This window comes from Sabethes cyaneus, chromosome 3, assembly GCF_943734655.1.
Source record: "Sabethes cyaneus chromosome 3, idSabCyanKW18_F2, whole genome shotgun sequence".
NCBI classification, from domain to species: domain Eukaryota; kingdom Metazoa; phylum Arthropoda; class Insecta; order Diptera; family Culicidae; genus Sabethes; species Sabethes cyaneus.
This window is the reverse complement of record NC_071355.1, coordinates 206,197,497-206,269,585: the sequence shown is the minus strand read 5'-3', so window position 1 is coordinate 206,269,585 and position 72,089 is coordinate 206,197,497. Positions and strand designations below refer to the sequence as shown.

The window sequence follows — 72,089 nt, the reverse complement described above, 5'->3', positions numbered from 1 at the left end:
TTGTCCGTTCATTGGCATTGGTACATGTGCCCAAATCGAACCCGTATCCGAAAATCATTTTTATTTTTGAAACAAGGCAATCATTCCAAAATATTTTCTTTGAATACTGGCTATTCCAAAGCTGATCTAAAGGTCTTGCGGACAATTCCCAACTTGACTTATAGAGTTCTACGCGAATTTTCGTAATAAAATTTACAGGAAAGTATTGCCCCTTTTATGACTGTTTAGACTACTGTGATAATCATTTAATGCAACGTACCGCATTTTGCACTGTTAATCTGACACTAGAGTGGCTTTTAGTTTGATCTACTAATGAGTTTAACTTCTTTTTCCTTCTTCCCCTTCTTTTTCACTTCATTTTCTTTGAGCGAAATCGTGTGCGAGATTCGACTGTGATAATCGTGTAAATCGGGGTAGTCTAAATAGGGGCAAATGTCGCAATATGTTGATGATGAAACTTGCACTTGTTCTGCTCGTTGTGTACCTGATAACTCAACAAAAGTGTATTTGATCATCTTTATAATACATCGTTTCACCTTAATTTTGTATTAAACAATCGCTATTTGAATAGGAAGATTGAAACTGATGAATAACAAACGGCTCAAATTTTGTAGCTTTCAAAAAAACAATCCATATAATTTAGACTGTTGGAAACTGGTGTACAATATGTATCTGCATCGGGACAACAAAATTCCATATTTCAACCTGCATATAAATTGTATAGGGTAAAAGCACCAGTTTTGGCCATAGTTTGTCAAACTTTCAAGGATATCGATCATGTTTAAAAAAAACGAATAAACTAAATATGTTTAATATCATTAGCAGGTAATTTTAGTATTTAATCTTCATAATGTATAAGTTTATTTGAGGGAAATTTGCTCTTTTGTTTTAATTTTTGTCGAATAAAAAACCTCTGCTGGGTTCCTATTTTGGCCATAGTGTTCTTGTATTCGCCACTCTGTGTTCCTATTTTGGCCACCCTGCTGAAAAAGTATTGCAAAACATGTTAAACAACCGTGTAATCTATTTTACTGAATTAGTTATCTTTTAATATGCAATTGCAACGGATCAGTAATGCTCCAGGAATTTTAACCTTTACTCGCCCTCATTATTTGTGCAAGTTTGCAAAAATTGGTTTTCGAGAAAAAAGTCAAAACAACAATTATTTTTTCTTTATGCTCAAGTTTATTTGAAATTATTTCTAATCGTTTAAGCAGTTTTCAGTTATAAATGCGTTTTTGGAGCAATATAAGCGAGTATAGGAAATCTTTTGGATAATTTTCATGGTCGGTGATTCAACAACTTCTGCTTTACTTTATTGCTTGCTATGAATGCATTCAGTCAAACAAAGTTATCCGATTTGCGACACCGTAAATTAAGAGCGTTTACCATAAACCACTACTGCAAAAAAATGGCATTCAACTTTCAGCTGTCCATAGGACAGATTCTTAAGATATCGTAATAAATATATTGATACATTACCTACAAACATGTGAAAAGTGTGTAACAGCCTTATGACAATTTTCTTAAAATCTTGTGATCGTGAAGAGTAATTATCACTAGGTATCGTAAAGAAAAAAGCAATTAGCCTTTCTAACGATGCTGTTGTTTGAGCTTCTCAACCCTTGTGTAGAAAAATCGTCGCTTATACCGAAAATAATCAAAACATGCTTAAGCTATTCTAGAAATAGATTATATTCCAAACAATATTTTGAAGCCCAGTATAGTACTTCCCTATGTAATCGAGGAACATTAGAACCTATCGAGATATGAAAGTAAAACTTGACCTTCCATTTGAGGAAACTATATGTATTATTTAATATATTCCAGTATTTACATGGCTTTCAAAAGGTTTTTCAAATTATAAGTGGTCACTCAACCCCGTTCTCTTTAACCAAGTCCCCATGTAGAGAGCAAAGCTTGAGCGACTTTTTTCCTGAGACGCTGTCCTGAAGGATAATCAAATCATTTATCAAAATAATCATGATTCCTTCGTGGTTTAACCACGTGAAAGCTTCCACGTCCGCCTTGCTAGCTCGGGCGCTGGCTGAAGTCACAGTTTCGGGAGTCCGAATTGATAGAATTAATGACGGGCCATAAACGTAAATAAAAGTTACCAAAAAATGTGAATATTTTGAACAATATGGAAATTACATGGAAAATTGTTTATGAATGGAGTATCACGAGGGTTTTTGGTAAGAAAATCCTTCACATTGAATAACTACGAACGGCGCTACACTGGAAAATCGCGACGTAGCATTTTTATAAGCAAGGAAATAATCTTTTACTCCTCCTTAGACAGTATCGTTCCGGTATCCCGTGTTGTGGTTTTCTGCCACTTGCCACGGTATCAAATTGTAGACCTTAGACACCGTATATTTTACGGGCCACGTGTTCCAAAGACGTTGATGTATCCTGAACACAGGATTGAAGCGTACTTTGGGTGTACGCCTGACAGGCAATGTTTTTCGATAAAGCCATTGTTTTGTGTACAATGTTGAACAAAGAATATCAAATAATTAATAACTTTATTGATAAATTATTCAATTTAGGAACTCACTGTCTTCCAGCGGTAAAAAAAACAAATTTTGGAAATCCGCGACCACAATTTCAGAACTAAATAACTATAGACTTTTCGTATGGCGAAAACGGGCATATGAAATATGAAACCGCTTTGACGTATGGCCAAAAGCGGTACAGCAAAAGCTTTTGGCCTCCTATGACTAAACATCTTTTATTTTTATAAAAACGTCTACTTTACGTTTAACATATGATCGATATGGTTTGAAAAATAATCCATTATACTTTATGTGAAACCCAACGAAAAATAAATAATTTTGGATAATAAATGTAATGTACTTAAAACTGCTCTCGTGTTATGCTGGTAACAGGTTATGTGGGAAATTAAGGGCGGCTCTTTTTATTTCTGCGATATTCATAGAATAATAATTTTCTTGTATTAGTTTTCATATAAGTTATACGGAAAAATATCAGAAATTTGATTTAGTTTCATCTAAAGTTGTGTTATAAGCCATATATTTCATCCATTAACACTTAAACACAAGTGTGGCCAAAACAGGTGCTATGGCTAAATTCGGTGCTTCTGCCCTATACTAACGAAACAAGATGATCAAAACAACAACTAATTCCACCAATATTGTTACTACTGCACTACTGTAGGAAGAGCTTTTAACTTAAATATTGCTTATCTGTTAAATATTAGTGTGCTATTCTGCTTACCTTGATTTCCATTATATCAGTACTTTCTGGTGGTGTTAAGTCCAGTCGAACTAAACCCTTTCTAACAGTTCCTTGCATGAGAAAGCTGTTCTCAAAGACGTCCCCTTCATAATATATAAGAATTTTTGCTTCAGTCCACTCGGGTGCTGGTTCTCCATTATGATCCATTATCGATAAATCCACTTGAAACGGCAAACCAGGTCTAAACCATGGTTTAGTTTTGATCAATGAAAATCTATATTTATTTTTATATACAGGCATTACTTCCGTGATATTCACCGAACGATCTACGATACAACATATTCTCTAATTAGAATCATATTACAGATTTCATAAGATTAATTACTTGTAAATGCTTCCATTACTTGCACCCTGACGAAAACATCCTTGTGGAATTTATCAGGCTCCTCGATTTGCAGAGCATTACCAAGATCAAAATGTATGGTTGTTTTCCCAGAAATGTACTGGTCTTTTACTGTCATATTGGGTTTTTCTTGGTTTTCGTGGTCTAAAAGCAAATCCACTCGAATAGTTCCGTCAACATTCTCATCGAATGTATATGCTGCTGTTACAGTCACGCTAACCTTTTTCTTGTCAATCAGTAAAATTTCAGAGGGATATGCTTTGACAAAGAACTTTGGCAGTACGTACTCTCGCACTTCAATTTGTTTCTCCACTTTCTGAAAAATAAACAAAATTTTTATTCGACATTAGTCTACTTTACCAATTTAAAACATACATAATCTCCAGCTGTAACCGTTAAGCTCCAGTTTCCCAAAGAGGATAGAGCTGGTAGATTTACAATTGACTGAAAGATTCCGTTGTTCAATCTAGCGTACTTCCAATGTCTAATGGAGGTTTCTTCCGGATTTTCAAAATTGATATCTACAGTTTTGTATGACGTTACTGGGCGCGTATCGGCATCTATTGCAATAACCCGGAACCTAAGAACATCTCCAGGTTTGTAGATCGGTTTATCGGTTTGGATGAATATGGATGAAGTTTTCCCATCGTACAATAACTGAATGGTTTCACTGAAAGCGAAGTTAACGTCTAGACTATTAATCGATAAACTGTACTCGCCAACTGGAATGTCCCGAATCTACAAAAATATAATTGCTACTGTATGCGAAATTCGAATTAAAAACAAACAGGTAAAAGTTACCGCGATGTTTACATGTCGTCCTGCTCTCCTGGAAACTTTGATTTCAGTCTGTGTATAGAAAAGCGTAATTTCTTCGCTGGAGGCTTTCAATTCCAGCTCCAGCCGGAGATTTTTCGACAATGAGTTACTGAGAGCTATTCCATATGTACTGTTAGGTCGTATTCGTGTTGGACCCATAACAGACAGTCTGGAAGATTAATCAAATTAACACATTACTGTACAACATAAGTATGTTGGAACTTAGAATTAATCTGGATTTGGCATATACCTGTCTAAACAAAAGATAGATGACCATAGATGTACATGCAGTTTTCGTCGGGGTAATGTTCACCAAAAGCCACTTGTACATTTAAACTTGTGTCTTCTTTAGGAAGGGTGCTAACCGCAGAATAGGTTTAAAGATTTTATAGAATACTAGCTGATTCGACAAACTTCGTATTGCCACAAATTAAGCTGTGTAGTGCATAAATCGTGAATCTCGGATGACCTTTGTCACAATCTCGAATTTTGCAAGTTTCTGAGGAGTTCATGGATGTTTTAATATACAAATTTTCCTCACAGTAAAATGGAAAACTGGCTGGTAAATGGCTTGGTAATGCGTACCATCGGTGCCTTGTGCACTGGGCATAAAATAGACCCCACAGTGGTTCACAGCCTCTTACCTAGCAACTCCTACCCCAACCTCCTCGTGGTACCAGCCGGGATACGAGCAACCTCGGGTGGAGATCGGGTAACCAACCCCGGTGGAAACCAAGGTCGTATGCTGACAGGGGAGGAGGGCTCCTTCGAGCTACGTTGGCCCTCCGGCGATACTGTGGGGTTGGTTGCGGGCTTTGCAAGCCTGAACCACTGAAAAAACCAAAGCAATGGACTCCGTAAGTAATAATAATAACTCTAATCGGAACAATCGGCAAAGACCCAGGCGACGAAAACGGACTAACGATTGGAAATTAGGAACATGGAACTGTCGGTCTCTAAATTTCCTCGGAAGTACCCACGTGCTTTCTAAAGAAGTGAAGAGCCGCAAGTTCGACATCGTAGCGCTGCAGGAGGTATGCTGGAAAGGAACGATGGTACGTACGTATAGAGATGGTCATACCATCTACCAGAGCTGCGGCAATACACACGAGCTGGGCACAGCTTTTAAGCCAAGTGTCCACTATAGAGTTTTTCAGGTAGAGCTAGAGAAAAATCTCACGTAGAGTTAGGTAGAGTAGTGTATACACCCTGTAGAGCTCACTGGTAGAGCTCTACAGCAACTCTATGGGAGAGTTCTCTACTACAAAAAACTCTAAAGTGTATACACGTTCGTTTTGTATTTGGTAGAGCTCTACATATACTCTACGCTTTATCTAACCTACTAGATAGAGCTGTTGAGAACTCGGTAGAGAACGATTTCATTTTTGAAACTATTTCGCAATATGACGCCATATTTTGCTGATGCAACCGACGCAAACAAATCGCGCATGCATATACGCGTATATGAAGTGTGTATATAAGATGAATATCAAAATTTTTTTTATTTTTCATAGAAATGGAAATTTAATAAACCTTTGCACGGTGCTTAACCTCAACTCTGGTTTGACGTTTTTGTGTGTTTTATTTTGATTCCCTTTGTAACCTAATTTTATTGCTAGTGGGTTTATTACTTGTAATTCGTACCACTTGTTTGCGGAAACCGGAAATGCCCGACTTTTCCGAAGCAGAAAAATGATATCAGTTCTGCACAACATATATTTTTGTTATTTTTGCAGTTTGTTGCTTCCGGGTCTTGCGAATAAGTAATCAAAATAAACCCCACAACACTGTCAAACCTGGGACGAAAAAAACGCACTGACATCTGCGTGCAATGCTTTATTGAAAATTATATTCTATGAAATAAGAAGAAAACGGCCTTTCAGTATCCGGAAAAGAAATTTTTCATTCAGAAAGGCTTTTCTTTTGATGTAATTGATTGGGGTGGTTCTAATTTTTGCAATAATTGTAAAACTAATTTTTAATAATTAACTAATTTATTTTAAATTCGTTTTCCATTAGTTTTGTTATGCCTTGTAGGGTGGTTCTCATTTTTACAAAAACCGTGATACACTGAAGTCTATTTTACGCGGGTTTTTAGCGCGACTACCCAACCGGCCCAACTACAAAATGTAAACAAACCGAGTGAGAGTTATTTTCTGCTGGACTAGCAAAGCGGAAAGAACCCTCACTCGGTTTGTTTACATTTTGCAGTTAAGCCTTTTTAAAAAGCTGGTACCGAGATTTTCTGTTTCAAATGTGCCGATTTGATATCGCGTTGAGCAATCCAGTCGAGCAGGCGAGTCCAGCAGTCGAATCAAGCAGTCGAGTCAAGCAAATGAGTTGGGCAAATGAGCCGCGCAGTCGAGTCGACCAGTTGAATCAAGCTGTTCAATCAAGTAGTCCGGTCGAGCAGTTAAATCAAGTAGTCTAGTCGAGCATTTTAATTGAGCAGTCGGGTCGAGCAGTTGAGTCGAGTAGCCGATTCGAATAGTAGAATCGAGCAGTTGAATCGAGGTTTAGTCGAACAGTCGAGTCGAGTAGTCCAGTAGAGCAGTTGAGTCGAGTAGTTGAATCGAGCAGTTGAATCAAGCTGTCCAATCGAGCAGTCGAACCGAACAGTCCAACCAAGCAGTTTAATCGACCAGTTCAGTCCAGCAGTTGAATCAATCTGTCCAGTCGTGCAGTTAAGTCGAACATCGAGCAGTTGATTCGAGTAGTCCTGTCGAGAAGTTTAATCGAGTAGCCTAGTTGAGAAGTTAAATCGAGCAGTATTATTGGACAGTCCAGTCAAGCAGTTCAATCGACCAGTTCAGCCGAGCAATCCAGTCGAGCAGTCGAATTCAACAGTCCAGTTGAACAGTTCAGTTGAGCAGTCTTGTCGAGCAATCAAATCGAGCAGTCTAGTCGACCAATCCAGCAATCGAGCAGTCCAGCAGTCGACCAGTAAGCAGGTGACTGAGAATAGAGCCCATGCTACGAAAGCATGACGTCCCGTCATGTTTTGCGATCATTATTACCAAAAGATGACCTATCATAATGCCAAATTACTTGAATTACCTGGATAATAAAAAGCTACCTCATAATTTCATTTAAAAATAAAATATTCACCTGAATTTACATTTGGCCTGTGATAGCACATTCATTTCATTCATTTCTGACATTTATCTTACGCACACTTTGCTGTATATGCGTAGGTACACAATTTGTTCGCAGCAGTTGCATCAGAAAAATATGGCGTCATGTTGCGAAATCGTTTCAAAAGCGAAATTGTTCTCTACAGCTCTATCTAGCAGGTTAGATAGAGCGTAGAGCTCTACCAAACGCTGTGTTGACATAGTGTTTGGTTGAGCTCTACGCTCTACAGTTTCCCCAGTGGACACAAGCCGTAGAGTGCGTAGTAGAGCTCTACGTAAAATTTCTCTACGGCTTCTCTAGGTAGAGCGGTAAAGTGGTAGAGATGCCTTATAGTGTACACACAGCTGGTAGAGTCTCTACGCTCTACGCTTTTTACTCTACCAAAATAACTCTATAGTGGACACTTGGCTTTATAGTGATGGGCGAGATGCAGAAGCGGGTGATCGGGTGGTGGCCGATCAACCCCCGAATGTGCAGATTAAGAATCAAGGGCCGATTCTTCAATATAAGCATAATTAACGTGCACAGCCCTCACCTCGGAAGTACCGATGATGACAAAGACGAATTCTACGCGCAGTTGGAGCGTGAATACGACCGCTGCCCAAGACATGATGTCAAAATTATCATCGGGGACTGTAATGCTCAGGTTGGTCAGGAGGAGGAATTCAAACCGGTGATTGGACGGTTCAGCGCTCACCCGCAAACGAACGAAAACGGCCTAAGACTTGTCGACTTCGCCGCCTCCAAGAACATGGCCATACGTAGTACCTTCTTCCAGCATAACCTCTACCATCGGTACACCTGGAGATCACCCAACCAGACAGAATCACAAATCGACCACGTTCTGATAGATGGTCGGCACTTTTCAGACATTATCGACGTCAGAACCTATCCGGGCGCTAACATTGATTCGGATCACTACCTAGTGATGGTAAGGATACGTCAAAAACTATCTGTTGTGAACAACATACGATACCACCGCCCGCCACGGTATAATCTTGCGCGACTGAAGCAACCAGAGGTCGCCGAAAACTACGCGTTATCTCTCGAAACCGCGCTACCGGAAGAAGGAGAGCTGGATGAAGCCCCTCTTGAAGACTGTTGGAATGCCGTGAAAACAGCCATTAACAGCGTAGCGGAGAACATCCTAGGTAGTGTGGCACCGAATCGACGTAACGAATGGTTTGACGAGGAATGCCAGCAGATATTGGATGAGAAGAACGCAGCACGGGTACAAATGCTGCGTAGAGCCACCCGTCAGAATGTGGAGCGATACAAACAGAAGCGGAGGCAGCAAACCCGACTCTTCAAGGAAAAGAAGCGCCACCAAGAGGAGAAGGAGTGCGAAGAACTCGAACAGCTGTACCGCTTTCACGACACACGGAAGTTCTATCAGAAACTCAACGGATCTCGCAAAGGCTTCGTGCCGCGGGCCGAAATGTGCAGAGATAAAGATGGAGGTATCTTGACTGATGACCGTGCGGTGATCGAAAGGTGGAAGCAGCACTACGATGAACACCTGAATGGCGTGCAGGCGGAAGACCATGATAGCGGAGGAAGTGACCACATTGGTGCAGCAAGCGACGAAGATGTGCCACCCCCATCGATAAGGGAAGTTAAAGAAGCCATCCAGCAGCTGAAGAACAACAAAGCAGCGGGAAAGGATGGCATTGGAGCGGAACTTATTAAAATGGGCCCGGACAAGTTGGCCGGCTGTCTGCATCAATTGATTGTCAAGATTTGGGATACGGAACGACTACCGGAGGAGTGAAAAGACGGGATTATCTGCCCTATCTACAAGAAAGGTGATAAGCTGGATTGTGAGAACTACCGAGCCATCACTATCCTGAAATCCGCCTACAAAGTGCTGTCCTAAGTCCTCTTTCATCGACTATCGCCAATAGCCAATAGATTTGTGGGAAGTTACCAGGCCGGCTTCATGGAGGGTCGGTCTACAACAGACCAAATCTTCACCCTGCGGCAGATCCTCCAGAAGTGCCGCGAATTCCGAGTCCCCACGCACCACCTGTTCATCGATTTCAAAGCCGCATATGATAGCGTAAACCGACAAGAGCTATGGAAAATTTTGGACGAAAACGGCTTTCCGGGTAAGCTTACTAGACTTATCATGGCTACGATGGATGGGATCAAGTGCTGTGTGAGAATCTCGGGTGGATTGTCGGACCCATTCGAATCTCGCAGGGGACTTCGACAAGGAGATGGTCTTTCCTGCCTGCTATTCAACATTGCGCTTGAAGGTGTTATAAGGCGAGCGGCGATCGAAATGCGTGGCATGATTTTCAATAAATCCAGTCAATTTATCTGCTTTGCTGACGACGTGGATGCTGTCGGCAGAACATTTGAGGCGGTGGAAGATCAGTACACCAGACTGAAACGCGAAGCAGAGAAGATTGGATTGCAGATAAATACGTCTAAAACGAAGTATATGCTGGCGGGCGGGACCGAGTGCGACATGGCTCGCTTGGGCAGCACCGTGGTAATCGACGGGGATGAGTTCGAGGTAGTCGACGAGTTCGTATACCTTGGCTCGCTGGCAACAGAGGACAACAATACCAGCCGTGAGGTTAAAAGACGTACTATCAGCGGAAGTCGGGCCTACTACGGACTCCACAAACACTTGCGGTCGAACAATCTGAGCCCCCGTACAAAGTGCACACTGTACAAAACGCTAATTAGACCGGTTGTCCTCTACAGGCACGAAACGTGGACATTGCTAGAAGAGGACCTACGAGCACTCGGAGTTTTCGAACGGCGGGTGCTAAGAACCATCTTTGGCGGAGTGCAAGAGAACGGTGTATGGAGGCGAAGAATGAACCACGAGCTCGCGCGTCTCTACGGCGAACCAAGTATTCAGAAAGTGGTTAAAGCTGGACGGATACGTTGGGCAGGACATGTTGCTAGAATGCCGGACAACTATCCTGCAAAAAAGTTTTCGCATCAAATCCGGTAGGGACAAGATGAAGAGGAGCACAGCGAGCGAGGTGGCAAGACCAGGTGGAGCGAGATCTGGCGAGCACTGGGTGCCTGCGGAACTGGAGATCAGTTGCCATGGACCGAAACAGATGGAGAAATTATACTGCGCAGGCCTTGTCATAAGACGTTAGGCCAATTAAGTAAGTAGGTAAGTAAGTAAGTAAAATGGAAAACTACTCCCCCATTGCTTACTTACTTTACTTATGTGTCCATGTCCGCCGGTCCGGCAGAACAAAGGGATGAAATCAGAGATCTCCACTGCTGACGGTTACCCGCCATGGCTTTTACCTGTCGCCAGGACAGGTTCTCGTCTACAGTCCGGATGTCGTTGGCTAAGCTCCGTCACCATGAGCCTCTGGGTCTGCCTCTTCCACGCTGTCCTTGTGGATTCCAGTCGAGTGCTTCTCTGCAAACCTCGTTCGCTCCATTCCTCAAGGTGTGTCCGATCCACCGTTCCGTTCCGTTCACGAATTTCTGTGGCTATCGGGCATTGATGACACCGACGATGGAGTTCCTCATTGGATATCCAGTTATCAGGCCACCAGGCACGAATGATGTATCGCAGGCACCGGTTAATGAATACCTTCAGTTTTTGCGTTGTCTCCGCTGAGACGCACCACGTTTCGCAGGCATACAGCAGTACGGATTTAACGTTTGAATTAAATATTCGAGTTTTTGTACGTAGAGTGATCTGGTTAGAGCGCCAAATGTTTCGCAGACCTGCAAAGGCACCCCTAGCCTTCCTGATCCGTGTGGCTATATCAGTCTTGGTACCACCATCGGGCGTTGTTTGGCTACCAAGATATTGAAAGGCGTCTACCTGCTCAGCTTGTTGTCCCGCTACTATGAAGTTGGTGGAATTGTCAGTGTTCACTACCATAGACTTAGTTTTCGCTACATTGACTGTGAGACCTGCTGTCTGTGAGCTCTCGGAGAGGTCGTCTAACTTGCTCTGCATATAGTTTCGGCGTAGTGCGAGCAAGACAATGTCGTCGGCTAGGTCGAGGTCATTTAGCTACTCCATCGTTAGAGGATTCCAAGGCAATCCTCGATTTGGTCTACTGTCAATTGCTCCAACTAATATCTCATCCATAACGATGAGAAACAGAAGCGGTGATAAAATGCAGCCCTGTCTCACGCCAGCAGTAACCCTTATGGAGTCGGACAAGACGCCGTCGTGCAAAACCTTGCACGAGAACGCCTCGTACTGAGCCTCGATGAGATGGACTAACTTATCTGGAACTCCTCTACGCCTAAGTGCACCCCAGATGTTTTCGTGATTGAGTCGGTCGAACGCCTTTTCGAAGTCAACGAACACCAGCAGAAGAGAGTCCTGGAATTCGTTGATCTGCTCCAATATAATGCGGAGCGTTGTTATATGGTCTACACATGATCGGCTAGCACGGAATCCAGCTTTCTGCCGCCGGAGAGTAGCGTCGATCTTCTCCTGGATCCCGTTGAGGATTACCTTACAGAGTACTATTCTCGTTTTAATTGGCTGTCAGTCTATTGATAGTAGAACCCAAGATTCCAAGATTCCAAGATTCCAAGATTCTCAAAAGAGAATTTGACAACGTAAAACTAGCATACACCACTACCAACAATGTAAGAGCCTTTCTTCACCCAGTAAAAGATATCATCCCACCGCAACAACAACACAACGTAATATACAGCACTAAGTGTCAAAGTTGTGATTCAGTGTATATTAGTATGACCACTAACCACTTAAAAACGAGACTCTCTGGACATCAAACCACTGTCAATCAGCTGGAAAAACTGTTGCACGACGGTCTCTCAGTAAACGACCACCAGATTATTTCTCTCAGAGAAAAAACAGCTCTAATAGCCCACTGCATAGATCAGAATCATCGATTCGATCTGACCAACACCAAAATTATCGATCGCAGCTTCAAAAAATCACTACCGATATTAGAAATGTACCACATTCCAAACACTAGCAATTCTATCAACAAACGAAATGATGTAGATGACCTTAACCATACAGATGCAGGATTGTTAGCTAGCCGAAAACATACCAACACCCATACCCATATCAGTTAAACTAGAACAGGAAACATAAAATTTACAATACAGTTAGTGGACGTAAGACCGTCAATGTACATACAGGAAAAACAGGTGCAATGATCCAATTAATTAGACAAAATAACAGGTTTTTAGGTCAAATTTTACGAGAGACAACAGTTTTAAATCCATCCCTATACAAAACAGATGTGCGACAAAAACAATTTTAACGACAAGTAATTTCTACGAGACACAGATACTTGACAAAGAGCAGACAGTTATACGTACAATTATAATTTAAAAACATTTTTCGACAGACCTAACTTGTAACACTTGTAATCAATCCCTGAAGAAGACTGAAATACACAGTTGAAACGTTGGAAAGATTACAAAATCTGTTCTACTATCAGTAGACTGACAGCCAATTAAAACGAGAATATTAAATTCTACAGTCGACAAAACAAATCTTACAGAGTACTTTGAGAGTGATACAGAGCAATGTGATGCCACGCCAGTTACCGCATTCAGTTAGGTCTCCTTTCTTAGGGACTTTGACCAATATCCCCTGCATCCAGTCCACCGGAAAAGTTGCGGTTTCCCAAATATTGCTGAAAAGCTGATGCATCATCTGGGCTGACAAAGATGGGTCAGCTTTGAGCATTTTGGCTGAAATACGATCTATCCCTGGCGCTCTATTGGATTTCATACTCTTGATGGCTGCTACAATTTCATCCAGCGCTGGCGCCTCCGAGTTCACGCGATTGATTCGACGAACTGTTGGCGTCATACGCTGCTGGTTTTGTTGGTCTCTGACATTTGAAACTCGGAAGAGTTGTTCAAAATGTTCAGTCCATCGCTTAAGCTGTTCTGTACGGTCAGTCAATAGCTGACCAGCTCTGTCCTTTAGCGGCATCTTTGTATTCATCCTGGCACCACTAAGGCGGCGAGAAATATCGTACATAAAACCGATATCAGTGAAGTAAAGGCCGTATCCCACTGACGGTTTCCGTTCCGCTGCCGTTCCATTCCGCTGTTCGTCAACCAATCAACGCACAGCGGTTCACCGCTACCGGTCTTGCGAGAAAGATAGGATTGTTTCTATTTTTTCGGCTGCCGTTCTCGGTGCGCTGCAGCCAAGTAGCTGGCAGGCAGCCATGTTTTCGATGCCAACATGTTAGCGTTAGCGTAAACGAGAAATCATATATTCGCCACTCTTCACACAAGTTAGCCCTTTAGCTGTCAGTGGGGCCCACGACTCCTGAGCCCGCCTGATGTTAGCTCTCGTCAACGCAAAGCAAACGAGATAAAGGTGCCAGTTAGCTGGCTGCAACGGTAGCAGTGTTGCGGTATTTAATTCTGTAACTTTTATATTGATAAAATCAAACCAAATGAATTGTAGCGTTTTAAATAAAATATTTATATGCGCAGTTTGGTTGTGCTGTTGCATTTTATACAATTAACTGAGACTTGCATATAAGCATATGCAGCATATAAAGCATATAAAAGTTATACGTTATTGTGCATAAAATATGAAATGATCCAAAACTATTATTTGCAACGCACGATGTATGTTTTGGCATTGCAATAGTAAATGAAAATTGAGTTGTTTTGGCTTTTATGAAAGATGGTTTTCACTTAAATGTCGCATCTACTTTAAAGCAGAATTTTTTTGAGTAGGTTTTAAAAACTGTTTCAAACAAGTAACCATATTTTTTCTGTAAGGCGACCCAAAATTAGCCAATAAAACGATATTTTATATTTCATTTTTATAAACAATAAATTTGAGTTTTTATAATATTTACACATGTACAGTTGGTTTCTACAGATACTCAGGTTTCTACAGATAATCAATTTTCTGTATTTTTGAGTATAGACAATATATCGAACAGTTGCCTATAATTTGTGTTTCAGGACGTTAAAGTCAGATGTAAAATGTAGATGTTTCAAGTAGTTGGATAAACTATTACAAAACGAATTCTCGAGCAAGTATTCAAAAGGACATAAGTATTAAGAATAAGAAATTCTCTTCGTTTCGTTGTTTTTCCGCTTATCACGGCGATGCAAATTCACTTAAGTGACTTGAACGTAGATGCTTTGCGTGAACAAGTAGCTAGCATTATAAGTTATCTAATCGGTAGAAAACTTACATTGGAATAGAAACTGAGTTGACACATTTGCTGATGATGTATATATATCGATGCGCATTTGTGTGAGTTCTCAACGGGGGCTTGACTGTCAAATGCAAACGCAAATTTAATTGCGATGTTCCCGTGTCAAAATCATGAATCTGCAATCACACACACAACATTCGGAAGGGAGTGATGCTGAAGAGTCTGTCAATAGAGGTTGCTGACTTTTATCTTACATACACCCCGCCTTGCTTAAGAAATTGATTATTATGCTTTAGTATTGCTGATTGCAATGAAAATTGTACCATCCAAAGTGCGATATCGCTCCTACAAGTGCTATTTTACATTAAATCGTTTCGGTATCTTCGGCGCATTTTTTTGTTATATTCCAAGCAATAAGTGCGCCGAAGAAACCGAAACGATTTAATGCAAAATAGCGCTTTTATGAGCGATATCGCACTTTGGATGGTACAATTTTCCTTGCAATTGACAATACAAAAATTAAACAAAATACGTGCTAATGTTACTAATTATTGGGGGAGGAGCCGTGGGGAGGCAATAACGAAAAACTGATTCAAATTGCTAAATTGCAAACATATGTGGGACACGCAGAAAATAACAACGCTAATCATTTTCGCGTGGAAGTCTGAAAAGGTGGAGTCTCCGCAATAATTTACATGTCTCTTTTTCCTTAGGTATTTTTTTTCCTGTAAACTACTGAAAATTATTTCCACACTTTGTGTAACGATTTATACCAAGAAATCCGTAAAATATAACATATTGTGCATAAATATCAGCCATAACGATTTGATATTAAGTAGTCTTCTACAGAAAGAACAGCTCAGTTCTGATCTGTAATAAGTATACATATTGCCCGTTTCTTTGGACACAAACCGCGCTACTCACTTTTTTGACAGTTTGAAATCGTCGCAAAAGAATCTGCTTGGCTGTATGTAAGTTATAATTATGTATATATTTTGCTTGTCTGGAACGTAAGCTATTAAATTACTTTACAAAATAAACGATATTTGCCCTCACGACGATTCTGGCGACTACAAAAGATACAGCTAAACTTTTTCATCAAAATTTTAGATAATAACCAGTTCTACAAATGTTCCATATATAACTTTGTCAAATTTTGCTCAGCTGAGACGGTACTATCAACTGAATCAAAATTGAGTCAGTGATTGGACCATACCTACTCAGGTAAACAACCTTGTCGGCTGTGCCGAAGTATTAAATTTTGTTAGTTTGATTTGGTTTGAGCATTACTTAGCCAATACCAAGCAGGTAACCAATACGAAATACGCGAAATATACTGTAAACGTGCGAAAGCAAAGTTATAGCTTCTTAAAATATGACTAAATAGTTCTTTCACCATGCTGATATTATCTTTGATGTCTCCGGATCTCCTAGTTACTCCCAGGTATCAGGTATCAGCATCTCTGGCTCGAGCAGCACGTTACTCCCAATAAATTAACTACAGTCAGCGTTCTGCTTTTAATTTTGATCGAATTTCTTACCGTACCGTTTTTGTTTATGAAATCTGAAATATGAAATCAAAAGCCTGCAGCAAAATGAATTTCCTTTCAAATATTCATGTTTTACCTTTGTTATACTATAACAAAGGTTTAAAAATTGGTCGAAAAACACGAAATTGATCCGAGGCCCGGAGGGCCAAGTCACATGTACCAATCGATAGGGTTCGACGATTTGAGCAATGTCTGTGTGTGTGTGTGTGTGTGTGTGTGTGTGTGTGTGTGTGTGTGTGTGTGTGTGTGTGTGTGTGTGTGTGTGTGTGTGTGTGTGTGTGTGTGTGTGTGTGTGTGTGTGTGTGTGTGTGTGTGTGTGTGTGTGTGTGTGTGTGTGTGTGTGTGTGTGTGTGTGTGTGTGTGTGTGTGTGTGTGTGTGTGTGTGTGTGTGTGTGTGTGTGTGTGTGTGTGTGTGTGTGTGTGTGTGTGTGTGTGTGTGTGTGTGTGTGTGTGTGTGTGTGTGTGTGTGTGTGTGTGTGTGTGTGTGTGTGTGTGTGTGTGTGTGTGTGTGTGTGTGTGTGTGTGTGTGTGTGTGTGTGTGTGTGTGTATGTGTGTGTGTATGTGTGTGTGTGTGTGTGTGTGTGTGTGTGTGTGTGTGTGTGTGTGTGTGTGTGTGTGTGTGTGTGTGTGTGTGTGTGTGTGTGTGTGTGTGTGTGCGTGTGTGTGTGTGTGTGCGTGTGTGTGTGTGCGTGTGTGTGTGTGTGTGTGTGTGTATGTGTGTGTGTGTGTGTGTGTGTGTGTGTGTGTGTGTGTGTGTGTGTGTGTGTGTGTGTGTGTGTGTGTGTGTGTGTGTGTGTGTGTGTGTGTGTGTGTGTGTGTGTGTGTGTGTGTGTGTGTGTGTGTGTGTGTGTGTGTGTGTGTGTGTGTGTGTGTGTGTGTGTGTGTGTGTGTGTGTGTGTGTGTGTGTGTGTGTGTGTGTGTGTGTGTGTGTGTGTGTGTGTGTGTGTGTGTGTGTGTGTGTGTGTGTGTGTGTGTGTGTGTGTATGTATGTAATGATTTTTTCTATCGCCTGTTTCTCGGAGATGGCTGAACCGAATCGTTCGCTATTACTTTTGTTTGAAAGGTATTATTGTCTAGTAGATCACTATTAAGTCGTTTCGTGATACGATGTTTCGTTTAAAAGTTATAAGCAAAAATGTGAAAAATACGTGACACGGGTTTCTCCGGAACTACATGACCGATTTCAACGATCTTAGTATCAAATGAAAGCCCTTATTAAAACTAATTTGTTTAGGAATTTTTAATTGAAATCAAACAAGCAGTTTAAAAGTTATGCTTAAAAAACCTGTTTTGACAAGGTAATAATTATCGCCTGTTTCTTAGAGATGACCAAACCGATTTATGCGCTATTAGTCTCATTTGAAAGATAATATATCCTAATAGATCACTATTGAATGATTTTTTGATTGGACGTTTAATTTGAAAGTTACGAGCAACCGTATACACCACACTAAAATTAACAGAAATTAATTCAGATTTTAACCAAGATAATTAGCCTAATTTCAATTATTTTAATATCAAACGAGAGGTTTTGACACTACGAATATATATGCAAAATTTCATAAGAAATTTCATAAGAATTGGTTTTACCGGTCAAAAGATATTAACTCTCGAACACTCGCGCCAACTTTTGTAACGCAGTTACTCGCGCGCACAATAGCCCCAAACCAAAGAAAGCGTGTGCACTAGAGTTTTGACTGGGAAAACTTGTTTTTAGGTTTATCAAACCTTCGGAAGAGTTTCTTGAAATTGAAAGCTCTATCGTTCGGTGGAATTCAAATTTTGATTAATCCCCCTAAAAGTGAAATAAATAAAATATTTTTCTTCAGTATCAATATAACACATTGATGTGTTCAGCAAAGTTATAGAGCATATTATTACAAGATATTTTGCTAAAGACAGTAACCTTTTATCTATGCAGCGAAGATAGAAAAATCTTATTTATTGTATATGAATTTGTAAAATCAGTTTTTCTATTTTTGCTCTTTTTGTAATTGTTGTATGACTTTTTCATGCACTACAAAATTGTACAAATAGTAAAAATACACAACTTTGCTGAAAATAGTATACCTATATGTTTGCTTGTTTAGGAACTGTAGAACTTTGATTATAAAGAATACCCTAATTTTGACTCCGAATTACTCGACTACCAGCAGACGGATACATTTTAAACATTTTACATTTGCTGATAGTTTTGCTGCATACATTTTCCCAACAATTTAAATTATTAATGCATTGAATAATTATGACATTTTGCGCACAATAAGTTTGTTGAAGAATATACGTTAGTTAAACAACGTTTTGTAACTTTATAACTATATTGCGTTGAAAAACCTACACGTGTTGTACAAAATACAACAGTGTGAGTAACCGTAGGTTAATAAAAATTGATGAAAATTATTCAAGAAAACTATTGATGTGATTCAAATAGAATGGCATTACAGGAAACTATGCATAGCTCAAAAACCTATAAACTAGACCTTTATTAGACAATGTATAAGTTAAAGAATAAGATTTCCTCTTACAACTTACTTTTATTTGCACTTACTCAGGTTAATAACAACTTACTTATCCTTACTCAGCAATTTCATGAAAAAATGATCTATCAAAATCTTAAACTTATTCAATTTTCAAAAAATTTTTGTATACCAACGCAACTACGCAACGATAACCAATAGATGAATTATGATCCGAAGACGATTTCGATTTCTATTTCAAATAGCAAGTAAGACCGTATAACAAAGGTTCCTTTCACCACTAGGTGGATTAAATCGGGTTTTATTGTGAAATTTCGGATCATTGTCGGTTAATCGCGAAATGCAAATGCAGCATTCAAACGTTCTTGCTGCAAAATATAGAATTTTCTGTGCATTTGGCTGCTCTGACCATAAGTTCACACAGACAAATGCGCTCTCTCGTCAGTCGCTCTGATCAAACGTGTAGCGAACAAAGAAAAATGGGTGATAACGGTGGTGCAAATGTGATTGAAAACGGAAAGGAACCGGACCGCTGCAACAGAACGGCAACGGCTAGTGGGATACGGCCTTAACGCCCTTTCATGTGGTTTTGCCATTTTTCGTGATTCTGTAGAAGCTGTTTCTACAGTTTTAGCCTTTTCTAAGAGTTGTGCCAAATTCATGTTATGATTATGCTCTCGTAACATTGCTTCTCTCGTTTTACCGTCCAGTATTCCGGCCACGAATATCGATGGCACCATGGTTGCTTCGGTTTCGAGACTAACGCTACAGTGCTCAACGATATTTTGCAAATCTATTGCAAAATCATCTAAAGATTCGCCTTCATTTTGTTTCCGCTCTATTAAGCGGTGCCGTTCAGCAAACACGTTTTGCCTTTCTACTATATAAATATATAGTATAAAGGTATAGAAATCACTCGGAAAACCGGAAATGGAAAGAAGGTCCTGCGGGCCGAATGTCATATACCATTTTTTTCACCCGGATAATCGAGCCCGACCTGTATATCAAATTGACAAGCACTGGAAATCATAACGATCATATTTCCCATTCTCAAGCATGTTTATGGCGCAGCTTTCGCACTATTCGACCTCATCTTTGTTTTCCTAACCCTCTAACGGGAAACATTGTAAAAACTATTACAATACTAGTTATTTTTTCTAATTCAGATATATTGCAAAATTGAAGCCAAGCAATCAATCATTTTGTTGTAGATATCCATTTTCTTCAAAAGCGAAATATAATAATTTTTCTGAACTCTTGTTTTTCAAAGATGCTAACTTTTGAACGCATGGTATTAATATCAAAATATCAAAAAATCTACTAACACATATTTCATATTGTCAACTCAAAACAAGTTTCGTATGTGGCTCTGAAGCCCGAAAGTTAAGGCCGTCTGTAGACCCGTTAGAGGGTTAATTTCTAATCTTCTATATATATTCATTCAAGTCTGCAAAAATTATCTTTTGTGTTTACATTATGTTTCTATTAATCACGTAAATATTATAAAACTAAATAAGGTGTTCATCAAGTAACATAAATGACGCTTACAAGTATTTCTGCAGCTAAGGAAAGAAAATATAATTATTGTACGCAATACGTTGTGAATTTTACTGGCAAGTAAGGATTTTGAGGAATTCAGAACGGATATTTACAAATATAGTGAAGTTAATTATAGATGTTCCTGAGAAATTAAATAATGATTATTGTGGCAGTAGAAAGGCTAGGTCACACCGCTAGGTGGATTAATTCGGGTTTTTTTTTCTTCATGCAATAGTTTGAATTTGTTCACTATTTGTTCAAATGTTTTGTTAACTATTTTATCTGGTTTAAAACTTCCAATTAATCGATTTGCGGTCTCTTGGCCTACGCTTGTAATAAACTCCAATGCCTTTTCATCATCCGGAGTTTTGTTTAATGCAAAAAAAAATATCCAAGGTCTGCAAATATGAGCTTACATTTAGCCTAGGCATATACACAGGGAATTTCCCTTTCACTCTTTTGTCCAGTACTGCGACCTTTGTTTCGGTTGCTTTGTCCGAAATCGACATGCGATCACGTTGTCACAAATCTGGTGTCGATATTAACACTTGTAATCCGCGAATTTTTCACTTCTCGAGTACTTTTTTCTAAACCGCGTTTTATTCTCGTCGCCAGCACTGTTACGACCGAAGTTGTAAGCTAAAGGCGTTCGGATACCACGCTGATAAAGAAGACACGACTGTTAAGCTTCAGAGGTCAGAATGTACTAAGCAAATTATAATACCATTATTAGGGTAAGGAACGAGTTAAGCAGTCTCACCTATTTTAATCAGTTGAACATAAATGAGCCGAAAATGCACTTTTTTATTCATATTCTCAAAATCTTTTGATAGGATCATCTTCACAAATCACTTAACCATACATTTGATTCACACAAACATAATTTACTGGGTTTCCGACAAGAAATATGATGAATTAAAAATTGTTGTCCAAAAACGTACATTTTCAGCTGCTCTTCAGCAATCGCCACCTCGCTACTAACGAATCCATCACATTTTTCAGCACTGATTACAACCACTCTAAAAGTCAAGCACTCAATTGTCACATACCATATTATTCACGCTCTTTTTTTCTATTATCTAAGGCTTTGTCACTAGCCGAAAGTTTTATTATTTTCTAACAAAACTGAAAACAAATTCTGAATTGAAGGAACCTGTTCACCAGTAGCAGCAGCTGCAGCACAACTGATGAACTATCGTGTTGCCAAGACACTGTTTCGGTTCTGGAAATAAGAATTTTAAGTTTGAAATTAACTGAAACCTCCTATGGTGAAAACGTGGTTCAATACTTTCAAGAGAAATGTATGTTCATAATTAATTTTTCTTTATTAAAAATAACACAAAAGACAGCTTTTTCAATAATTTTCGAAGATTTTCTCAGTGATTTAATGAAGCAACGATGTGTTTCAATGTTATTTGCTTTGACAACACTGTTCTAAAGTTAGATCGTGTGCACTTCTATGTTTGCCTCTTTTGTTCTCCCACCATCCTTATGAAGAGCGAGTGAGACGTCAAACTCGCAGTTTCCCATAAGAACACCAGAGAATAAAAGAGACGACGAATACCGTTTGCCGAACGGTGCGGTAAGTGTATGCCCCGATAAACAATTTAGACAGATGCGTAAAATCATCTATGCCGATACGCTATGCCGATTACGCATCAGATGCCGATTAGTAGGTCGCGGATAGGAACGCGAACTTACTGAATAGGGGGAAAAGTTCGAGGGATTTTTTAACGGGACGTAAAAAAAATTCAGATTTCAGGATTGCTCAAAATAGCACCTTTCGGGTGAAAATGGGTTCGGTGTGTTCAAAATTAGTTCCACCGCTCCAACTTTTAAAGCGAAAAATCAAAAGTTTAGTTCAACAATAGTGTCTTCCAATGGTAACAGTTTGAAGAACTAAAGATAGCAAGAAGATTGGTATGCTGATATCCCCCACTTAGTCAACCCATCGCTTGTAATAAGGTAAAACAATCACTGACCCGCTTAGACTGCTTAAAACTAGTTCTTTACCCTATCTATACCTATAAATAAGGATTTCTGTCTGTCTGTCTGTCTGTCTGTCTGTCTGTCTGTCCGTATGTTCCTTATAGAATCGAAAACTACTGAACCAATCGGTATGAAAATATGCATGTAGAGGTTTTTTGTGGCCAGGAAAGGTTTTAGTGATGGTTAGAAACCCCTACCCCCATTAAGAGGGGGGCTCCGATACAAATGAAACACAAATTTCTCCATAACTCGACAACTAATCAAGCAAATAGAACCAAATTTGGCATGTGGGTGTTTTCGGTGACAAGAATTTATTCTATGGTAAATTGAGACCCCTCCCCTCTTTAGAAGGGGAATTATAGCTCCTCCCCTCTTTAAAAGGGGGGGCTTCCATACAAATTTCCTCATAACTCGAGAACTAATCAAGCAAATGGAACCAAATTTGGCACGTGGGTGTTTTTGGAGACAAAAATTTTTTCTATGGTGAATTGAGACCCCTCTCTTCTTTAGAAAGCGAGTTATGGCCCATCTCCTCTTCAAGAGGGTGGGCCTCCATACAAATGAAATGCAAATTTCCTCTTATCTCGAGAACTAATCAATCAAATGGAACCTAATTTGGCATGTGGGAGTCAGGCTTGGCATACACTTTTCGCTTTGGTTTTGCTCTTTTGATTACTGCTTCTCAGCCAAGCAAAATTTGAAAAGGTGATGTATGGGGTGTGTGTAGAATTTGTTATAATCTACAATATTGCTGAAGGAAGCAGTACTGTGCATTTTGTATTTATGGCGCTATAAGGCTGCTACCCTCTTGGTAGCAAAAAGAGCGCTCTTTTTGCTACCAACGTCGTTGCTACCGTACAGCGCCGTAAATACTAAAGATAAAGCTTCACTTTCTTCAGCAATATTATAGACAATCAAGAGCTCTATAAATGCCCCATACACACATCTCTGGTGTCGGAATTCATCTTGTGCTTCTGGTGTTGCAGTATATCACGGAGCTGCATTTCGATTGCTGCATCACTTCTACGGCGGATTAGATATTTGCTACATGATCGATTGTTGAATGTTCAGATAAGTACTGAGGTTTAAGCAGGTTTGTCGGTGGCACGGATCCATATTGCATGCAGAACCGTAGTTGCCATTGCATGTGGTTGAGCTCAATACAATAAGTTGATGAAAAAAATAAGTTTGCATGATCTTATGTGTGGCGTCATTTCTAAAGCTGAGTTGATTCCCAATAATTACGATTATATTCGGTTGAAATTGTTCGCTCTGTTGGTTGGTTTTCACTTTGCGTTGATCTGCCTATTGTTCCACTCCATTGTCAATTGAATCCATTGTTCAGTCAATACCGCGTGGTCGATCGATATTCGCGTTCGAGTACAAGTAAATAGTGAATGAAATTGAGATCAAACATGCCGAAAGATCAAAATTTAAGAATCTTATCCAAGCACGAGCGGATGCTCAAGGTGTCGCTAGGAAATGTAAAAGATTTTGTGCAATCTTACATCCCAGGCCAAGACACAGGTGCGCTGGAATTAAGAATGAATAAGCTGGATGAACTATTGGAGAAGTTTGTCGATGTGAGAAGCCAAATCGAGATCTTGTTGGAGGATACTGACAACGAAGAGGAATTCACGGATTCGGAAGAGACGGAAGAAGCAAGGTTGCGACGACAAGTTGCTATGCAAACCCGCCAGGATCACGAGAATGACCGGATCATCCAGGATTTTGAGAATGAAGTATATCGGTTGAAGCAGCTTATTATGAGTCATCTTCCTAGCACAAGCGAACGCCGTGCGCTGCAAGTACCCGCAGCTGCTGTTGAACCACACATACAATCCAAAGTGAAATTGCCCGAAACTACCTACCTTCAGTGGCAAAATGGCAGACTGGGTTACTTTTCGTGACACCTACAAAAACTTATCCACAATGATAGTAGGTTGTCTAGTATGGAAAAATTTACGTATCTCCGTACATCGCTAACGGGAGAAGCCTTGCAGGAAATTGCAACGATAGAGATGTCAGCAGTGAATTATAGAATAGCGTGGGAAGCATTGGAAACCATGTACGAGAATAAAAAGATGCTTGTAATGACGCACTTGGATACACTATTCGCCCAAGAATCAATGCGTCAAGAATCTTTTGAATCCCTCAATCGATTGGTCAGTGGTTTCGAGAAGAATCTCCAAATGTTAAGCAAGTTGGGAGAACGAACGGACGGATGGAGCACTCTACTGCAATATATGCTCTGTAAGCGGCTTCATCCAGCAACTTTAAGACAATGGGAGTCGCATTACAATTCGAAAGAAGTGCCCAAGTATGGGACTCTCATTGAGTTTTTGAAGGGATACCCGATCAGACAAACATAACAAAATTATAACAAATCATGATATTATGTTATGACGGTATTTCTAACATGATTTGCTATAATTTTGGTCTCGTAAGTAGTTAAAATATCAAAAATTCTATCAGAACTTCTTAGCAGCAGTAGCAAAAATGTAACAAAATTTGTTATGTTTTGAACAAAATTATATCAAAATTTGTTATGATATTTGTATCAGGTTTTGTTATAATTTTGTTAAAATGTAACAAAAACTTCTTGGCCTTTATCTGCTATATCGACATTTTATTTCGGCTAAATTGCCAAAAATAGTACAACTATTTATCAGAAACATTCACAAATAGCACAGAAAAAAACTTTCATGCATTTTCAAAAATCGCTCCGGCCTCGACCGGGGATCGAACTCACGACACATCGCACAGAATGCAACAGTCTTAACCTTTGTGCCAGAACTACTCTTGAATGAAGGAAGGTTAAATGTTTATTGGATTTGGCCAATAGCTCATTCGGGGTTGTCAGTTTTTGCTTCGAGGTGTCTATAAATAGATTATAAGCGATCACTCCAAAACCGATATCAAGAAGACGAAGAAATCCAATCCGTTCTATCAGTGTTGCGCCACTTTAAGAATGTTGCACGAATTGCCATCAAATATGGTCGGTGTTAAATCAGACTGGACCAAGTCGCAAATTCAAAAAACTGAGGCAATGACAGCTAGCGTTCAACAATTTTCTAAACTGCATCTTTAATCAGACTACATACATAAATGTTGCAAACAGCCACAGTTATCAGATGATTTCGAACGATTGATAGGTATTAACCATACATAGCAACAAACTCGGAACGCGTTTTTATCGAAGAGTTTTGTCGCTTGGTTCGGTTTGACTTAAAAACGTCCATATATTATCGGTGTTAAGTCAAACCAAACCAACTGACAAACTCTGATTTCGAGAAAAACGCGTTCAAAGTTTGCTGCTGCTGTGTAGTTTAAAGCTATCAATCATTCGAAATCATTTCATATCATTCATGTAATCTGATTAGAGTAAAATGTACCTTAGCAAATTCTCAATCGTTTGCTGTCATTACTTTTTTTTAAATTTTGCGACTTGGTTTATAAAAAATAATGCTATCAACATTTTTTGCAATGACTCCTATGTTTCAGTTTTCGAGTCTGTAGACTTTTCTGCTAATTTTAACAGGATTCAACCACAGAAAAGTTTAAAAACAACTATGAACTTAGCTATTTAAATGATGTGTACGGTTGAAAGCCCCATTATAAAGTAAATAAATAAATAAATAAATGATGTGTAGAAGAAACTATTTCTCAGTAATTATGCGATTTAGACAATTTTTTTGTTTTGTTGGTAAAGGATTGGAGAAAATTTTTACTACTTTTGAACTTTGTAAACGTACATATATCGAGATTATAAAAGATAAGATTTTATTTTATCGTCCATCCATATTTTATATGTTGTTTTGCTCAGTTATGTTCAGTTTCAAGCATCTAGCAATAAAATATAAGTGTGAGTGAACGAGACATTCTCCAACTATATGCCACTAACTAAACAAACTGGTAAACTTCATGGGGTTTCCCAAGCAAGACTTGACAGGAGCGGCGTGTTACTGCATCGAGTATGTTTCTTAAGGTGCATTTAGATTAGACAATTTTTTAGCAACATGTAGATGCGACATGTTGCTAGTTGTTGTTCGCATTAATCGTGGGGAGGACCAACCAGCACCAAACTTAGGATTTTTACATTCTGACCTAAAGCAAACAATCTGACAAAATTTGGTTCAAATCCGTGAAGGTCGATTACATCTCGAACACTTCGCGTACCGTACGCGTACGTATTAGACGTGATTTTTAGCTTTTAAATTTGCAATAATTTGAGAACGACCTAAGAAAAAAGTTTATATGACATAATTTGTTCAATGTTATGCGAAGAATTTGATTTTATTTTAGTTTTACAACACTTGTCAATTTTCAAAGATTATAAAAATTCCGAAAGAGTTCTTTACCAGATTTTAGAGCATTATTTGCGAGTTTAAAAAATCTTCAAAAAGGACAAGTTTTGAGATAATTTACAATTTATGATTTCTATTACGTATTTGCAAAGCTTTTTCTTTCAGTGTAATTGTTTACTGAAAATACACTGAATTTACTACAACTTTTCCTTTTACGTCATTTTCATACAATAAATAGTTTTCGAGATAGAATTTTTTGAAAAAAATAATCTCATTTCTAAATACGCTCTTTTTAAAAGTTACTCTTGACGAAAAAATATATTTCATGTAAAATGATTCGGTACGTGATTGTAATGTATTAGCAAAACTTCATTGCAATCAAACATAGTCGAGACAAACAGTTTGCAAGGTGGAACAAGCTGAAATTGCTCGGTGACAAAATAGTAACAAATTTTGATATAAGAACAAAACTTGTAATAATTCTGTTAGCCTCATTATTTGGTCTGATCAAAAATATAACAAATTCTGTTATTTCTATCTAATTGAGATATGTTTTTGTTATATGTTTGTTATAATCATTTACTCGGGTATTGTTCAGTGTTACAATCTATATCGCCACCAAAGACGCCTGCGACTGATGTTAAGAAATTGTACCGATCTTCGATGAGTCACACAGGTGTCCAGCCAGCCGCACAATGCTGCCTGTTTTGCGGAGAACCTGCACACTCTGTCTTTAAGTGTTCCAAGTTTTGCAAATTAAGAGTTTCTGAAAGAGTGGACGCAGTTCGAAAGAATTTACTGTGTTTAAATTGCCTTTCCCCAGCTCATATGGCCATATTTTGCACACGAGGGTCATGCCATCATTGTGGTCAGCGACTACTGCACGCGAGTCCATCGACGCACACAAATACGCAGCCGAAATCTGGACAACAGTTGAACAAGAAACCTCAATGGCAGCAAACGCAACCACCACAGAATCTAGCGAAGTCTACACCAAACAATCACTCAGCAGACACTCAATTCACACAGAAGGCCCACACTAAGTAACAAACATCAAATGCAAACACAGCTCAATTTCACATAAATGCCACAGACAGTCCTAGTACAAGTTGCCACACTGCTTCCTCAGTTAATATTCACCACACTTCACACACCGTACTTCTTTCCACGGCGATAGTAAGTCTCGGTGATCAATACGAGAATTCTATTCTCGCTCGCGCGTTGTTAGACTACGGTTCACAACGTTGTTATATTTCGGAAAACCTTTCCCAGAAACTTAAATTCAAACGAAGTTGTGAACTGCTACCAATAGTCGGAATTGGTGGAGCACGAACCTCTTCTACTCAAGCTGTTTTTGCTGAAGTTAAATCGCTCAATACCCCGTTCAAAAGACAGCTGAAATTTCACGTCCTTTCAAGGGTAACTGTAGATTTGCCAGTGAGGAGTATTGCGATAAACTCGTGGCAGATTCCAGCGAACATCGTCCTTGCCGATCCAACGTTCAACGAATCAGGAGCAGTAGATCTAATTATCGGAGCTGAATTGTATTTAGAGCTGATGATACCCGAATACCAAGCAAAATTGGACGAGTTTGGTCCAATATTGCAGAACACTCAGTTGGGATGGATCATAGCAGGTGTCGTTCCTGAAGTTTCAATTTGCAATAACGCCGTCACGTCAGAATCTTGGGAAGTACTTGAGAGTCAACTAGCACGGTTTTTCGAGCTCGAGTCGTGTCGAACTTCGAGCACTTTGTCGTTGGAGGAATCCGCATGTGAAGCATTTTTCGAAAATACAACCGAGAGAGATTCAACGGGTAAATTTGTAGTGCAGCTCCCAAAGAAGAAACTCATGCTTGATCGTCTAGGAGATTCAAAATCGACGGCACTTCGTCGTTTCACTGCGCTAGAGCGACGTTTAGGTGCTGATCCAGTTGTAAAGGAGACGTACACTAACTTCATTCATGAGTATCTGCGGTTGCAACATATGCGAGAAGTTCCGGTAGACCAAGAGGAAAACACACCTGGAACGCCGTATTATTTGCCGCATCACGCTGTAATTAAGCCGGAAAGTACCACAACAAAATTACGTGTGGTCTTTGACGCGTCTTGTGCCACGACAAGTGGGATTTCGCTCAACGACGCGTTGATGATAGGCCCAATTGTGCAACGGGACCTATATTCAATTATGCTTTCCTTTCGATTGCGAAGATTCGCGATAACAGCTGACATCGAGAAAATGTATCGCATGGTCAAGATGCATGCTAACGACCATCACCTTCAGCGCATTGTGTGGAGAGATAACCCTTCGGAACGAATTCGAACGTACGAGTTGTTAACGGTTACTTACGGGACCTCCCCTGCCCCGTACTTGGCAACTCGCTGTCTAAAACGTGTGGCAGAAGACTCTAAATTAAGATATCCTGCTGCAGCAAAGACAATTGTCGATAATTTCTATGTTGATGACCTTTTGAAAAGTGTCGATAGTATCGGAGAAGGTCAAAGAATTTGTGCAGAATTAATACAATTGCTAGGTTCTGCTGGGTTCACTTTACGAAAATGGAGTTCAAACTCACATATAATAATCGACCATATTCCTCAACCCTTAAGAGACGAACGGCGGTCAGCGGAGATCGACTCATTAGAAGTTAAAGCCCTAGGATTGAAGTGGATGCCACTATCGGATATGTTTAAGTTTTCTGTTCCTGTGTGGAGTTCATCTACAGAGATCAACAAGAGAATAATTCTATCCGATTGTGCAAAGCTCTTCGACCCGCTCGGATTAGTTGGACCTGTTATTGTTCGAGCTAAAATATTTCTGCAGGATCTTTGGAAATCAAAGTTTTCCTGGAACGAAACTATTACTGGCGAGCTTCGATCATGGTGGCTAGAATTTCGAGAAACGTTATCCGGGCTTACTCATATTAATGTTCCCAGGTGGATTGGCTTCAGTACGGAAACCGTTTCCGCAGAAATTCACGGGTTTTGCGAAGCGTCTGAAAAGGCATACGGCGCATGTCTCTATCTACGGTGTACCTCGGTAGATGGAAATGTAGAGGTCTCACTAATTACCTCGAAATCCCGAGTCGCTCCAATCGATGATGCTGCGAAGAAACGAAAAAGGATTTCTATTCCACGGCTGGAATTAACTTCCGCTCTTGTTTGTAGTCACCTATTTGAAAAGGTCATCCAAGCAATAAACCTTCCCATCCAATCGTATTTTTGGACTGACTCGATGATTACAAAATGTTGGCTGTCGTCACCTCCATCTCGTTGGAACATATTTGTTGCCAATCGAGTATCAGAAATCCAACACATAACGCGGAGTGGTGTTTGGAATCACATTTCCGGCGCAGAAAATCCTGCAGATGTACTGTCGCGCGGAATGACACCAGATCAGCTAGTATCACATCAGATTTGGTGGCAAGGACCGTCTTGGTTACGTTTAGAGAAAGAATATTGGCCAAGAACAGTCAAAATTCATGTGGATGGTTTGGACCCCACCATTCTGGAGGAGAAAACAACCGTATCAATGGCAGTCCAAATCATGCCACCCAGTTCCATTTTCACATTGAGGTCCTCGCTAACAGATCTGGTACGAATCGTAGCTTTACTGCTAAGATTTAAATTCAATTGTACACACCGTCATAGTCGCAAATTTGGCTTTGTGACTTACCAAGAGAAGGAAGATGCGCGTCATCAGCTAATCAGCTTAGCACAACGGGAATCTTTCGAAGAAGATATAGAGGAAATTAAGCGAAACGGGGAAGTTAAGTCATCGTCAAGAATTAAATCGCTAACACCTCGCGTAATAGACGGTTTACTTCTGGTTGGTGGCCGTCTTCGGAATGCTCAAATATCCGTAGGACGGATGCACCCTATCATATTATCTAGCTCCCATCCATTAACTGCGCTCATAGTGACACACTACCATCGAAACCTTTTGCATGCTGGACCTCAACTCGTACTGTCAAGCCTACGAGAACGATATTGGCCTCTTTCAGCTCGCAACTTGGTGCGTAAAATTATACACAAGTGTATACAATGCTATCGAACGAAACCGAAACCTCACGAGCAGCTGATGGGTGATTTGCCTGTCGAGCGCGTTACCCCCGCTCCGCCATTCCAGAGGGTAGGCGTCGACTACTGCGGACCGTTTCATATCCAGTACCCTCACCGGAAGGGACTCCCGATTAAATGCTTTATCGCGGTATTTGTATGCCTCGTAGTAAAGGCCATTAATTTGGAAGTCGTCGCAGATTTAACCACTCAAGCATTTATCGCTGCATTAAAGAGATTTGTTTCCCGTCGGGGTCTTCCCGAAATCATAATGTGTGACAATGCTACCAATTTCGTTGGTGCACGTCGTGAATTAGACGAGTTAAGGAAGCAATAATCAGAACTTTGCTCGAACCGTGTCACAAGAGGCAGCTCTGGACAATATTCAGTTCAAATTTATACCCGCAAAATCTCCAAACTTTGGTGGTCTCTGGGAGGCTTCAGTGAAGGCCACGAAGGGCCATCTAAAGAGAACCCTGGGAAATGCAGTCATCACCTACGACGAATTATGCACACTGGCAGCTCAGATCGAGTCCTGCCTCAACTCTAGGCCTATAACCCCCCTGTCAAACGACCCCAACGATCTAAAATTTTGACACCGGGACATTTCCTCATTAACCGACCACTTACGGCGATCCCAGACCATCCCTGGAGGATTTGAAGGAAGGTAGACTATCCAGATAGCAGCGAGTACAGAACTACGTTCAGCATATTTAGCGGCGATGGTCAACACAATATTTGTCAGAACTAAACTCTCGTACAAAATGGACTAAGCGACGAAACAACTTATTTGTTGGCACTATGGTGCTATTGGCTGGTAAACGGCTGAATAATGCGTACCGTCGGTGCCTTGTGCACGTGTAGGCATAAAATAGACCCTACAGTGATTCATAGCCTCTTATTCAGCAACTCCTATTCCTACCGCCTCGTGGTACCAGCCGGGATACGAGCAACTTTGGTGGAGATCGGGTAACCAACCCCGGTGGAAGCCAAGGTCGTATGCTGACAGGAAAGGAGGGCTCTTTCGAGCTTCGTTGGCCCTCCGGCGAAACAGGGGGTTGGTGTAGCAGGCTTTGCGAGCCATCACCACCAAAAACACTAAAGCACGGAACGAAGAACAAATATATTCTTACTGGAACAATCGGAATAGACCCACGCGACGAAAAAGGACTATGGATTGGAAACTCGGGACGTGGAACTGCCGATCTCTCAACTTCCAAGGGAGCACTCGAGTGCTCTCCGACGTATTGAAGAGCCGCAAGTTCGACGTCGTAGCGCTGCAGGAGGTGTGCTGGAAGAGCTCAACGGTACGTACGTTCAGAGATGGACATACCATCTACCAGAGCTGCGGCAACACACACGAGCTGGGTACAGCTTTCATAGTGATGGGCGAGATGCGGAAACGGGTGATTGGGTGGTGGCCAATCAAACCTCGAATGTGCAGGTTGAGAATCAAGGGCCGATTCTTCAACATAAGCATCATCAACGTGCACAGCCCTCACCTCAGAAGTACCGATGACGACAAGGATGAATTCTACGCGCAGTTGGAGAGTGAATACGACCGCTGCCCAAAACATGATATCAAGATCGTCATCGGGGATTTCAATGCTCAGGTCGGCCAGGAGGAGGAATACAAACCGGTGATTGGAAGGTTCAGTGCACACCAGCGAACCAATGAAATGGGCCTAAGACTTATCGACTTTGCCGCCTCCAAGAATATGGCCGTACGTAGTACCTTTTTCCAGCACAGAATCCACCATAAGTACACCTGGAGGTTACCAAATCAGACAGAATCACAGATCGACCACGTTTTGATCGACAGTCGGCACTTCTCAGACATTATCGACGTCAGATCCTATCGAAGCGCTAACGTTGACTCGGACCACTACCTAGTGATGGTTAAGATGCGCCCAAGACTCTCCGTTGTGAACAACATTCGGTACCGACGCCAGCCTCGGTTAGATCTCGCGCGGCTGAAGCAGCCAGACGTCGCCGCAAACTACGCGCATTCACTCGAAGCTGTACTGCCGGAAGAGGACGAGCTGGACGAAGCCCCTCTCGAGGACTGTTGGAACACTATCAAAACAGCCATCAGCAGTGTAGCGGAGAGCTCCATCGGGCATGTGGCCCGGAATCAGCGGAACGATTGGTTTGACGATGAATGTAGGAGGGTGATGGATGAGGAGAACGCTGCGCGGGCGGCCACGATGCGCAATGCCACACGTCAGAACGTGGAAAGACACAAACAGAAGAAGATGCAGCGAAACCAAATCTTTCAGGAGAAAAAGCGCAACCTGGAAGAGCAGGAATATGCGGAGTTGGAGCGGCTGCATCGTTCTCAGGAAACGCGGAAGTTCTACCAGAAACTGAACGGATCCCGCAAAGGCTTTGTGCCGCGAGCCGAAATGTGTCGGGATAAGACTGGCAGTATTCTGACGGACGATCGTGAGGTGACGGATAGGTGGAAGCAGCACTTCGACGAACACCTGAATGGCGCCCAGGCGGAAAACCATGGCGGCGGGGAAAGCGATTTCGACGGTGCAGCAAACGGGGAAGAGGTGCCAGCCCCAACGATAGGCGAAGTTAAGGAGGCCATCATGCAGCTAAAGAACAACAAGTCAGCTGGAAAAGATGGCATCGGAGCGGAGCTTATTAAAATGGGACCAGAAAAGCTGGCCGTTTGTCTACACCGACTAATTGTTAGAATTTGGGATACGGAACAGCTACCGGAGGAGTGGAAAGATGGGGTTATCTGCCCGATCTACAAAAAGGGCGACAAGTTGAACTGTGAGAACTATCGAGCGATCACCGTTCTCAATGCCGCTTATAAAGTGCTGTCCCAAATCATTTTCCGCCGTCTATCACCAATTGCGAATAGATTTGTGGGAACTTATCAAGCCGGCTTCGTCGAAGGTCGGTCTACAACGGATCAAATATTTACACTGCGGCAAATCCTCCAAAAGGGCCGTAAATACAGAGTTCCCACGCATCATTTATTCGTTGACTTCAAAGCCGCATATGATACCATCGACCGGAAAGAGCTATGGAAAATCATGGACGAGAACAGCTTCCCCAGGAAGCTCATCAAACTGATTAAATCTACGATGGATGGTACGCAGTGCTGTGTTCGGATTTCGGGTGGATTGTCAAGTTCATTCGAATCACACAGAGGGCTTCGTCAAGGTGATGGTCTTTCATGCCTGCTGTTCAACATAGCGCTACAAGGTGTTATGAACCGAGCGGATATCAACACGCGGGGCACGATATTCAACAAATCTAGTCAATTCGTCTGCTTTGCCGATGACATGGATATTATCGGCAGAACATCTGTGGCGGTGGCTGAACAGTACACCAGACTAAAGCGCGAAGCAGAAAAGATTGGGTTAAAGGTAAATACGTCTAAAACAAAGTACATGCTGGCCAGCGGAACCGAGGCCGAACGACACCGCTTGGGCAGTAGTATATTGATCGACGGCGATGATTTTGAGGTAGTCGATGAATTTGTCTACCTTGGCTCACTGGTAACGGCGGACAATGATACCAGCCGTGAGATTCGGAGGCGTATTATCAGCGGAAGTCGTGCTTACTATGGGCTCCACAAGCAATTGCGGTCGAGCAGACTAAGTCCCCGTACAAAGTGCACCCTGTACAAGACGCTTATTAGACCGGTTGTTCTCTACGGGCATGAAACATGGACAATGCTCGAGGAGGACCTGCGGGTGCTCGGAGTTTTCGAACGACGAGTGCTAAGAACGATCTTCGGCGGCGTACAGGAGAACGGAGTATGGAGGCGGAGGATGAACCATGAACTCGCACAGCTCTATGGCGAACCCAGTATCCAGAAGGTGGCTAAAGCTGGACGGATGCGATGGGCAGGGCATGTTGCAAGAATGCCGGACAACTGCCCTGCAAAGATGGTGTTCGCCTCTAATCCGGTAGGAACAAGACGACCAGGAGCGCAGCGAGCAAGATGGTTAGACCAGGTGGAGCGAGATCTGGCGGAGAGTACTCGGTGTCCGAGGAATTGGAGAGCGGTACACGCTATGTCCGAAGGCACATATTATTTAACTTTGATGCACCTCAGATTTTTCTTCACAGGCTGTTAGTATTGATCAAAACAATGAATTTAAAAAAGGTCTTAAAATATTCTATCTTGGGTTTTTTGAAAAATTCAATTTTTAAGTTTATATAGGGGTCATTCCCTGTCAAGTGATATTAGTCAGTGACATGCAGTGAAAAATGAGTTTTTTCGAAAATCTCAGAAAAATAGAGAAGCGGCACTGCAAGGGGGATTGATCAATCCGTACAAAACTTTGGGAAATTGAATGTGAGGTTGGAATGAACAATTATGCCAAATTTGGTTGAAATCGGAGGTGGTCGATTACAACGTGTAATATCGCTTGAGAGGAAATGACCCCTATATAAACTTAAATATTGAATTTTTCAAAAACCCCTAGATCGAATATTTTAAGACCTTTTTTAAATTCATTGTTTTGATCAATATTAACAGCCTGTGAAGGAAAATCTGAGGTGCATCAAAGTTAAATAATATGTGCCTTCGGACATAGCGTGCGGTAGCCCTCAACCGAGTTACATGGAGAAATTTTGTTCAACAGGCTTTGTCTTAGGACGGCAAGCCACCTAAATAAATAATGGTGCTATTACGCGAGGATAACATTCCTCCATTAAAATGGCGAATGGGAAGGGTCATTGAAGTACATCCTGCACCAGACGGCAACATCCGCGTGGTGAAAGTTCGCACCAAAGACGGTATTTTCACTCGAGCGATCTCTAAGGTCTGCATACTGCCAATATCAGACAATGAATCCTCACCAACAACCCACAAGGAAGAATAATTCTTTCCTTGTAGCGTCCAGGCGGCGCTGCGGAGGCCAGGGGGCCTCCGCTGCCAGTTAAGTTTTTTTCTTTCAACATTAAGTGCAAAAAGTAAGAAGAATGTTTATCCTCCATAGCGTTGATCCTGGTCGTCGCGGTGCAGCCCGCACCGAAGTCCTGAAGACGATTTCCTCAAGCCATATTCTACTCGCATCCCTGCATGTCATATCCAGCTCAGCTCCGTTCCTGTTTTAAGATTTGTTTAAGGCGTCAAGTATATAGTGGAGGTTAAGGAACCTCCACGCAAAGTTATGTGTTCCATATTCGTGTCTCGTTTTCGTGAAGTCAAACACTTTCTCATTCAACCAGCAGAGAGACAGCGATTATCATCACACAACAGGATCAACCAGTCAACGCGAAGGGTCAACCAACCGTCTGAAGTTGAGGCACTCATCCTGCTAACTACCACACCGTCGTAGTTCATTCATATCAATCTACCAACCATTAAGGAATTATTAAGAAGCAGATCATCCGTGCGATGAGAGGAGATCAGTTGCAGTTCATCGGCGGCGCTCTCTGCGCCAGCGGAGGCGGACGGCCTCCGCGTTCCAGGGAAGTCGTTAATCAATTGTCATTTATTTGTAAAAAAAAATCTCGTTCATTTGTTTCATAGATTTGTCATCACCAAGGGCTCGCCACCTGGACGGCCATCGAATTGCTGTCATGGAAGGCCACCGAATGCCCATCACGGAAGGCTGTGGCACCTGGAAGGTCAACGCAGTCAACGATGCAGATGCAACACGTGCAGTCAACATCCAGCTGATCAGTACTACCAGAGTGCAGAAGATGAAGCTTTCATTTATGACGAAGAAGGAGAATGATGCATCAATCTCGTCGATTCAGTCGACCCAGTTTGTAACATGTTATTTGGAGTTTGTTTTGTAGTTTTATGTAATTCGTATTTACTATGCTAGGAGTAAAGATTGAAACATGCATTTCAAGGCGGCCGGCATGCTCGCGCCGATTAGTAATTAAATTATAAATCTGTTCTAATTAACCCACTGCGTAATCATCAACGCAGTTATTTCGGATGCAAGAGCTTTAAGCTCCATTTGCTCTCTCTACGATACTCATTATCAGTCGACATACGATGATATTACCAACGATCGCTTCACGATCGCACTATATAGCCGAAGATGATTTAGATATTCGGTTTATCAGCAGTATCAAATTCAATTTATATCAGTTCGTAATAAACCGTCCACTAGACCAGTCGACTTTGTACTTAAAACCCGCTTGTACTATTTCAAATCAAATACAGTCCACAGTATAAGTTCTCAAGTTAAAGTGTCCGCGTATTTCCTGACGAGAAAGTCTCAGCACCGCGGAATAGAACTTTTTCTTCCGTGTGATATCGAACAAATATTTAAATTAATCTATTTTACATAAAAAAAATTTCTAGTAAAATGGTTGGTTCAAATTATATGATGATAGCAAAGTGATGATGATATGATAGTGAAATGACAACTAATTCTGCTTTCCTATTAATATTGTGAAACAGCAAGATTATCACGGCGTGGAATGGCCCATGCTATTAATTGCTTAAAAACGCGGAAACTATTTGGTAAAATTATGAATGCGCCTTTTATTTTGGTGTAAAACAAGCTAATTCATAATTGTGTAGAATGTAAAAGCATCAAACATAGCCACATCCAATAAAATCAAGCGATTATCCGCGATCTCATTCCACATGTAAGAAATCACGGTTTTCTCTTAAACTTTTACCACTAGTCGGTATGCAAATTTCATGATAAATACAGTCTATCTAATTGATATACTGTCATACTCGATGATTCGTCACAAAAACGGCATTAACTAGGCATAAATTGCAAAAAACTTCAAAATACAAAACAGGGGTAGAATGCATCACAGCGGGATCAAACAGTTATAAAATATTTTTAATTTGCAGTACATCTTTTGTTTCGGATTATTTATTAAAAATGTAGCAATATTATGTATTTTATAGGACTTAGAATTTGCCTTAAACCTAATTGTACATTGTTTAACTTACAATATTTCATCACATATCAGTTGGAGAAAAGTAGATGATTAAATTTTATTGCCAATTATGTTGAGATATGAACCCATTGTATCCCAGCAAACAAGCGTTTGTAACAAACGCTATAACGAACGCTTCCGCCATTTCAGCAGCCTAGTGTTAGGAATTTATACAACACGTAATTGAATGTAAAGTTTTTGGTTGCGTTTAACGCCTAGCTGGGCAAACTTGGTGCGTTTTGTCCACTGGCTTTGGCGTTCTGCCTCATATAATGATTTTGACTCTTGCCAAAAATCGTCAAAAATAACAATAAATACTGATTTTTGTTAGGAAATTTCACCAGAAGTAAGTGTAAAAAAGATCCCAAAGTCTTCTAGAAGTTGAAAAACGTTGAACAAACACGATGTTGCTCTGCAAAATGATGTTTTGCTTAAGCGGTGCATTCTGCACCACCTTACCCTACGTTCACTGTGTGGTGCGGTGGGTTGCTACCAACCGACTGCTATTGGTTTGGTTAGGGTCTCGGCCCTATTCAAGTCACATGGGCATGGACAATTTAAAAAAATAAATGTACTCACTCTAAACCCGAGGTTTACTTGAGGTTTACCATGCTGTTGGTGGTCCATGAGGTTTAACAAAATGGCGGGGCCGCCATCGCTATCCTGGACAATACGCGATCTAGCTGTTAACGAAGCACGGTTTGTGCGAAACTGGCTGCTTATACTCGACGCTAGTAGTCTTTCCACTGATGCTAGTTGCTTGCTGTTGGATGCTGCCGATTGCTGTTCGGCCAGCCTATCCCGTACAGGGCGCAAATTGACGACGCTACCTTCGTCCGGCGTTGTAGCGGGCCGGGAAAACTTGGAGCTGACGGTGGGGTCAGGAGCAGTCGATGACAAAATCGGGTGATGGTAGTAGCGTGTTCCGTGGTCGATCTAGTAACAAAATGTAAAAAACACCACACGACTAGTGATGGGGCAAGCCGTGCGCTAGAAGAAGATCACTTTAACCGAAATTGCAACTTCGTACTTTCGAACACAGCGATAAAGAATTTCGTTAGGCAGGTTTCGATCAAGGACGGTTATCTGAGGATCACCTTGCCCTGATCTTTCACTTTGATCTGACCTGTGGAAGAGGCAGGAGTTGTCCGTAAAATTGACTCACGATGTGATTTGAAAGCAAAGGTAGTGAAACGCATGAAGAGATCTTTTTTCTAGCCAGATAAGCAGTTTTTCCCATAGTTAGGCAGTGGTAGAATATTCCTCGTTTTAAAAGTGCTACCCGTGTGCGACCGCAGTTCGTGCCTGCAAGTGTGCTGCGAGGGGTAGGGCACCTATTATTGCCAGAAGGCGGTGTGCATAACTTGCGTCGTGTGTAGGGTTGGGACGATATCGATAAATCCGATAATATCGATACCCATATTTTAACGATACGATATCTGATACGCAGCGTCAAAAATATATCGGATATCGATAATAATTTTCGTATGCTGTGAATGAGAGTTATAGGTACGTTACCTAAGAAATCAAATGTCCGAGGTTTGGTGTACTATACCGTGCCGTATCGAAATCCGTACACCTAAGAACTAGACAATTTTAAATGGTCAATATAAAATTATGATATTGTAATAAGCAGTTCGTCATATTTTCTTTTGACAGTATAATGCTTATTTTAACGTTATTTGGAATAACAGGAAGCTAAAATTTATCCTAGTTATAAAAAATCGAGATCAAAATGTGCAGCTCTTGATTCAAAATCCGTACACTTTTTTAAGCCTGATTCGAAATCCGTACACCATGTTAAAAATCAATTAAAGTCCGCATAATTTTGAATCTAAATCCGTGAAAGCTTGATCGAAATGAGTTTAAAGTTTGTGGCTAAGTTGTTTTTGTTTATTTGACTAATTGCTTTATAAAATATGATTTTCTCAATAATTGACGCATTGTGTTTTAGTCCTGCTCATCTAAGAGTCGTTCACACGCACAGTAGGAACACTACAAGGAATCAATCTTTTTGTTTTAAAGCCAAATTATGGGTAATTGTTCATTTTCGGACGGAAAGTTAAAATATCAGGTTTGGTACTGATTAAATATTGCCTCTATTCATGGGACCACCCACTTGTAACAAAACCTCGTTTGTGTTAAATGTTCTTGCAGTCTTTTCCTTATGCCTCAGGAAATATTAGGCTTAGAAACAAACTTTTTTAACATTTTAGAGTAAATTAACTTGACTTATAAACAATATATAACACTTTTCTTGATTTTTGTTGCAAATTATACGGAAAGCTGAAAAATTGCAGAAGAGACTCCGGTATTTCGAGAGTACCAATTCTATATAGTAGCTCTTATCGTAGTGACCGGAACTTAAACTATCTCGATGCTTTATTAAAGGATTATCCACCATATATTATCGTAATTGCCATCTTCCAATTTATCGACATATATTTAGCTTTAGTTATTTCCATTTTGTTTGGTAAAACATAGAATAGAGTTGGATCGCTAAGGATACTGCACAGGTGTACGGATTTAGATTCAACTAGTTAAACTGAATCAAAATCCGTACAGTACTAATTATGATGAATAAATATTATTTCAATGCCATAATGAATGAAATTAAGCTGTAGAACGATAAACACCTTTAGTTCAAATTGATTTTCGGGATTTTAGATAGGAAAATCACTTCAAGTACGCTTTACACTTCATTTTATTGGAAGTTATTTTCTTAACAAATTGCTAACAACACAGCCAATTTAGAAGGAAATCTGATAGGCATTAACGTTTTAATTTTTATTAGTTGTATTTCGTGGCCTACTACCTATATTTTGACATTGACGTAATGCTAATAAACCACGGGTCTAGGCCTATTATTAATATTTTGCATTTAGACTGTTTAATACATATAATCAAGCAAATTGTATTAGGTGTACGGATTTCGAAGCTGTACGGATTTTGATACCGCATGGTATTAACTTTATTAGAACAAGTACTACGATGTAAAATTGGTGCATGTTCTTTGAAAAGTAACAGTAAATTTAAGTTTATTTGGAAAAGTATCCAGTCAGATAAAAAACAACTCGAAGACCCAAAATTAAAAAAAATCGCTTATGCAAAAACTTTGGAACGTTTTTCAAGGAATCGGAATTATAAGCATGTATGTAGTCAAATGTGCAGACTAAATTTAGTTTAATTTGAATGTAAGAGCCGATGATTCCATATTTGGCTAAATATGGGCAAATTTCTACTTACAGTAAAAAAAGGGTTGAACATTGTATTTCATTAAAATAACGGTTATCGGTAAGATATCGATATTTTAAAATCCGATATCGAGAGATACCGATATTAGATACAAAACTATATCGCGATAACGATAAACTACTGTTTTGCCCAATCTGGCCAACCCGAGCAACCCCCAAGGTTAGAGAGCACTCTCCCGACTGCGGGCGGGTCATCAGCGTTTATCAACAAGTCAACCTCCTCAATCGAGTTAGCGATAATAGGCAAATTAGACAACGTCAGCGAGCATCTGGGATATCATTCTGATAGTAGCACGTATGCAAATTTGATTTGATTTTGTGTGTCGACACGTGGTACTGCCGACCACAGATTTTTATTGAAAATTTTCTTGGAAAAGTAGCGATATGGAAAATGAACTAATATTTAAACTTACAAATAATACTAACAATATTAATTATTGAAGTTTGGCAAATATTAAATTAATTCTAACCACTATTTGCATGTGAGTTCGTTACAACCATTTGTCATTCGTGACCTGATTTACATTTACTTCTCATGGCAAGTGTTAGGCATCCTTAACCCATTCTGCCTTAGCGTATGAAATTTAACACGTGATGTCAATGTACGCCGCGACATTATGGCTTAAGGGGACATAAATGACTAAAAATTTTGAAAAAATCATTATTTTTTATTTCAGATTTTGGTTCTGCAGTCTTTTCCGCTTATTTTGATGCTAAATTTGTTATGATCCGACCACGGGAAGTGGCCGAAAAACGATCATACACATAAGCATTCCAGTGTGGCGTGGAACAACTTCGGCGGAATAAAACGCCTCTCCTGGAAAATCACGATTTTCAAACTTTATGTACCTTTTTCTCAGAAACTACACAACGTATTGTAATAAACTTTTTTTTTTGTTTTGTTGGTAGTAGCTTGACAAAGACTTTTATAACTTTTGAGGTTTATAAACGAAACACAGCCAGAGAAAAAAGAAAAACAAGACAAAATTTTATTTTTGTAGGTATCTATTTTTCTTCTTTTTCGTTTTTCTCAAGCTGTGTTTTGTTTACGAAACCGAAAAGTTATAAAAGCCTTTGCCAAGCTACTACCAACAAAACAAAAGAAAAGTTTGTTCCAATACGTTGTGTAGTTTCTGAGAAAAAGGTACATAAAGTTTTAAAATCTTGGTTTTTCAGGAGCGGCGTTTTATTCCGCCGAGGTTGTTCCACGTCGCATTGGATTGCTTATGTGTATGATCGTTTTTCGGTTACTTCCCGTGGTCGGATCATTACAAATTTAGTATCAAAATAAGCGGAAAAGACTGCAGAACCAAAATCTGAAATAAAAAATAATGATTTTTTCAAAATTTTTAGTCATTTATGTCCCCTTAAGCCATAATGTCGATAAAAACCCGATTTAATCCACCTAGTGGTGAAAGGAACCTTTGTTATACGGTCTTACTTGCTATTTGAGATAGAAATCGACACGTCTTTGGAGCATAACGCATCTGTTGGTTAACGTTGCGTAGTGCGTTGGTTTACATAAAATTTTTGAAAATTGAATAAGTATACAAAATTTGAACAAAATATAAATTTTGGTAGATCCTTTTTTCATGAAATTTCTGAGTAAGGATTAGTAAGTTGTTAATAATTTTCGTAAGTGCAAGTGAAAGTAAGTTGTAAGAGCAAATATTATTCTTTACCATATACATTGCGTAGTAAAGGTCTAGTTTATAGGTTTTGGAACTTTGCATAATTTCTTGTAATGCCATTCTATTTGATTCACATCAATAAAGTTTTCTTGAATAATTTTCATCAATTTTTATTAACCTTCGGTCACTCACTCTGTTGTATTTTGTATTTTAGACGCCATATTGTTATAAAGTTACAAATCGTTGTTTACCTAACGTATACCCGAGTAAATGATTAAAACAAACATATAACAAAAAATAACTCAATTAGATAGACATAACAGAATTTGTTATATTTTTGATCAGACCAAATAATGAGGCTAACAGAATTATTACAAGTATTGTTCTTATATCAAAATTTGTTATTATTTTGTTACAGAGCAATTTCCGCTTGTTCCAGTTTGCAAACTGTTTGTTTCGACTATTTTTGATTGCAATGAAGTTTTGCCAATACATTACAATCACGCACCGAATCATTTTACATGATATATATTTTTTCGTGAAGAGTAACTTTTAAAAAGAGCGTATGTAGAAATGAGATTTTTTTTTCAAAAAATTCTATCTCGAAAACTATTTATTTTATGGAAATGACGTCAAAGGAAAAGTTGTAGTAAATTCAGTGTATTTTCAGTAAACAATTACACTGAAAGAAAAAGCTTTGCAAATACGTAATAAAAATACTAAATTGTGAATTATCTCAAAACATGTCTTTTTTTGAAGATTTTTTAAAGCGCAAATAATGATGCAGAGTTGTTGCATTCTGTCGGTGTCTTTTCCGTTCATGTTTCCGCAGGATATTGTTCACAAAGTTGCTGTCATATCCATTCTGTTCGGCGATTTTGTGTATTTTCTCCCTTTCCGCATTAAACTCTTCTTTTTCCATCGGTATATTGAAAAGGCGGTGGGCCATCGAGTGGAATGCTGCTTGCTTTTGGGCTCCAAAGTGGTTGGAGTCGGATGTTATGAAACGGTCTGTTGAAGTTTGTTTACGGTAGATGCCAAATTTCAAAGTTTTGTCTTCTTTTATTGAGATGCGAAGATCTAAAAACGGGAGTGTACCGTCTTGTTCTTTTTCAACCGTAAATCTGATCGAGTCGTGTTTCGAGTTCAGTAGGTTGAGCGTTTGTGGCAAATAGCGTTCCTTCACCAAAGCAAACACATCGTCGACGTACCGCTTCCAAACCCGGGGGAACATTTTGTCTTTTTGTAGCTCGGTCTCAAAATCGCTCCTAAATATTTCAGCTAATAGCGGTGAAAGCTTACTTCCCACGCTAAGGCCAAAGTTTTGTTTGTAATACTTCCCGCGAAACATGAACAAGTTCTGCTTCATACACACCTGTGCCACAGAAAGATATGCCGCAATGTGGTTCGAGGGGACTTGTTTTCGTTCTAAATGTGCACGTAAGCTTTTTAAGGCGTCTTCAACGGGTACACTGGGGAACAGAGAAGCAACATCGAACGACACCATGATCTCACTGCGTCGTATCTCGAGGTCTTTAATCTGATCTACAAGTTCTATCGAGTTTTTTACACTCTTGCCGTGAGTCACAGGATATCGTTTGATCTCATCTACCAGCCACGCCGCCATTTTCTCGGTTGGTGTACAGATGTTTGACGAAATTGGACGCATAGACAGTGGATTCTTATGGATTTTGGGTAGGCAGTATAGTGAGGCGACCTTCGGGTTCGGTACGTAAAGACGTCGCTCAAGCTTTTCATCTCCCATTAGCCGTGCCACTTTTTGCCGAACAACGTTAGCCTCGTCTATCATAGTGTTGAGAGGATCTTTGGGTTTTCCATTTTTGAATTTACACTCTTCGTACGGACCTGCATTTATCATGTCGAGTACGCGCGAGTCGTAATCGTTTTTATCCATGATCACAATTGCATTTCCTTTATCAGCGCGGGGATAAATCGCGGGGAAGTGAGATCAAGTTAACAATTTCTCCCGCTCTTCGACGTGGATATAACCAGATAAACAATACGTAATCAGTTGGACATCGGCATCGTCCTGATGATAGGCCTAGAATGCCTGAAACCGGTCGACTCGTAGGTAAAAATAATTTTTATTAATATTGTTTTTATCCTTAAATGTTGTAAGAGTGATACGTGTTTGTGTCTTGTCCACCAATTTTATTATTGTGGTGTTCTTACGGTGGCACGAAAGCAAGAAAAAGCGCAAATAATGCTCTAAAATCTGGTAAAGAGCACTTTCGGAATTTTTAAAATCTTTAAAAATTGACAAGTTTTGTAAAACTAAAATAAAATTAAATTCTATGCATAACATTGAACAAATTATGTCATATAAACTTTTTACTTAAATTGTTCTCAAATTATTTCAAATTTAAAAGCCAAAAATCACGTATTAGGGTACGCGAAGTGTTTGAGATGTAATCGACCTTCACGGATTTGAACCAAATATTGACAGATTGTTTGTTTAAGGTCAGAATGAAAATTCCTAGGTTTGGTGCTGGTTGGTCCTCCCCACGATTAATGCGAACAACTAGCAACATGTCGCATTCTACATGTTGCTAAAAAATTATCTAATCTAAATGCACCTTAGGAAACATACTCGATGCAGTAACACGCCGCTCCTGTCAAGTCACGCTTGGGGAACCTCATGCAGTTTATTACTAGAAATTAAAGAACGTATTGACAGAAGTCTTTGTTTAAATAACCTCAAGAGTTATTTTTGAATGTCATTTAGTGATCGACATCGGACCGGGTAAAGTCCGGAAAGTCCGGTCCGATACCCGGTCCGAAGTCCGATCGGAACGAAATTTTTGAGTCCGATTTTTTATCGGACCGGAACCGGAACGAAGCGTTCCGGAACCGGACCGGACCAGGTCTTCCGTTGAAAGTCCGGAAAAGTCCGGAGCACTTTTGATCGTAAAACTGACCGCAGTGGAAACGATGACTAGGACTTGCTTTATATGTTTAAAACTAATTTCCTTTAACTTCCTCAGAATTGAGAAAAGACAATAATTTCGCTAACAATAATACACTTTCTGTTGAAGGTTCCAAAACAAGTCCAACGAATCGATTTATTTTTGAAAAATTAGCAAATATCTGTGGGTCTTAAAACCGAACGTTTCGTAGCATCGGTTCGTGCCTCATGATCCCTTAAAATTTAATTTCAAAGAACTAATTTTAAAAGCTATGTAATTATAGCACTTCATCTTCTCGGTAATGCCATAGGTAACCGATACTCACGCTTATGGTCCAATATGAAAGATAACTCAATACGAGCATACGATGTTAACTTTGTAATGAAAACAATATGTTGTCATGGCTCGAAATGCTCAAAAAATCCTCTGCGGTAGCTATGATTGTCCAACCATCCTGTCGATGCTTCAACTTTATTGCCCTCGTCGCCCACAACGCCATCAACAGCTTCTTCGGTTGAACGCGCACCGCACAAATTATAGCCAGAATGAACCAGTTCGTCGACTGGCTCTAGCGTATAACCAGGCTGATTTGAACTTTTAATTTTTTGATTTTCGGTAGTTTTTGTTAATGTTCGATATTTGTAACTTTGTGTTTAGTGTTCTGTATTGACCTTTGTTTCTCCAGACGAAAAGATATTGGGTTTTTATGCCGGCTTGAAAACTTCTGTGTATGCATTTCAAGGCGGCTTTTCCCAATCATGAATATATTCATTAAGACATTCCTGTCGGATGAAGTTCTCAATAATAAATAAATAAATAAATAAATAAATAAATGTTGTCCTATTTTCCCAGAAAACTCCACTAGAAATTTTTCGATTTTTTCGAACACAGCTCATTTCGAAAATTTAGTTTTAAAACCAAGCATTGCAGAACAATATTTTTTATGAAAATACAATAAAATTTTCTCAGCAATCCAGGAAAAATATTAGTTGGAACAAGCTTTCCACGTCATTTTCTATGACGGTCCAAAATTCTAAGGAAATGTTGGAAAGCCGATGTTCTAAGTCTTAAGAAATTTTGAAATATAGTGGACTCTCGGAAAAGTTAATCGATTGGTGAATGGGTCGATTAGCTTTTCCGAAATATTACCTTTTCTGAGTAGTCCTAAGAGTCATTGAAAATGATAAACACAAAAGCGAAAAATATATTCTCGGAAGCAGGATACTCATTCTTAAGTATCTAGAAGTTGTAGCGTAAAAAAATATGTAGCAAGATCTTTATGAAATAATGCTTCCCTACGATAAAACTAAACCTTGTCGTGGTGTAGGGTTTTTTAACTAATCACTAAATGAACAGCAGTCACGGTTACTTCTGAATGTGGGTATATGTCAAAATACTTTTGTGATTTCAAGTGGAACTCGGGGTAAAAATTTACCAAATGCGATTGTTGCGTTGTTCAGAAAGTGCTTTTACTCCGTTTAAGAATAAGGCCAGTATGGGGATCTCTGATAATTAATAAATGAATGTTTTTGGGATTCATCCCTGTTTATCACAGCTGTCACAAATATCTCCGCAAAATGTCGGATTGGTTGAGTCGATCGGGGGCTTAGGGTTAGTAAAGGGATGTAAGCGGGATACCAGATCCTGTTGGATGCCGAAGGACCACTCTACAATGATTACGGGTATAATAATAGAAGTGCTTAGGTAGCAGATGGGAAAATTAGGTCAATTCGTGTCGTGTGTTCGAGTTTCGGCTGGGCGGTGCTGCTAGATAGTTAGTAGGATTTTTGCACTGGCTCCGTGGCTGACCTGTGCTCTGATGGCCGGCCGCGGGGTCTGTCGATAGGGAGGGGTTGAGTCTTAGAGAGACGTTTAAGCTCACAGCTGCACAGCTGCACAGTGCAGCAAGCTGCACTAGCTCTTTGGTCTCGAGGGTTGGAAGACGGGTGCGTCTCTATAAAGCTTTATAAGCTCTAAAACTTCTGTCGACTACCGCAAACGTCGGGGTTGTACTGCGCTCAATTTACTTTGTATCTTGGGACAGTGCATAAATGCTGAGGGAATGAAAGATTCATTTTGCCCTGATAAGTTGATAACCGCCAATGCTCCGAAATTTGTCTTTCCTATTAGTTCATTTGTCGTTGTTTGTGTTAGAAAATAGAAAGCGGGCGCGCGGTTGATGACCGGTGTCAGGCGGGGCTGACGAGTCCTCCACTTCACTATACTACATTTTACAACTCAAGTATGACCGTATTTCAAGGTCAAGAATAAAAACATGAGATTAGTCTAACTCAAGTAGTACAAAAAGTCCAAAGCACATTTACAAAGTCGATCTATCATTTTTCTTCTCCTCATCATCATAATCATCATCATCATCATCATCATCATTATCATTATCATTATATTTAAAATATGGCATTCCGACCTTTGGCAGAGAGATCTTAGAGTCAGTTCATGTAGTCTGCGCAGGGCCGGAACGCCTCTGCGTGACGGCTATGCTTGGGATTCTACCTGTGTTTAAGTGGGCGACATTGCCTGTCTCGTCAGGTAGAACTGATGTTTGAGGTCTCCCTGACACTTTGTTGACATCACAAAAGGGCCCAGCGCAGAGTGTTATACGCTACTAGCTGACCCGGCAAACTTCGTATTGCCACAAATTAAAATGTGTTGTACATAAACCGTGAATCTGTCACAATCTCGAGTTTAGCAAGTTTTTGAGGAGCTCAACCTAAGATAACTCATTTTGGCAGTTACGTCACTATGAGAGCATGGATAGTTTAATATACAAATTTTCAATTTTTCCTCACAATAAAGTAGAAAACAATTCCCCTGTTACTTAGCCAGATAAAATAAAACGGATAGCACTTAAATATTCGCCGTGATTGTAAAACATTCCGCTGAATACCATTTCGAAAAACCTTACGCGGAATGTCCCATTTCACGAAAAACCTCTTCATGAAAAGTACCATTTGGATCGTTCGGACCCAACTGAAGGAAAGTAATACAGGTCAGTAGACCTAGGAAAACAAATCAACCTAGACAGAGCTGATTTCTGCGGGGGGCTGCAGAAAGTTTTTGGTGGTCTTGTTATTATCTGTTATGTTTTATGGAAGAGTCTAAAATTTCTCGAGTTCGATTAGTTTTCGAGTTACGTAAAAATGACGGTTTTGTTTGTATGAGAGTTCTTATTCCCCTACCACAGGGATGAGGGGTCTCAAACTATCACAAAAAAATCCTGCCTGCAAAATCCCCCACATGCCAAATTTGGTACCATTTGCTTGATTAGTTCTCGAGTTATGAGGAAATTTGTATTTCATTTGTATGGGAGCCCCCCCTTCTAAAGGGGGGAAGGGTCATAATTCCCCTCCTGAAGAGAAGCAGGGCCTCAATGCACCATTAAAAAAATTCTTATCTCCAAAAATACCCATATGCCAAGTTTTAATCTATTTTCCTGATTAGTTCTCGAGTTATGCGGAAATTTGTGTATCATTTGTATGGGAGCCCTCTCTCTTAGTGGGGGGAGGGGTCTCTAACCACCATAAGAACCTTCCTTGGCCCCAAAAATCCTACAATGCAAATTTTCACGCCAGACAGACAGACAGACAGACAGAAATCCATTTTTATAGGTATAGAAGATTAAGCGACCAGTTAGATAACCCGAAAAAAAGAAAAAAAGGAAAAAACATCTTTATGAAATAATACTTAGTTCCTTTCAGTAAATTTAGAATAGTCGGTTATACTAGTTAACTTTTGATTTTTCGTAATATACGCCAACGTTTTGATAATGTTCGCGTTTATTTTTCGTCCATGCTGTTCCTTCTTTTGCATTTAAAATTCAATCTAAGTTTGCGCTTTTTCAGTATGTTATCAAAAATCCTGAGATAAGTATGTGCCCGTATTGAACTGTTGCTACAACTGTCCGGTACAAGAGTTAAATTTAATTCCAGTTATGATGAGACTCTGTAAGAAACTGTGAAAAGGCGTCAAGAAATCGAAAAAGGAGAAATAAAGATAAGCATAAGCATAGGATATCGCCCGTGTGCTGCTACTCCGTTATTGACCAGGAACGATGAAAATTGCAAAATGATGGCTGGAAAAAGCATACTTGGGACAGCACGCTATTCCTCATTGTGCAACCATATCAGGTCCCTGCATGCTGATCAATACCGACGCCGGCCACGTCCGAATGCGGGTCCTGGTGGGATGGGAAGGAATGTTAGTCCAATACTTGTTGCTACTAAAGACCAGGGAATCCTCTGCATCTTCACAAGTATTTCGGGAAAGGAATTATTGTTAGTAGATGGGGGGAGCTAGATGGATATTATAAGTATGTAAGCACGAGTTATATGAGACTAACCTGGATATTCGAAAATTTTCTTGAAAAGCCAATAATTACGAAAATTAAGATATAAAAAATACCTTTTTAACAAATTTAATACAATGCCAATGGTGCTCATATACAACCATAAATTAATTATTATCGAAAGATACTGCACATGCGAGATTTACGACTCGAAAACTACGAGACAACTTGAACTTATTATACCTGAACATAAAAGTCAGGGATAATGAAACGAGCCAATATAGTCCCTAAGTTGATAAGCATTTCCTCTTAACAACGCTAATATGCAGAGATATAGCGCGCTACACGCTTTCGAAAAAGGAGAAATAAAGATAGAAGGAAAACACACGTGGGTGAATGAACGCTTTGGATAACCAAAAAATTTAAACTCTCAGAAAAGTTAAGGCAAAAATTAACTTTTTAGAGTGTTGCATGGGAGCTAATATTCGCTTAACTTTTCTGAACAATTAACTTTTCAGAGAGTTAACTTTTCCAAGAGTCCACTGTATTTTTTTTCTTATTTGATAATTCATTTGTCTGTTAGTGTCAAAAATTTCACTGCAGTGATTTTATTTTTCTACAGTGGCTGAGAATTTTTTTGCCGTTTCATAAAACAAATTGTTCAAAAGTTATAAAGTTTTGAAGCAAGTGATGTCCGAGAAAACTGGAAAATTTGATTTGAAGTTTCCTGAGAAAATAAAAAATCGCGAATTTAAATTAATTTTCATTAAAAAGAACATAAACTGGCGGTTGAAAGATAATTTTTTAATTAAAAGCTGACTTTCATGTCTGAAAGTGTACCATTCCATGATGGGTAAGCATCCAAGCACCAGTTAATGGTGTCGCATTTTCATTTTTTTAAAATTATCCGTTTCAGGCCGGTTAGCGTTTAAACGTTACAGAAGGTTCCACACATTCAAAGTTTTGCCTTTGAACTTTACCTATTTTTTAAAAATTGGTCAATTTTGCATCCGGATAATTTCGGACTTCCGGTAGGGATGGGAAAACTATCATTAACTACTGATAGTTATCAGTAAGCAATAATATCACTAAGTATCAGTAAGGTTTCGCTATTATTGATATTTACTGATATAGTTGCCTCCCAGTTGGCCTCGAGGTATGACGCTGGCCTAATAAGCCAGTCGTCGTATGTTTGAATCCCGGCTGAAAGACGCTGTTAGAGTCAATAGGATCGTAGCAACTGGCCCTGCAATTGTCCTGTACTCTAACAGCTGGCTGCGAAGTCTGTCGTTTAAAAACAGAAGGTCAAGTTTCGATAACGGAATGTAGCACCTAGGCTTTGCTTTTACTGATATAGTTACGTTGTCCCGCTAGAAAAATTAGTTAGATTAAACTTATTGGTCGTTAGTTGCGTACGATAAACGTGGATGACCCAATATATCGTAGTCAACGTCAGTAGCCTAAAGCCGGGGTAGCTCGTGCTGATTCAGGCAGTCGTCTCCATTTAACTCGAACTTCGGCCACACGTCGCCAATTTTCCAGTCGTTTCAAAAGTCACAAATCATTTTCGACGTGATCGTGCCATCTTGCACGTTGAGCCCTCTGTTCCTGGTGCCAGTGAGGTTGTTGAAGATAACTGTTTCCGTCGCACTATCGTCCGGCATTCTTACGACGTGTCTGGCCCACTGTAGCCTACTGACTTTCGCCAAATGTACGATGGGATTCGCTCCAAACAATGCCTGTATCTCGTGATTCATACGTCTCCACCACTCTTTACTTTCAGTTTGTACTCCATCAAATATCCACAGTACCTTTCGTTCGGACACGGCAAGGGCGCATATATCCTTCGTGAGCAACCGTACGAGTCCATAAAGAACTACTGCTCTAATAAAAGATTTATGCATTATCAGCTTTGTACGGTAGCGTATGCTTCTTGATCGTAGCGTATAGCGAAGGGCAAAGTAGGCTCGATTTTCCGCTTGAATGCGCCGCTGGATTTCCTTACTAATGTTGTCCGCGGTCACCAGCAATCCAAAATACACGAATTCATCTACCACTTCTAGTTCGTCGCCGTCAAGGGTTACCATCCGTGAGAGGCACGCGTTTAGTCCCTTGGAGCCTATTTCTTTCATGTATCTGATCTTTGACGTATTTATTATTAATCTGATCTTCCTAGACTACTGCTTTCAACCTGGCATAGGTTGTCTCCACCATCGCAAAGTTCCTAGCTATGATATCAGTCATCTTGTCACCTTGTCAATCCTCGCCGCGTCTTGAAGGGTGTGTCCCCGAGATGCGCACGAAACACACCACTCGATCCAATAGCTCTGATCAGTAGCGTCAGTTTATCTGGGAAACCGTGTTCATCCAATAATTGCAATTGCTGGTCTTGATCGACTGGTTCGTGTGATGTGTAGGCACGATGTGCTCCCAACATATTTGCTGGGTGGTAAAAATCTGATCCGTGGTTGCGCGAGCCTCCATAAAACCCGCATGGTAAATTACAAAGTAAACTTACAATGAAGAACGCAGTAATAATATTACAATTTCCTATTTTTTGCTTCAATGTCCTGATGAGTAAAATTACTGATATTTACTGATAGTTATCAGTAACGTACTGAAATTACTGATAATTATCAGTAACGATTTTTAATGATAGTTCCCATCCCTAACTTCCGGACCGGAATCGGACCGGAACCGGAACAGAGCTAAATCGGACCGGAACGAAATCGGACCTAAAAAATTCGTTCCGATTTTTTACCGGACCGGACCGGACCGGAACCCGGACTTCAATTTTCGTTCCGATGTCGAACACTAATGTCATTGTAGAATTTCATATATGAGAGAACCAGTTTGTTTAGTTAATGGCATGTAGTTAGAGAATGTCTCGTTTACTTACACTTATATTTTATTGCTAGATGCTTGAAACTGAACATAACTGAGCAAAACAACATATAAAATATGGATGGACGATAAAATAAAATCTTATCTTTTATAATTTAGGTATATGTATGTTTAGGAAGTTCAAAAGTAGGTGGTAAAAATTTTCTCCAAACCTTAACCAACAAAACAAAAAAATTGTCTAAATAAGTCGCATAATTACTGAAAAATAGTTTCTCCTATATTGCACCTGGTAGCAATTTAACGAGTCCTACGCAAATTCTTTTCTTAATAATAATTATCCTGTACTTACTAAATACATTGAAAATATGCTTGTCAAGCAAGGAGGGGTGCAGTGGGGAGGTAATAACGAAAAACCGATAATTCTAATTGCTAAATTGCATACATGCGTGGTAAACGCAGAAAATAACCACGCTAATAATTTTCGTGTGGGACTCTAAATAGGTGGAAACTCTGCAATACATCATATATTTATTTATTTACTTTATAATGGGCTTTCAACCGTACACATCATTTATATAATTAAGTTCATGGTTGTTTTTAAACTTTTCTGTGGTTGAATCCTGCTAAAATGAGCAGAAAGGCTTCAGACTCGAAAATTGAAACATATGAGTCATTGCAAAAAATGGTGATAGCATTATTGTCTTACACCGACCATAGTGTTAAATCACACCGGACCAAGTCGTAAAATTAAAAAAAAACCTGATTTAATCCACCTATTGGTGAAAGGAACCTTTGTTATACGGTCTTACTTGCTATTTGAGATAGAAATCGACACGTCTTCGGAACATAATTCATCTATTAGTTAACGTTGCATTGTGCGTTGGTTTACATAAAAATTTTGGAAATTGAATAAGCTTACAAAATTTGAGCAAAATAGTAGCACTTATAAATTTTGATAGTTCTTTTTCTCATGAAATTGCTGAGTAAGTTGTTACTAATGTGGGTAAGTGCAAGTAAAAGTAAGTTCTAAGAAGAAATATTATTCTTTAACATATACATTGCGTAGTAAAGGTCTAGTTTATAGGTTTTTGAACTATGCATAACTATGCATCAATAAGGTTTTCTTGAAAAAATTTCATCAATTTTTATTAACCTTCGGTTACTCACGCTGTTGTATACTGAATAACATGTGTAGGTTTTTGAATGCCATATTTACCAATCGGTGTTTAACTAACGTATATTCTTCAAAAAAATGTTCAGCAAAATGTCTGAATTATTCAATGCAATAATACTTTAAATTGTTAGGAAAATAGATCAGCATAAACCGAGAGCACAGAAACGAAGCAAGCAGCATGTGAGGTGTACGAAGGTTGCCACCAGATTTTCCCGAAAATCTGGCGAACACGAATAAAAGTGTCTGGCAAAAATCTGGTGGTAAATTAGTCCGATGGGGAGGCGTTTTCCTGAAAAAATCTTGCTCGTGTTGCTCACCGTAGATGCAAAATTTTGTCCAAAATTAGAAGTGATGACCTTTTTGCAAGACGGATAATCGAAAATCTGGCACAGTGCCAAATATCTGGAAGGTTTTAAGCTTTGTCTGTTGGTCTGGCGCGCAATCAAAAATCTGGCAAAATCCAGATTTATCTGGCATACTGGCAACCGTGGGTGTACCGCTATTGGCCCCAAACTGGAATTTTTTCACGTTACTTCATATGGAAAAATGATGTCTGTATGTAGCAAAACTATCAGCAAATGTAAAATGTTTAAAATGTATCCGTCAGTTGGTAGTCGAGTAATTCGAGGTTAAAATCAGGGTATTTTTATAATCAAAGTTCTACAGTTCCTAAACAAGCAAACATAGAGGTATACTATTTTCAGCAAAGTTGTGTATTTTTACTATTTGTATAACTTTGTAACACATGAAAAAGTCATACAACAATTACAAAAAGAGCTAAAATAGAAAAACTGATTTCACAAATACAGAAACAATAAATAAGATTTCTCTGTCTTCGCTTCTATCTCAGGTTACAGTCTTCAGCAACATTTCTTGTAATAATATGCTCTAAAACTTTGCAGAACATATCAATGTGTTATATTGAAACTGAAAAAAAAAAATTTTTTCACTTTTAGGGCGATTAATCCAAATTTAAATTGCACCAGATGATAGAGCTTTCAATTTCAAGAAACTCTTCCAAAGGTTCGATAAACTTAAAAACAAGTTTTCCTAGTCAAAACTCTAGTGCGCACGTTTTCTTTGGTTTTGGGTTATTGTGCGCGAGTAACTGTGTTGCAAAAGTTGGCGCGAGCGTTCGAGGATTGATATCTTTTGACCGGTAAAACCAATTCTTATGAAATTTTGCATATATATTCATAGTGTCAAAACCTCTCGTTTGATATTAAAATAATTGAAATTAGGTAAATTATCTTGGTTAAAATCATTGTAAATTATTGTTAATTTTGGTGTGGTGAATACGATTGCTCATAACTTTCAAATTAAACGTCCAATCCAAAAACCATTCAATAGTGATCTATCCGGCTATATTACCTGCCAAATAAAACTAATAGCGCATAAATCGGCTTGGCCATCTCTGAGAAACAGGCGATCATTTGAACCTTATCAAAAATGGTTTTTAAGGCTAACTTTTAAACTGCTTGTCCGTTTTCAATAAAACTTGGAAAAAAGTTTAGTAACAGCAAGAGCTTTCGTTTGGTACTAAGATCGTTTAAATTGGTTGCGTAGTTCAGGAGAAACGCGTGTCACGTAGTTTTCACATTTTTGCTTATAACTTTCAAACGAAACGTCGAACAGCAAAGCAATTCAATAGTGATATACTAGACAATAATACCTTTCAAACAAAAGTAAAAGCGATCAAATCGGTTCAGCCATCTTCGAGAAACAGGCGATAGAAAATGAGCTGCACACACACACATACACACATACACACATACACACACACACACACAGACATTGCTCAGTTCGTCGAGCTCTATCGATTGGTATATGTAATTCGGCCCTACGGGCCTCGGATCAATTTCGTGTTTTTCGACCAATTTCTAAACCTTTGTTATATAGTATAACAAAGGTAAAAAGTTAATGATAGCAAACGATTGAGAATTTGCAAACAGCCAAAGATATTCAATGATTTCGAATGATTGATAGCTTTAGACTAAACAGCAGCAGCAATTTTTGAACCTCGAAATCAGAGTTTGTCAGTTGGTTTGGTCTGACTTAACACCGATCATATATGGACATTTTTAAGTCGAACCAAACCAAGCGACAAAACTATTCGAGAAAAACGCGTTCCAAGTTTGTTGCTCTGTATGGTTAATAGCTATCAATCGTTTGAAATCATCTGATAACTGTGGCTGTTTGCAACATTTATGATAGCCAGAGTAAAGTAAAATGCAGCTTAGAAAATTGTTGATCGCTAGCTGTCATTAACTCATTTTTTTGAATTTGCGACTTGGTCCAGTCTGATTGAACACCGGCCATATTTGATGGCAATTCGTGCAACATTCTTAAAGTGACGCAACACTGATAAAACGGAATCGATTTCTTCGTCTTCTTGAAATCGGCTTTGGAGTGAACGCTTATAATCTATTTATAGACACTTCGAAGCAAAAACTGACAACCCCGAATGAGCAATCGACCAAATCATATAAGCATTTAACCTTCCTTCTGGCACAAAGGTTAAGACTGTTGCATTCTGTGCGATGTATCGTGAGTTCAATCCCGGTCGAGGCCAGAGCGATTTTTGAAAATGTATGAAAGTTTTTTTCTGTGCTATTTGTGAATGTTCCTGATAAATAGTTGTACTATTTTTGGCAATTTAGCCGAAATAAAATGTCGATATAGCAGATACAGGCAACGAAGTTTTTGTTACATTTTAACAAAATTATAACAAAACCTGTTAGAAATATCGTAACAAATTTTGATATAATTTTGTTCAAAACATAACCAATTTTGTTACATTTTGCTACTGCTGCTAAGAAGTTCTGATAGAATTTTTGCTATTTTAACTACTTACGAAACCAAAATTATAGCAAATCATGTCAGAAATACTGTCATAACATAATATCATGATTTGTTATAATTTTGTTATGTTTGTCTGATCGGGTATTCTTCAATAAACTTGTTATGAGCAAAATGTCATTATTATTCAATGCATTAATACTTTAAATTATTGGGAAAGATCAGCATAAACGCAATTATTGGGAAAGATCAGCAGGAACGAAGCAATCAGCATGTAAGGTGTACCGGAATTGGCCCGAACTGAAATTTTCTCTCGTTTCTTCATATGGAAAAATGGTGTCTGTATGCAGCAACACTATCAGCAAATCTCGGGTAATCTTTCATATAGACCTATGTGACAATGAGAAATTCTCTTCATGTCACCTCTCCTCTGTTTTTTACAGCGATACTAATTCATTTTAATACATCAGCTTTGCATGAATCGGTTGCCGAAGTTACTAGTTAGCTAAATGTGTTGGAAATTTGCTTTTCTATGCATTTATATAGCCGTGAAAAGCGGAAGAGAGGAGACGCAAAGAGAATCTCTCATTGTCACATGGGTCTATTTGAAAAATTACCCGAGAAATGTAAAATGTTTAAAATGTATCCGTCTGTTGGTAGTCGAGTAATTCGGGGTCAAAATTAGGGTATTTTTTATAATCAAAGTTCTACAGTTCATAAACAAGCAAAAAGGTATACTATATTCAGCAAAGTTGTGTATTTTTACTATTTTTACAACTTTATAATACATTAAAAAGTTATACAACAATTACAAAAAGAGTTAAAATAGAAAAACTGGTATTACAAATTCATATACAATAAATAAGATTTTTCTCTCTTCTCTGAAGAGATAGAAGGTTACTGTCTTCAGCAAAAATTTTTATAATAATATGCTCTACAACTTTGCAGAACGCATCAATGTGTTATATTGTAACTGAAGAAAAATATTTTTTTTTATTTCACTTTTAGAGGGATTAATCAAAATTTAAACTCTACCAGACGATAGAGCATTCAATTTCACGAAACTCTTGCAAAGGTTTGATAAACCTAAAACCAAGTTTTCCTAGTCAAAACTCTTGTGCGCACGTTTTTTAGTTTTGGGCTATTGTGCGCGCGAGTAACCGTGTAACAAAAGTTGGCGCGAAGGTTCGAGGGTTAATATCTTTTGACCGGCAAAACCAATTCTTCTGAAATTTTGCAGATATATTTACAGCATTAAAACCTATAATCTGATGCCAAAATAATTTAAACTAGATAAATTATCTTAGATGAAATTATTTCAAGTCAATGTGAATTGTAATGTGTTGTATACGACTGCTCATAACTTTCAAATTAAACGACCAATCAAAAAACAAATCAATAGTGATCTATTAGAATATATTATCTTTCAAATGAGGCTAATAGCACATAAATCGGTTTGGCCATCTCTGAGAAACAGGCGATAATTATTACCTTGTCAAAACAGGTTTTTTAAACATAATTTTTAAATTACTTATTTGTTCTCGATAAAACTTTGTGAAAATTTTAGCATTAATAAGAGCTTTGATTTAATACTAAGATCGTTGAAATCGGTCATGTAGTTCCGGAGAAAATCGTGCTACGTAATTTTTACATTTTTACTTATAACTTTCAAACGAAATGTCAGACCGCGAAACAATTCAATAGTGTTATACTACGCAATAATACCTTTCAAACAAAAGTAATAGCGAACAAATCGGTTCAGCCATCTCAGAGAAACAGGCGATAGAAAAGTTGCATCGCGCACATACACACACACACACACACACACACACACACACACACACACACACACACACACACACACACACACACACACACACACACACACACACACACACACACACACACACACACACACACACACACACACACACACACACACACACACACACACACACACACACACACACACACACACACACACACACACACACACACACACACACACACACACACACACACACACACACACACACACACACACACACACACACACACACACACACACACACACACACACACACACACACACACACACACACACACACACACACACACACACACACACACACACACACACACACACACACACACACACACACACACACACACACACACACACACACACACACACACAGACATTGCTCAAATCGTCGAACCCTATCGATTGGTATATGTGACTTGGCCCTCCGGGCCTCGGATCAATTTCGTGTTTTTCGACCAATTTTTAAACCTTTGTTATAGTATAACAAAGGTAAAACGTTAAAACTTTTAGTAAATCCAACCCACATCGCATCTCTGATCCTGTCTTCATCCGACAGTACCTAAATTAGGTAACTGTTCATTCAGTTTTGTTGAAATAAATAGTGAAATGTGTTAATCGGTCATTTGGGGGTAAAACCGCCCACAACGAACGGCGCAAGACCGTCGTGCATAATGCTAGTGCGATAAGGAGATTTTTAAAATAATTGCATAGTTTGGACCAAAGAATTTCAGATTTACATAAAACAATATAAATGTGCTTAGTTTCTAGCTGGTAGACTATTTGGAAAAATCTAAATCGCCAATTTTCCCTGCGGGCGCTATGGGCATTTTCTTGTTTTCTCGGATATAGCTTTTTTCAATAATTCCTCCCTCTTGGAACAAATATCATGGAATAAACATAATTTTTATGAAAATATAGCAAATTATCTTAGCAATGGAAAAATAATATGTATCTGCTTTATCAATCAGAACAATTTGAAATGTCAAAAAATGACCCACCGGATCAGTTGCAGGAACTTTAATACCCATATTGTTATATTTTATCTTAGATCCTCTCTAGTCCTTAAAGATTGACTCCAGGATGCCTAGCCCGATCCATCTTGTTGTCTAAGGAAACTACACGGTATCAATTTCAAAACTGTTGGTACCTATATTACTGATATTCTTCCAATACGAGTGGTTGCCGGACACTCTTTCGAACTTGCGAATCTCGGGGAACCATGTATTGTTTGATAGCAAACTGATTCAATTTGTTTAAATTAGATAAATTCACGAATCCAATGCCACCAGTTTCATTCAAATCGGTTGAATATTGTTAAAGTTATACGCTATGGCGGCTTTACCCCGTTAGTGGGCGTGTTTCACCCCGCATGGAAAAATACTCTAGTTTTTTGGACGTGTTTCCAAATCGCAATAAAAAATAGAAAATCATTACAGATATTTATGTTTTTATTTTTTACATGTAGGTAATAGATCAATTGTTCATTTAAAGCAGATAATTTAGAAATTGAGCTACAACTTTTTTTTATACAGGTGGTTTTGCTTAGGCGGGCGGTCTTGCCCCGCCTACCCTTATATGTGGCTCGGCCCTCCGGACCTCGGATCGATTTCGTGTTTTTCGACCAATTTCTAAATCTTTGTTATAGTATAACAAAGGTAAAAAATAATGATTTTTTCAAAATTTTTGGTCGTTTATGTCCCCTTAATATGTTTTGGGTAATGTCCTCTGCCCAGCGAACCACGAAGATTCAACACTGTGTTCACTTTCATAATGTTCAAAAAACCCGAATTAATCCACCTAGCGGCGTGACCTAGCCTTTCTACTGCCACAATAATCATTATTTAATTTCTCAGGAACATCTATAATTAACTTGACTATTTTTTTAAATATCCGTTCCGTTTTCCTCAAAATTCTTATTTGCCAGTGAAATACACAACGTATTGCGTAGAACAATTATATTTTCTTTCCTTGGGTGCGTAAATACTTGTAAGCGTCATTTATGTTACTTGATGAACACCTTATTTAGTTTTATAATCGGTCGGCCTTAACTTTCGGGTTTCAGAGCCACATACGAAACTTGTTTTGAATTGACAATATGAAATATGGTTCATAGTAGATTTTTTTATATTTTGATATTAATACCATGCGTTCAAAAGTTAGCATCTTTGAAAAACAAGAGTTCAGAAAAATTATTATTATACTTCGCTTTTGAACAAAAAGGATATCGACAACAAAATAATTAATCTCAAAATTTTACTATTAGTAAAAGTATTTTACTATTTATTTAGTTTAGTATTTTACTATTAGTACTATTGCTTGGCTTCAATTTTGCATTATATCTGAATTAGAAAAAATAACTGAATAGAGCATTAGATATGAAGAAGAGAAATTGAACTTTTTCTTAGCTGGCGCTCTTTCAGATAATAATTTTTGCATGAAAATCAAAACTTAAGCTTCTTTTGAATGTACTTTCATGAAAAGATAGTCAGTAACTTGATCACATCGTTTTTACAATGTTAGAGGGTTAGGAAAACAAGATGAGGTCGAAAAATAGTGCAAAAGCTGCGCCATAAACATGCTTGAGAATGGGAAATATGATCGATATGATTTCCAGTGCTCGTCATTCATGATTTATTTATTAAAACATGATACATGACATAAGACATCTGTCCTTTAAAATGTCACTAACGAAAACAAATCGTACAAAGCTACTACCGTGCAACGTTTACTTCCTATTTTTCATATAACATTTCTAAGCTCTAGTATCTATGGATTGAAAGAGCATCTATTAATGCGCAAAATTTGTATGAAATTTGTATAAATTTATTTGAAAAAATCAACTCACTAGTATTTTAATCCTCTACACCACTACACCTACATGCTTAAATTAACTGATTTTCTTCGCTTTTTGCTTTTCTTGTACAATTGTGAGTAACAGCAAGTGAAGAAAATGACAATTGAAATGTGAAATCAAAGAAAAGAAAAAACTTTTCGATTGAATCCCACTATTTAATATTTATTTGCAACAGACACGTAGTTCGCCTACGACGTGCAGGCTTCATCAGTGTCTTATTTCAAAGCGTATACGTATCTGTCGCGAAAAAAAAATTAAATAGTGGAATTTTGTCGGTAAACATTTTTTCTTTTGTTTAATTTCAGAGTTCGTATTCTACGAAGAGGCTTTGAAAACTTCAGACAATTGACATGTTTCTCGCTTTTCTTGAATTTCAATGCAAATTAAAAATTGCAAATTGTCATCACATACACACACATACATACATACATACATACATACATACATACATACATACATACATACACGCACAGATACATCACACATATTGAATACAATCAACATTTGATTGATATGTTTTGATTTCACACGTTTTAACGGTTTAATATACGGTGCTTAAGTGTTAAAGTTTGAATAACTTTTGAATGAACCGTCCGATTTTCAATAACTCGGTTTCGTTTGATAGATCTCAGCAGTAATTTTCAAATAATAATAAAATGTGTGATGTTTTTCATTGAATTGATGCTTATATGTTACAAAAATATGTTTTAAATACTATTTTTTCACATTTCTTTATGTAACTTTCAAACTATAAGTCCAACCGTCATGAAATTGGAAGTTAAGGGTTTGCAACGCTCCTCTTTAATATGCAATCAGTTTTGTTCAAATCGGTTAAGGGATCTATGAGAGAATGAAGTCCCATATTTTTAGTATTTTTATACATAACTTTTGAACGAAAAGTCCGATCAGTATGAAATTCAATAGCGACCTATGGGACACCTAGACCTTTCATTTGACACTAAGAACATTAAAATCGGTCCAGCCATCTCCGAGAAAAACGAGTGAGATTAAAAGCGTTACACACACACACATACACACACACACACACATACATACACACACAGAAAATGCTCAGTTTTCGAAACTGAGTCGAATGGTATATGACATTCGGCCCCCATTTCCGGTTTTCCAAGTGATTTCTATACCTTTATACTATATATTTATATAGTAGAAAGGCAAAAAGATCACATTACACATTAGGGATTTCCCAAAACTCTCGGTTGATGTATTTTTATGAGATAATAGAGCAACACAATCACTGACCCTTGACATTCGCAGAGCGCCAGCACACCACAGCCGAGCAAAATCTGAATTAACCTCATATTTAAGGTTTCTTCCGCACTTTTTTGTTAGATTAATTTATTCTGGTTATTATTCACACATCCGTCCCTTGCGGCGATCACTACCGATATGATTTGCTGCTGCTCACCAGAACCGAATATATATTTCAAATTCATATCAACCACCGACGACTTGCGAGCACATTATATGAATACATTATATGGAATATGATTTCATTTACTAAATCCATATGAAATCACTGGTATTACTATCAGTTCAGCAGTAAAAATTAACTCAACACGGATTAGCACATAAAAATATAATGCTTCGGGATTTCCGATTGCCGCGATTGGTAAAGAGGTGAACCTTCAATTTGGACTTGTAGGCTTCCTCAGTGTCTGTTTTCGAACTGAAGTTCGAAGAGTCTACATGTCGCAGGCGAAATACGTATCTGTCAAGAGTAAATATACATAGTAGAATTATATTGGATAAATTTTCTTTTTATTTAATTCCAGATTACGTGTTTACGTGATTACGTGTACTAATATGCTCCAAAAATTTCAGTGAACCTTCAATTGTTGAGAACAAGGTGTAGGCCCGGTATTATGATAATTTCGCTGCACTAGTGCTAATATAGATGAAGCCTGAGGAGTAGTTTAAGTAAAATTAGTTTGAAAATAGAGTTTTTAAAGGCAAACTCCAGAAAATTTTGCATCTTATGTTCAGCTGAAAATAAAGCTAATTATTTTCTTGTGGTTCACGTGCTAGCAATAAGCGTAATGGAGACGCATGGTAAATAATCAGATACCTAACAGTATCTGTGGGTCGAGCAGCGTGTTCCTCACGACCGCTACAGCAAGATCAAGCGGGTCAAAACAGAGTGCGCGTAACGCATGGGTCAAAATAATTCATTTACTCTACGCTTGCAATATCAATATAATGAAAAAAGTCCTTTTGGAAGTTCGATTTTGCGCAAATCTTATGTACCAGTCAGTTCACAATTATGAGTCACACATAATTATGGGTTATATTAACTTTAACTGCCGATTAATGCCTGAATTTAATACTAATTGATTGACAAAATTGTTACTCATAAGTAGCGCTACTAGCTTTATCAATTATTAGATGATATTTAAACGGAAAACCCGAATTAATCCACCTAGCGGCGTGACCTAGCCTTTTTACTGCCACAATAATCATTATTTAATTTCTCAGGAACATCTATAATTAACTTGACTATATTTTTAAATATCCGTTCCGTATTCCTCAAAATCCTTATTTGCCAGTAAAATTCACAACGTATTGCGTAGAATAATTCTATTTTCTTTCCTTGGGTGCGTAAATACTTGTAAGCGTCTTTTATGTTATTTGATGAACACCTTATTTAGTTTTATAATCGGTCGGCCTTAACTTTCGGGTTTCAGAGCCACATACGAAACTTGTTTTGAACTGACAATATGAAATATGTGTTCATAGCAGATTTTTTGATATTTTTTTTTTTGAGTGGTTTTAACCCAAAGGGTAGATTTTTTTTTATATTTTGATACTACATAATACCATGCGTTCAAAAGTAGGAAGGTCGAGGGACCCCTTGTAAGATCAAAAGTCTAGTTGTTCCGTCCAGCGAAAATGTGATAAATGGTGTGTTTTTGCCATTGTTGGTGGTATGAAAGGTGTTCATTGTGTAAATGAGGTTGCCATTTACCAAGAGATAGTGAAGGATTGAACCTGCGATGCTGCCTGGACCGAATATTGGAAAACAAAATATTCAAGTTTTTTCTTTCAAACATAAGCTGAGTATACATATACATTTTTTTTTTCTGTCTACGGGGGGTAATCAATAAGGATGTAAGCCATAAGTATGGTAATTGTTTCTACATGGTGTAAACCAACCTTACAACATACTCTGTCTTACGATCACGGTAAAAAAATATCACGCTGGAGTGAAGTGATTTACTATTGAATTCGCACTACTTGCCAAACAGTTCAATGTGATATGCAAATCTCTTGAAAAGAATCAATCAGAGCATGATGAAATTAACAGAAAATCACTTCAATTGCGAGTGTCTTGATGGACATCCTTGTTTATGTGCCTTGTTTTAAAATTAGAATGTCAGCCACATTAACCAAAATTGTACGATTTAGTTTTTAAAATATATATTTAGTTTAATAAATGACACAATATAAAACATATTTAGCAGCACTAGTTGTTGTGCGCTCCTTGCAAAAGCTGCGTCCTGATGGTAAATAATACTGCTCTGGGGGAATTGCCTTTGGCAAATTAGCTGGTGCTGCCCTGTCCATGTAATCAGCTCCGTAATCTGAAAACAAATATTAAATTATTAATCTTGATCACAGATAAAATTTCTGTATACTCACGCTCAAGATCATAAGGGAATTTACGCGGTAATATTACTTTATCACTTCGAACGCAACGTTTTACTACCTACTACACGAGTTTGTGAAAGTTTTCGTTGACATGCACATTTTTGACATTTGTGAAATGCAAACTATTTCAAATTCAATGTGTGAAAACAGTGGTGATAATTCAATTAATATGCATTATAATTCGATGGGGATTTCTATTGAATTGTGTTCAATGAAAGATCCTTTCGACACAAATTAAGAATCACTTGAAAATCAATATGAAATCCCTTCAATTTATAGTGCGGCGTGTCAGACGAAATTAAGTGCAAGAACACTTAAATTAGACGTGATGATTTTTTACCGTGATTAGTTAGAAGGTAACGTGAGTTACAGACCGTGTTGGCAGGATAGGTAGCGAGGTTATCTCATAACATGCGTTGATTATAAAATAAATTACATTGCAACATTATTATCCCAGACGATGGTGATGAATAAGCGATTGGGAGTTGGAAAAAAGACAATTACCTGTCTCTTGAATTTAAACGTAAAATGTAGACGAACATAACATGCAAAATAGTAAACATAATTTCAGTTCCATTCCCAACTCACGAAAATAATAAATTGATAACTAAAGGCAGTGTAATCGTACATATGTGCACCCCTTGACATTGATACTTTTCTCGCCCTTGCAAATCCGTTGTTAATGATAGTGCAGCGATGTCAGATACGCAGTTTTATACGCGAATAAGCAATCATAATTTTTGCGGATTCTCAACTAATTCTGCGAATACTTCTGTATCCACATGATTCATTACATAACTTTTCAACATTGGAATATTAATCAGAGTCATCTTCAATCAAAGTGAAACGGTAAACGATGGATAGATGATAATTAATACTACAGTTGTCACCAGAACTTTCAAATTTATGAAATTGTTACTAATAAATCTGTAAATTAAAAGTGCTAACACTGTCCTTACATTATCTGCGTCAGTGCGTGTGTGGGAATTGTTCGTACTGTGGAATGCGGGAGGATGAGTGTATCAGTGACTTGGCGGTACATATTGATGTAAAAGTTCGTGGATGTTTATCTGGATGATCTGGATAGGATGTTTACATTTTGACGAGTGCGGTTTGCAGAAATAGAAAGTTTTCATTAGACTGCTATTAATATATTAAATGAATAAAATATATAGTGGAACCCTCAACTCAATAAGAGTGTTGTCTTACAAATATGTAAATTGTATGTAGAGAGTGTCCATCCATTTGTTTCGAAAATGGTGAGTAAAGAAATTAGTAATATGTGCTGTGCTGTGCTGTGCTGAAAATATTACTAATGGAAGTTCTCGTACCGTAGCGAACAATCTCTGAGGCGAGTGGAATCAATAATAACAGGAGACACCGATCTGAATAAAGATGTCCAAGAAACGAAGTTTGGTGGAAACAACGGACCGAAAGTTTGAGTATTTATTACTATGTACCATTCCTACTACTCAAGACGGATATGGTAATGGGCTGGATGCAGTCGATTGGAGGTTTGTTTTATCTTGGGCTTTCATTGGCAAAGTATAATGTTACAACAAGATGCGTGTAGTAAGCGTCATTATAATTCTTACAGAGTATATCGAATAATACACTACAGAAAGTATAAGAAAAGGAATGTGGGGTGTGAGTGGGCTTAATTCGGGAAATAAATAATTACCATTATGAGTACAGAAGGTATAGTATTTATATTGAAATATAGATATCACAGACCGGGGAAATGAATGTGGAGGACCCAAGTAGGATTAAATAATAAAATAAAAATGAGTGACAGGTTTATAGAATATGCATACTATATAATCATTAATTACGCGATTGTCAAAATAAAAAACAAAAAGGGGGGAAAAATTCAAATATAACTAAATGCGCGCGCGAAAAACAAAAGCGAATTCAGATATATGTAAGAGTAGTAGTGGAAAGACCAAAGTTGCAAGTAAAAAGAGTAAACTACACAAGACACAAAACGGAAAGTAAAAGTTCTGAAGAAAAGTTTAGTAAAAAACAGTGCGCGTTACAAAAATGGAGTGTTCTGAAGGAAAGGAATTCGTTAATGGAAAAATCAAGGTTATACATGTACCTGGAGATGGGAATTGCATGTTCTATGCAATTGTACAACAATTGACGGGATGGACGACCTTTGATACAGAATTTAAAGAGAAGGCAGCTGAGTTGAGGAGAAAAACAGCTGAATACGTATGGAATCATATAATGGAATTGAAGGAAGTGATAATATCAGAGATAATTGATGAAACAGGAGAAATAAATGAAGAAAACGAAGAGAATTATATGGATTTGATGAAGAAATACGTTAAAAATCTAGCGAAAGACGGGATTTGGGGAGGAGCAGAGAGTATTTTGGCTATGAAAGAAATATTGGAAATGAATATTCGAATATATAACCCCAATTACGGACCTATGACATTCCAGTATAGTTATGGGACAAGTGAGACAATCGAATTGTATTACAACGGGATAAATCATTATGATAGTGTATGCAGAGAAGAGGAAAATGAGGAAGATGTAACGAGTAACAACGAACAACACAAAAACACAACGGAAGGAAACAAAGTGATAATGAATCAGGACCAGGACACAAATATTTTAGAAAAACAAGAACAGGTGAAAAAGATACACATCATAAACAGCAACTGGTGGACGAATGTGAAAGAAGGGCGAATTAAAATAAAGAGAATAGTAGAGGGCACCGAGAGTTTATTATGGTCAGTTAGTCATCAAGTAAGTGGGATCGATCCAGCATCAATAGCCTTTGCTGAGCTCCCGAACGCCTTAGAGAAGGATATTAGACGTATAACAAAAGTAGAGACGGGCACCATTCATCCAGATACAAACACATGGAGGGCTATTGCTGATATTACAGGAAGGGATATAATGATATATGGGGAAAACAATGAGGAAAAAATTATTAAAACTAGTATCGATGGAACAGGAAGAGAGAAAATAATATTGATGGAGACTAAGATGAGGAATACCACACAAATAGACAGTATAGAAAAAGTATTTATCCAACGAACAGAATCAAAAGAAAAAGATAGCAAACCACGCGGCGAAAACATAAAACAAAGGAACATACAGGAATCGACAAATAGAAAACAGGATAAAGACAATGTACATAACAAGGTACCACAAGAACAGAAGAAAATCACACGAATAATAAAATTAGCAAGTTTGAACGTAAGAGGATGTTGCCAGGAAAGCAAACGAGTGGAAATAGATGAAGAATTAAATCAATCCAAGATAGATATAGCGGTATTGCAGGAAGTAAACGTCATGGGAATAAAGATAGACACTCAGCATTATGAGTGGTGGATAGCAGAAAGAAAAAACAACAATAATATGCGAGGCTTAGCTATACTGAAAAGAAGATGCAGTGAAATTAGTATCCGGGAAATAAGAGATATCAATAAAAATACAATGTCAGCAATTATAGAGAACGAGAGTAGAGAAAACAGCTGGATAGTAGTGAATGTACATGCTCCAAACACCAATGCTAATTCGTTTTTCGCAGATCTGGGCTCTTACGTAAATAATCACCCAAGAAAAGATAGATTGATAATATTAGGAGATTTCAACTCGCAAATAGGGAAAGAGGACTCAGGTGCAGATGACATGAGCAGGTTGGGGAAAAATATAGGACACACAAGAACAAATGAAAATGGGGAGTTCATGAAAATATTTTTAAAATTACATAAAATGAACATAATTTCGATGAGATACGATAAATCTTTATTGTATACTTGGACGAGGGGGAGTAAAACATCACAAATAGACCACATTATAATTGATGAAAATACAAGGATTAAAACAAAATACGTGAGAGCATGCTGGACCACAATTAGTACAGATCATAAAATGCTAATTGCTGGTATAGAAGAGCAACAATGGGAGGGAGACGATTCACAAAAAGAAAAAACGAAACTGCTAAAACCGAATGTGTTACAGCAAAAAGAACCAAAGGAAATATATCACAAAGAATTAAAAAAATTTGATTATATTGATGTGGAACTGCTAGATGTTAGTGAAGCATATGGAAAATTCATTGATAAAATGACAACAAGTGCTAGAAAAGCATTAACACATATCAAAGATCCAATGACACCGAAAAGGAAAAAAGCAATAAGACTATTATTAAAAGAAAGGAAAAAAATGAAAATAGCAAAAACGAGAGGGATAGACACGACATGGATAAAAGAAACAATCAAAGTAAGAAGAAACGAATACCAGTTAGCGATAAAAGAACATAGCGGAAAGGAGATATTTAAGTTCTATAACGAACTACAAGATTACGAAGTCGGAGAAAGGATAAAAAGATCTTACAAATATTTAAAACAGTTTACAAACAAAAAGACACCGAAGAAACCACTAATAGCAATGAAGAAATGGATAGAGGAATTAGAACTAACGGAAGGAGAACCAATTAGTATCAAACCGGATTATGATGAACTAACGGATGAACCAAGCAGGAAAGAGATAAACGATATAGTAAACGGGCTGATAAACGGTAAAGCGGCTGGGCTGGATAGGATGAAGAATGAGTATGTAAAATATTGTGATGAAGGTAGCTTAGAAGAATTATATCAAATTATAAGGAAAGTATGGATAACAAATCAAATGCCGGAGCAATGGAAAAAATCAGTACAAATACCAATACCTAAAAAGAGAGGAGCAAAAGAGACAACAGACTTTAGGAGAATAACTCTAAGTAACTTAGGGTATAAAATATATGCAAAATGGCTGGTGAAAAGATTGGTGAAATACGCTGGAGAACCGGGATTTCACCAAACAGATCTTTTTTGCAAGAAGATGCATGGAAGAGAACTGGAATAGTGGGAATACAATTATACTAATGTCTGTGGACATTAAAAAAGCTTTTGATTACGTGGATATTGCATCTGTAAGTAGTAGATAAGTTAGATTATAGTACTAAAAAGACCCTAATATTTAAAATTTAAAATAATACGTACAGGTTGAACAAATATTAAATGAGCTCAATGTACCTGGACACATCATTAATAGAGTCCTTCAGGCAATGTCTTCAGAACGCACGAGTGTTCTTTGGAAAGGTGTTAGAACAGAGGAACGGACAAAAGCCAAAGGGATTAAGCAAGGTTGCCCATTGTCTCCATACATTTTCACATTAATAATCCAAAAGATACTAATGGAGATTAAAAAGCAATACCCTGAGATTAATTTACTAGAACTTAGCAACGAAAAAATGCCAGTAATATTGGCGTTTGCGGACGATATCTTGATAATTGCGAGAAGAGTAGAAGAAATAGAGAGAATTATACAACTTATGAAAATAGAGTTAGCTAAGGTAGGATTAGAAATAAATAGTAGCAAAAGCCAAATTTTGATTAGAGAGCCACATAGTGATAGAAACATACCAGAAAAAATTAAGATAGATAAACAGGAATACAATGTAGTTAAGAATATGAGATATTTGGGGACATATTTAACGGAGACACTAGACAGACCACAAACAACTAGAAAAAGGTGTAGGCAAGCCATAGGAAGTAGTAAGGTTATCATTGAGTTTCTGAGGCGGTATAAACCAACATGGAAATTAGCCAAATTGATCTACAAGACAGTAGTATCCCCAGCAATCACTTACGGACTGAAAGCAGCGGCACTTATTAAGAGGAATAGGAAATCTATAAGTAGATATGAAATGCAAATTCTAAAAGAAATGCTAAAATATTGTAGAGAAAGGCCTAAGGGAAGGATTAAATTATCGAGATTATTAGATGGAAAGACAGCGGTTAAAAAAATAAGAGTAATGAGGATAACATACTGGGGTCACATTCAAAGGAGACAATCAGGACACCCATTGAAAGTTGCAAAAGGACTGAAATATAAAAAAAGAAAAGAGGTAGACCTGCTAAGACATGGAATGACTGTATAGAAGAAGATAAAAGTAAGATAACAGGGCTAACAGGAGATGATTGGATAGAACTAGCAAAAAACAAAGAAAAGTTAAAAGCAAAGGCAGAGGAGATTTATAAAAACGAAGGAAGTGAGGAAGAATCAGAGTCAGGAATAGAAGATTAAACAAAAACTATAAAAAAAACAATAAAAAAAAACATGTTTGAACAAAAAAAAACACACTTGTTACACATAGAACACTTGTTAACACACACACATCTATAGATATATATATATATATATATATATATATATATATATATATATATATATATAAAAGGAGTCGCCCCCCGCCCCCCCTCCCCTTTTTTTTTTTTTTTTTTTTTTTTTTTTTTTTTTTTTTGCAGATGGAGATCGGATGGTTGGATGGAAATTGGATTGTTGGCCGGATTTAGCTATGATCTTCTGGTATAATGTCTATATTCTAATTATTCATTTTATTGCAGAACATCCATCATATAACTCAAACATACGAAACAGGGAGGACAAATGTGGTATTATGGTATCGTGTATGAATGTGAATTATTTTAATCCTATGACAAAACTAAATACGCGCCAGAATAATAAAATTATTCTGGAAGTATGAATATGAAAAATATTCATGCGGGGCTTGCTGGTTATGAAGGCGACTTCGGAATGTGCGTGTATATCCAGGCATTCTAGAAATGGGTCGTTGGATGAACAGTAGAGCTAACACATTTCATCTCCAGGATTAAAATTGTTTGCTTCAACAGATAAATAGAAAAATCAAAGGGCAAATTAAACAAAACATAGATTGCAAACAATTTTTTTACATAAAAGCGCTGCCGGCCAGCGGGAGATGAATTGTATCACACACACACACACACACACACATAATACCATGCGTTCAAAAGTTAGCATCTTTGAAAAACAAGAGTTCAGATAAATTATTATTATACTTCGCTTTTGAAGAAAGAGGATATCTACACCAAAATGATTAATCTCAAAATTTTACTATTAGTTTGCTTGGCTTCAATTTTGCAATATATCTGAATTAGAAAAAATAACTGAATAGAGCATTAGATATGAAAAAGAGAAATTGAACTTTTTCTTAGCTGGCGCTCCTTCAGATAATTATTTTTGCAAGAAAATCAAAACTTAAGCTTCTTTTGAATGTACTTTCATGAAAAGATAGTCATTAACTTGATCACATCGTTTTTACAATGTTAGAGGGTTAGGAAAACAAGATGAGGTCGAAAAATATTGCAAAAACTGCGCCATAAACATGCTTGAGAATGAGAAATATGATCGATATGATTTCCAGTGCTCGTCATTTTTGATTTATTTATTAAAACATGATACATGACATGAGATATCTGTCCTT

At 38.5% G+C, this 72,089-nt stretch overlaps 2 protein-coding genes across 2 annotated transcripts; one reads left to right on the top strand and one right to left on the bottom strand.

Moving 5' to 3' along the window:
* Positions 1 to 24,193: 24,193 nt before the first annotated feature.
* On the top strand, positions 24,194 to 30,943 carry LOC128740628 (uncharacterized). The gene is made up of 3 exons (XM_053836190.1): positions 24,194 to 24,494; positions 27,372 to 27,591; positions 27,646 to 30,943. Exons 1-3 carry the CDS (start codon positions 24,194 to 24,196, stop codon positions 30,941 to 30,943), a joined length of 3,819 nt encoding a protein of 1,272 aa, XP_053692165.1.
* A 7,023-nt stretch (positions 30,944 to 37,966) lies between these two features.
* LOC128740627 (uncharacterized) lies at positions 37,967 to 44,300 on the bottom strand. Its single transcript, XM_053836188.1, has 3 exons — positions 43,230 to 44,300; positions 38,080 to 38,436; positions 37,967 to 38,029 (listed from the first exon to the last, which is right to left on the bottom strand). The coding sequence occupies exons 1-3, from the start codon at positions 44,298 to 44,300 to the stop codon at positions 37,967 to 37,969; spliced, it is 1,491 nt and encodes a 496-aa protein (XP_053692163.1).
* Positions 44,301 to 72,089: the final 27,789 nt, after the last annotated feature.

What these genes read in the sequence shown, in the direction of transcription:
- LOC128740628 (XM_053836190.1), top strand. Translation starts at nt 24,194, where the DNA reads ATGGAAAAATTTACGTATCTCCGTACATCGCTAACGGGAGAAGCCTTG. An exon ending in TCTACTGCAATATATGCTCT is followed by an intron (nt 24,495 to 27,371) that starts GTAAGCGGCTTC and finishes GCCTTTCCCCAG; the next exon opens with CTCATATGGCCATATTTTGC. An exon ending in ACACAGAAGGCCCACACTAA is followed by an intron (nt 27,592 to 27,645) that starts GTAACAAACATC and finishes TGCCACAGACAG; the next exon opens with TCCTAGTACAAGTTGCCACA.
- LOC128740627 (XM_053836188.1), bottom strand. Translation starts at nt 44,300, where the DNA reads ATGGATAAAAACGATTACGACTCGCGCGTACTCGACATGATAAATGCA. An exon ending in ATGGATATGACAGCAACTTT is followed by an intron (nt 38,437 to 43,229) that starts GTGAACAATATC and finishes TTTTGTTACTAG; the next exon opens with ATCGACCACGGAACACGCTA. An exon ending in AAGTAAACCTCGGGTTTAGA is followed by an intron (nt 38,030 to 38,079) that starts GTGAGTACATTT and finishes TGACTTGAATAG; the next exon opens with GGCCGAGACCCTAACCAAAC.